The sequence below is a fragment of the Dermacentor silvarum genome, chromosome 2 (genome assembly GCF_013339745.2).
Source record: "Dermacentor silvarum isolate Dsil-2018 chromosome 2, BIME_Dsil_1.4, whole genome shotgun sequence".
NCBI classification, from domain to species: domain Eukaryota; kingdom Metazoa; phylum Arthropoda; class Arachnida; order Ixodida; family Ixodidae; genus Dermacentor; species Dermacentor silvarum.
In genome coordinates, this window is record NC_051155.1 from 225,958,539 (window position 1) to 226,030,627 (window position 72,089).

General features: G+C 43.3%; 3 protein-coding genes across 4 annotated transcripts; 2 read left to right on the plus strand and 1 right to left on the minus strand.

Moving 5' to 3' along the window:
• Positions 1-3,024: 3,024 nt before the first annotated feature.
• LOC119442783 (arf-GAP domain and FG repeat-containing protein 1) lies at positions 3,025-26,253 on the plus strand. Of its 2 annotated transcripts, XM_037707803.2 has the most exons (8): positions 3,025-3,209; positions 5,519-5,612; positions 7,481-7,807; positions 8,465-8,621; positions 10,806-10,874; positions 13,684-14,016; positions 14,918-15,342; positions 24,846-26,253. In XM_037707803.2, the coding sequence occupies exons 1-8, from the start codon at positions 3,046-3,048 to the stop codon at positions 24,888-24,890; spliced, it is 1,614 nt and encodes a 537-aa protein (XP_037563731.1). In that variant the 5' UTR covers positions 3,025-3,045; the 3' UTR covers positions 24,891-26,253. The 2 variants fall into 2 exon arrangements, with proteins under 2 accessions (XP_037563731.1, XP_037563733.1); XM_037707805.2 differs by lacking the exon at positions 10,806-10,874.
• Positions 26,254-30,707: 4,454 nt separating this feature from the next.
• On the minus strand, positions 30,708-33,413 carry LOC119442785 (ragulator complex protein LAMTOR4). The gene is made up of 3 exons (XM_037707807.2): positions 33,128-33,413; positions 32,784-32,904; positions 30,708-30,856 (listed from the first exon to the last, which is right to left on the minus strand). Exons 1-3 carry the CDS (start codon positions 33,203-33,205, stop codon positions 30,759-30,761), a joined length of 297 nt encoding a protein of 98 aa, XP_037563735.1. The 5' UTR covers positions 33,206-33,413; the 3' UTR covers positions 30,708-30,758.
• A 114-nt stretch (positions 33,414-33,527) lies between these two features.
• LOC119442784 (UV radiation resistance-associated protein-like) lies at positions 33,528-58,311 on the plus strand. Its single transcript, XM_037707806.2, is given in 16 exon segments — positions 33,528-33,950; positions 34,143-34,202; positions 34,204-34,258; positions 34,367-34,401; positions 34,508-34,571; positions 36,684-36,787; positions 38,009-38,056; positions 38,058-38,099; positions 38,677-38,774; positions 40,560-40,792; positions 45,877-46,049; positions 47,176-47,239; positions 48,927-49,092; positions 49,885-49,963; positions 53,389-53,477; positions 56,789-58,311. Coding segments are annotated over 16 exon segments (1,995 nt in total). The 5' UTR covers positions 33,528-33,881; the 3' UTR covers positions 57,405-58,311.
• The last annotated feature ends 13,778 nt before the right edge of the window (positions 58,312-72,089 follow it).

Here is a 72,089-nt window from a genome sequence, read left to right on the forward strand (position 1 = left end):
TTTCTCTGCTTACATCTCGCCTCACCATTCTTCCGTCGACAAACAGTAAGCATCGTCTTCGTGGCATTTCTTCGCGGGCGTGACATTTCCTCGTCCAAGTGCATGCGAAAAATGTAAACATTACGTGACATTGAAGTTGGACCTGTGTGGCGTACAAACGTTAACGTTGCATGAGATTACACGTTGCATTGTACAAAAAAAAAATTGCACGCATCCAATTAAGCTATATAGGAACTTATTAACAGCCTCCCGAACGTTTTGTGTCCACCCGTGCGGACAACAGGTTTTATATTTTTAGAAGTCCACCCAGGAATGATAAGCGAAAATAATCTGGTGTAACAGAAAACTACATGTGCAAGCGACATCATATATGTCAGGCGTGTATGAATTTTGTTGCCACAGGTTTTCTAGAAAATTGATAATTCGCGTGAGTTGTACTAGCTATACTGCACCGTTATCGATGACGAAAAATAAATCATTTCTACTTTTCAATATCCACCATGTGTCGCGGCAGTCCAGGGTGAAAAGTGAAGGCTAGGAAGCGACATGATGTGCAAAGCCCTGTATCTGTGTGTTTAGCAAAAGAAAAGAGCCACGGAAATACATTTTACAAATGTACTTCCGTGGCCAGAAAGAAAGGTGAACGATATCTTCTTTTTTTTTTTTTTGTGGGCATTACATGGTTAAACTGATCAGTCTGAAGGTTAATCGATTAGTTGCCCAGCCCCTGTTTGGCATGCCTCGTATTGCAGAAGTCCAACGAGTTTGTCGCCTGCGCAAACAAAGGAAAAGAGAAAAAATAAATTGCGCTGTATTAGTAAACGACACTTCTACAACGCGAAAAAGAAAGAAAGAGAAAAAATAATGAAAGAAAAGTTCATTCTTATCGTGAAAAGAGTCCTGGTTATCCAGAAAAGTAGAAAGATGGGTGGCGACGCCACCTTGTAATTTCCGCACCAACCAACAGTGACGTCATAAATTGACGGCGTCTTATAGTTCATTTATTTGACTCCAAGCTGGACTGTATTGTATTCTAATGGAGGAGCCGAACACCGAACTTAGCAAGCTTTGAGAACTTTCACTGCGCCGCGTTGCCCCAAATATGGGAAAAAATGCTTCGAAATCCACGACTTTTGCACTGACGTAGCGGTCTGTGCTTTCGGCGCGAAATTCAAAAAAATAATTGAACTTTGACTTTCATTTTCTCTTCTAACCCACCTATTTGCGCGAAATGAATGAAAAAAAAATTTTTTTTGTTAGTACATTAATGACCTGACCAAATTTCGTGTTCATGTTTGTTGTCCTTTTAAAGTTGTTTATGGGCGACGACATTTATCCTTCGGTTCCGCCCCCTGGGCCGGTGTTTTGTAGCGATGCCTTTCCGATTGGCCGTTTGGCGCTTTTCGTTTGGCGTTTCGTGTGCCGTTTGGCGCTTTTCGCGCTTGGTCAGTGGTCAGAGCGATGGTCCGCTCACGTTATCAACGGGATCAGCCGGCCGTGAGCGTTGGATGATAAGACTAGTATAGAATAAGGCATAAGGCATCACTACACAATACCGTCCGGCCCTGATCTCATGTGTTAAAAGTGTGTAAATGTGAACACCATCCTAGTATGGTGGCTTGGTCCTCATACCAAGAACGTGGCTTAACTGAGCCGTATGTAAGCCACCAAATTAGTTGTCTCTATATTTTTGCATTACAACAAAGTGCGATGACCTGCGACCATCGAAACTGACACGAGCGAACTGAAAGAACACATCCTTGAGAGCTATAGCCGCAAAGATTTACCGTTACTATATAGCGCTCACACGTATGCAGACCACGCTTTCCTTTTGACTTTATTTCAGTTTGCTGCGCGGAACGAAAATGCGCACCTAACAAAAAGTAAGTCACAGCTCGTACATTGAGTACAGACATATTAGAAACAGCACCGCTGTAGAGAAGAACAGCCAGCGGTTTCCTTTGCCTTTGGACATCAGGTGGATCTCTTGGAGAGCTATATGCTCCATGAAGACTGCCAAGTAGCAGCCAGCCATCAGGGAAACAATTATGGCCAAGGTCATGTAGGACATCCAACCGGTGTTGTCCTCGGTTGCAAGACCGCACATGATGCCCAGAGGTGTCGTCGAAGAGTACAGCAGCGCCACCTTCAGTGTTTTCCAGACGCCGCAGCCCGTGCGAAGACCCATAACACCCAACACAAGAGCAATGACAATCTGGCATGTCACGGTCGAGAAAAACAAGCTCACAGTACCGTACACCGCGCTGCCGATGTTGAAGCCTTCGACGAAGAAATGAATGCTGGCCAGGAGACCAAGCTTGGTGTAAATGACACTGGACAAAGGGCGTACGTCGTACGTGTACTGCCTGCTTCCTAAGACGTACCTCTCCACAGTTCGCTCAGATGTTTCCTGTATCTGCAGGTCCTTATTGATGGCGAGAAACATCGTGTTCATCACGTGCGCGAACAGCACCCCAGCTGCGGTCATGTAGTCTGCGATGGGCACTTGAATAGCGAGAGCTGACTTGTCCACCATCGTTCTAGCGAGCGGAACCATTCTGACGAACCAATGGGCGAGACCAACACCTGTGGCAGCGCTGATGCAGTTGTTCAGAACCTCCGAGAGCGCACGCTTGCTCGTTCGTGGTGCGAGGGCTGTCATAAATATCTGGGGATACACATATGCAGCTAGGACGACGGTAAAGGCTGCAGGAACTGCAAAAGGGCTTGCCAACAGAATAGACATGCTTGCCGCTGCTTTTTTTGAACGTTTGCTTCTTCTTAGCTGACGGTTATTTGACGCGCTTTGGATCTATTCCGAAAATCCCGCCGTCGTGACGTAAGGGCTGTGATGTTGCGCATCTTGTCGGCTTTCCTTAACTTCAACTCAGCAGCGTCCTAAATAAATCGCGTAAGTTGCGTAGTAAGTAAAGTTATGTTACATTAATGTGCTTTGATGACCACTTTTCTGTTGCTTTGAGACAAAATAACCGCTACTGGCGTGACCATCGCTGGTGCATTGAAACTTCCGGCTGGCAATTCAAAATGGCCGCCAGAAAGAGAACGCAAGAGGAGAAAAATTTAAAAACTCTTCGAGAACTTGCTGCATTACCTGCAAATAAGCAATGTTTCGACTGTCATCAGCGGGGGCCAACGTATATAAACATGACTGTCGGATCGTTTGTCTGTACATCATGCAGCGGAATTCTGTAAGTGTTTTTTTCGCTCTTCTGAGCAACATCACTCGAGAAGTATGCGTAGTTAGGGCTATATGTTCTGTCTGCCACAGTGTGCCCTTCATTCATTTTCCTTTGGAGTGCGCGTAAGCGTGCTCGAGGAGACGGCCGTAACTGGTCCGTGACTTGTGCCCGTTGCAAGTATCAGTAAAGTGGGCGAGTTGGCCCGCTGGTCATGTAGGTGTATCGCCCATTTGGCAAGGGATCCTCACCGGATGATGTAGCTGTGATTGACTAATCACCCGGGAGTTTCACTGTAGGTGTAAATGACATTCTTATGTGTGACCTTCAGTTACACGGCTCAGCAACTGACGTTTTGTTGAACTGCGAACGAACCGATGGAGGCGTGCAGTGAGCGACCTTCTGAGCTCAGAATTATCGGTTGCTGCTTGCGCTTTCAGCGATTGGAAGGTCGACCGATAATTTGCGAATTCCGAGTGCTGCTCTTCGCTCCGTAGTCACTACATTCTTTCGTGTCAGTCTTGTGCGCATATTTTCCAATATCCGCCAAAATATTTCATTTAGCATTGTTTATGTAGAGAAAGCTTTAAGTTTTCGTAGGGCATACGTAGCCGCATAATTGCGGCGTAAACTGCAGGCTCTACCTCTTTATCGGTAATTGGGTGCTATGGATAAAGGAAGCATGAAGCGGAGGCCTTGTACAATCTACCGGTTTCATCTGGTGATAATCACGCATTGTGAGTCGTATATTGTACTGGAACGCACCATGATAGCTGCGGCTGGGATAGCATTTTAATTACACTCTGAGCGAGACACTTCCATAGTGGCTTGGCTAATTGGTGTGAAAAAAGAATAAACTTTTTTTTTTTCATTTAGACGGCACCACACGTTGTTTAGTTGAGCACACTGAAACACCAGCTGTTCAATATATATCGTGAGCATACACGCGGCAAGGCAGGCCACCTGTAAAGGACCTTGCCCCGAAGGTGACATTTAAGTTTACGTTCGAACCGCTTGCATGCGCTACTCTGTACACATAAAGATGTTTTTTAAAGACTGTTACTGAAATAATTCACATTGCTTTCTTCTTCAAGAACACTTCACTGCCCATTTTATTTTTCGCTTTGAAGCTGTCTAGTTTCTAAGCTGTGTGTAAAAAAGACTCGCACTGTCACTACTTAAAAACCTTGCACATCTTATTAAATTGTTTGATATGGGTTAAATAAAAGCCGCTGCAAGCTGGGGTCTCAAGAATTGAGTGAATGGGAGGGGCAGGTTGTTATGACCCCCCCCCCCCCCCCAAACTCATGTGTGCTTAAATTTGGCAATTGCCATCTGCTTCAACAAAGATTTATCCCAGTGGTCTGGTAAAAGCACAAGGCACTCACGAGTGCATGCCACACGGACAAGGAACATGACATTAAGTGCCTAGTGGATTTTCCAGACTGCCATGCAGATACATGTAATGATGTGAATATTGTATGCCATCCACGATTTGCCAACTTCTCACAGCGTGCTTAGCAATCAAATGGCTACTCCAGCTCTCAACATTTCTTCTGACCCTCACGATGCTAAACAAATATGCAACAAAGCAACTTAATTTAATTGTGAACATTTATCCAAAAATAAGTTTCTTTTAGCCCTTCAGGAAATGTCAAGGTTGCAGTGATTTTATTTGACAAACTCTGTTCAGTGTTTTACTTGAATGCTATTGCTTTGGATTCAAGAGCATGTTACAATTAAGCTATTGACAGAAAATATCAATGCCTCTTAGAGGGAAAACACTGGTTGAAAAAATGCTTGTGGCATTGATTACATTTTTAACCAATGAAAAGCATTAACTTGCAAAAATTATAATTTTAAGATAACTTTGTGTTGGTTCGTTGTTGCATTTAATGACATGAAAAATACACGTGGTGCTTGGTCTGCAAATAATGGCATAGAGAAACATATATTGCCCGAGGTGCTTAATTGCACTCGCTTTGCCTGTGCAGTGGAGGCATAAAGGGTCAGGTTCCGATTTCCACCACACTACTTTTATTGTAAATAGATTGTATTTAGTTGACGTTAGCTGTGCAAGCTTTTCCGTTCAGACTTTTTTTTACTTCCAGTGATTTATGAACGCATTACCCTACTAAAAAGAATCTTATGTTGTAGTTACAAAGCAAATACTGTGGCAGACAACCATTATCTTGCTTCCTGTGGCATTTCCTGTCTCTCCACGTACGCTAAATGCCATTGTGTGGCTTTTCGTGCTGATGGTTTTATTTTCTCCCCTTGCAACATCTTGCATGGCCGCATTTGCTTTATCTCTTTTTCAGGCGAGGTTTAAACCCACCACATCGAGTGAAATCCATCACCATGACAACATTCACACCTGAAGAAATAGAGCAGATAAAAAACAAAGGAAATGAGGTAAACATGAAAGCTCTTATAATGCGTCACTAGAATAGTATGTCTGCATGTTTGGTCCCGAAGCTGATGTTACATAACACACTTTTGCAGTACAGTAATATAGAGAAACCTAGTGCAACTATAATTATTGTAGGAAAAAAAGATATAAAGGTTGCAATTTCCTGCTTTTTTTTTTTCTCTCTCTTTTGTGTGGGTGTGTGTGTGTGCGTGCGTGCGTGCGTGCTTGCAGAAAGCTTGATCTTCTGGACCTGACTTTTTTGCATTGTTGGCCTTGAAGCATCTTATAAAGGAATATAGCCATGGTGACTAGATCTCGATGGGAGCAAAATGCAAAAATGCTCCTGTAATAAGATCTAAGTGCACATTAAAGAGGCCCATTTGGTCAAAATACCCTGTGTAGGACATGCTACTAGTACATAGCAATAACAGCAGCAGCGAGGTACTTCGATTCTGTTCTTGGTAACATGCAAAGCAAATGCAGCATGAATTCAGGATTTGTGCATATGCCTTTTGAGTAGAGTATATTCGGTTCAATAGTGTTAGCATGGACAATGTAGCAACCGTTTGTTTATCATAGTCTTACATGCACATTAATCCTTTCAGAGGCTAACTGATTCTGTTGATTTAAAACTTGCCTCAACTGCATTTTCTACATTAACAATTTTCAATCCTTTTGTGTGTTTTCTCATGTTTAGGGAATGTGGACTTCATGCGAAAACTCATGCAGGAACATCAGATATGAGAACATCAACTATTTCATGTCTGGCAGGCTTGAAAAGTACCTGTCCAGTCACTGGAAAATTGTGCCTGGTGCAACTAATTGTGAAAAACAATGAAATAAGTGAACGTACTGCATACACTGACATACTCATGCCGAGTAAAAATACCAAACCGTGCTACATTCCCACTCGTCTTACTAAAGTATTTTGCACATGGTATTCAAACTCGCAGCACAATTCCAGTCAGAAGTGTTTTAAGATATATGTGACACTTTAAATGTCATTACTTTCATCAGTGCCTTTGCTGTCGATGCAGAACCTTGGCATACACAATCGTGTAAACAGCGCCCCAAGGGTTAAGCTTCCATGCTGTGACATGAACTTTACTAAACCATACACACACATTGAAATTTAATGAGGAATCTCTGTAGAAGTTGTGCACCACCATATGTAAATTACGGGAAGCTTCTGGTGTTGCTAATTTCAAAATTCTGATGGCCACCTACAGATATTTTGTTAAATTATACAGATAAGAGAAAAATGTTCAAAATCTCTAGCTTTTTGTCTTGTACCAAAAGGCATGTTTTTGTTCACTTCTTTAGCATCATTTCCATAAACTGACAATGCCTGTCGTGTACATAAAGCTTCTGTTGGTTCTTCAAACTGCTTTGAGTTTATTATTGACAAATCCTTATTTGCAAGAGTTGAGGCAGTGGTACAGACATGAAGACAGTGGGACTAATGTCTTTTTTTCCTTGAGGAGCCTGCACTAGTCTCTTCACATTACATTTGCACTTGCACATCTAGGATTTCCTTGCACAGCCACAGAAAATATTTAGTACACCGCCAGTAATTTCCCAAAATTTGACTCAATTAGTAAATGTGTGCTTCTGTGAAAATCCTTTTTCTGTAACCTTTGAGAGTTGGCACATAATTTTTAACTTTTATGTAGAAATCTTTGGTGTTCTGTCTCAACAAAGGATCTTGCATTGCTGTTGAGAGGAGGCTAAATTACATCATTATGACATAGCATATACATAAAGGACTCACTGGTTGTGAAATGGAGCTCGTATGTCTAAATGAGTGGGCCAGTCGTTTGTCATGTCGACTGTGATCTCCTCTGCCCACTCACGACCAACATGTGTGCAGTACTGCAAGTACGTGTGGCTGGGCCTGTACGACTCTCGCTGCCCCATGGAGCCGGACTCCAGAGACGAACAGCGGACACGGGACCTGATGATCCAAAAGTATGAACGCAAGCGCTGGTATGTTGACCCTGAGGTGGCCCTGCAAAGGATGCACGCAGACCAGCAGCAGCAGGGAAGAACAACAGCACAGCAGCAACCGCAACCAACACCACCACCACCACCGACCAACCATGTGCCGCATTCCAACTCTGCTGTCATGCCCGACACGAAGCCATTGTCTAGCCTCTTGGGGAAGAACAGCCTCCCTCTAGTCATTCACAAGTCCCAGGTGACCTTCAATGACCAACTCAGATCGTTCAATATTCAAATAGAATCAAAAGTGTGCATGTGTTTTAAGCTCATTATTGCAATTTTCCTTCTCTGAAGTGTGTCATTAAAAGCAGCTAGGGTAAATTCAGGACTACAAAACTAAATGCGAACAACAAATATGATGATTGGTGACTGAAATTCTGGAGATGATGTTTGGATGAAAAATTAAAAGGGAGAGCTTGTTTACTTTCTGTGTGCAATAGTACATATATTTTAGGTTCGGTTCTATACATGTGTTTTTCACATCAGCTGTCATAAACTAGGTGGTATGGAAAATGGCATAGCCCTTCATCAGTGAGGTTTCAGTTATTCTTAAATAAGCGCAATATAACTAGCAGTGTTGTGTTGTTCATTGGGTAAGCGGTAGTTGTAACTTCCAGCCTCTTTGCACACATTGTATTTCTTTAATTATAGAGGGCTTTAGATTAGGAAACGCCATCGACTTGGCATATGCAAGAACGCGAACTCTGCTTTGATGTGACTGGGACCTAAGCAAAAAAAAACGAAGACAAGCCGTTTGTGTCTCCTAACCTAAATCTTTCTATTGCCGTGGTGCACTGTGAAGCTGTTTAAGGATTCTATCTTACATTGCTGTATCCCTGTGTTCCTTTCACAGCCTACGACTCCTAGTTCTGCAACTTGGCCAACACCCATTTCATCAGCTGTTGCCACAACGACAACCAGCCAACCTATGTTCAAGTCAAATGTCGACATTTTTGGCACTTTCAACAGCGACCCATTCAGCTCAGCCTCTGTCAACTCTACACCTACAGGTTAGCATGACTGCATTCTTCCATGTGTGTTCTTTTACTGTATTAGTTCTAATGCAATTACTAGCTCACATGCTAATGTTGTGCATGTATGTGTTGTTTTCTTTAAAGGGACCCTGAAACGATTTTGACGATTTTGTACAAACCTACTGAGTTTTTAGGGTAGGTCCTTCTGATCATTAAGTGACACATTTAAGTGCTTCGCAATAAAGGTTGTAATTTATAAGTTTTAAAGATGTGCATAGTTACTGATCGCAGCGGTGTCGCTCCACTGAGTTTTCAGCCGCCCAGTTCTCGTAGTTGGCCCAATTGACATCAGTTAGGCGAGCTATCTGATTGGACAGCCAGGTCGCTTTTATGGATAATTTTTCCAACTTTATAGTGAACAAATGTTGTTCGTAATAGTTGGAATGTTTGTTAATCTGTTTTTTTTTTTTTTTTTTTTTTTTTTTTTAATGTCGCAGTCTGGCCCGAAACGCGAAGCATCGATTGTGATTGCAAATTAGTAGACAGCTTTATGAAGTAAGGATGGTAGTTTTATCGGCCGTATAAACTTGCAAACATTCAATTACTAAATAAATTAACAAGCATGGTGTCAGCGTGCAGGGCAAACATGAACATATCACACTTGATGAGCGTGAACACTCACTGTCAAAAGGCTGGCGTGAAGAAGCGCGGCAGCAGCAGCGAGTGAAGTGACCTTCGAGCTGTCTATCGCTTCAACACAAACTGAGCGGCGAGAACCCAGTACTCACAAATGTATGAGCTGTGGCGCACCTAAACTCTGCCCCTTGCATTGCTTTCAAAATAAGCTCCGCACAGCCACGTACTCCGCAGTTGCTGCTGGAGCACCCCCCCCCCCTCCCTCCTTCCCGCTTTCCTCCCTTGCCCGCATGAGATTGAGCGTGATCGGTGACGGTGTTATCGCCCTTGGTCTTTATACGGAACATTGCAGCGACGCCGATGACAAGAATATGCTTGGAGTGTCCATACAATTTTTATCACAATAAAATTAACAGTAACAGAAAGAGAATGCACAACGACAATTTATCACTACACTCAAGTACTTCCGGCATGCAGCAAGTGTCGTCTGCTTGTGTTACGACGTTCTCCGTGTTGACACGAGCTGTGCGGTCAGTGTTGGTCTCGAGCTTTCTTTTTGCCAGCGCTATGGATCGCCCTTGTTACGTTGTGGGCTGCAAATCTAGCGATCAGCGATATGTCAAGCTGCGGCATCGTGTTCCTTTGCAAGACAACATGCGAGCAGAGTGGCTGCATCGGGCTGTCTGTATTCAATCGGCAACAGCATCTGCACGTTTACAGCCGTCGCTTCACGCTGCAGGATTACTACCACAATAAAGAATTTTAGCGTGCCCGGTATTTGGGTAAGCGTAAGCGCAGCTGGACTGGGCATTTTACCGAATGAACAGAGGTTGCACGGTGCAGCCACCAGGTAGCACAGATCTCAGCCAGACAAACACAGAGTTAATATGGCAGTAACCAAGTGTTTTGTACTTTGCTGCTGATGTAAATTTTCGGCACGAGCGTAATCATGAACACATTGTCTTTATATATGTTTAAAATGTTTTACACTTTGGTTACAACAATAGCAGCTATGTGTTTGGCTGGTTGAACTCTGCGCCACCAGTTGGTTCCACTGTACTGGCCACTCAAGCCGCTCACGTTTACACTAAAGCCCTTTCATCACAGCGGTATTAGTATAGAGGGGCTTTAGTTTACGCCTCCGCCCATCTGTGAAAACACCCAGCTCGCCTGCGGTTACCGGAATATCGGAAATGCTCAGCACTGGGCGATAGAACGCTCGCAACGCACACTGCTTGGATAGCTCTCGCGGGGGATCAACAGCCAGGCAGCTAGTGGAGAGGTTGAAAAGGCTTCGCGCGCTGGCTCCAAGACAACCGGAAGTAGACAACGTGACGTCCCATCATGACGCAGAGCCAGTGAAGGTGGAGCTTAGCCCCAATCACTAGGCGAACGAGTTGAGGAGAAAGAAAACATGGCTAAGGAGGAGGGTAACTTGTAGATTCTTCACTTAAATTGTGGCGCTAATGTTTTACTGTAGCTGTACCCCACGTGTCTACAAAATTTGTCCAGACCGTTTCAGGGACTTTTTAAGGTGTGTATTGTGGTAACAACCGTCTTCCTTCTCTTTGTGTTTTGTTGTAGTTCCTGCAAAATCTGCAACATTTTCTGCAAATGGAAACTTTGCAAATTTCGACACAGTTTTTTCGTCTGGTAAGCACAGTGTCATTCTTCTTTCTTTGTGTGTACACGTGTGTGCAAGCGTGTTCTCGCAAGGGCATGCTTGTGCTTGCAGCTTTATTTCTAAAATTCATTGTGCTCCTCTTGCATTGGCAGTATTGGATCACCTTGCCCTCTTGCATGCTTCTTCTCTCTTTGTCTTAACAATGTGGAACTAAATCATGGCTTGCATCTTGCTTATTATGCCCTCTGAAAAGTGGCAGACTTTTGTTCAGGTAACTGCAGTGAGCAGCATTTCTCTGCTGAATTAAATTGAGATGACAGAGTAATGCAGCTCATATTCATATGTTTCAGCAGCCATTAGTATTTGTGTTTGCGTTCTTTTTTTTTTTCTTTTTTTTCTCCCCACATGGCAAGCAATCAAGTATAATGTTTTACCGTAAAGCACTAACTGTGCTGTGCCGTGGTTGCTCAGTGGTTATGGTGCTGGACTGCTGAGCACGAGGTCGCGGGATCGAATTCCGGCCACAGCGGCCACATTTCGATGGGGGCGAAATGCAGAACACCTGTGTACTTAGATTTAGGTGCACGGTAAAGAACCCCAAGTGGTCCAAATTAATCCGCAGTCCCCCACTACGGCGTGCCTCATAATCAGATGGTGGTTTTGGCACGTAGAACCTCATAATTTTTTTTCTTTTTTACCAAGAGTGACCTGCAAGATCTAAATTGGCAATAGTAGTTGGGCTGCATGAGCTTGAGTGTCTTCTGAGAGGTTTGTGAGCCTTCTTCCATCTGCAGATAAAGCATGTCACCTTTGTACCCAGAGAAGATCAGCGCTGTCCAGTGCCCTTCTGCTTTGTCATTCACAAGACCACATCTTTCTTGTGTGGTGCTCCATGCACTACCATCATTTTATGCACATAGTGCTTGAAACAATAGAAATTTATAGCTATAATATACTTTCTTCCAGCCTTGTTATCACTTGCAGTGTGCCATGTTTATCCAGATGTTAATGTGCATTCAGTTCTTGTGTGTTTTCAGTAAAGTAAATGAAATCTAGTTATGGAGTTTGCCTTTCCAAAGTAACACGCAGAATTTTCATTATCAGAAAAAAGCTGCATGATTTGCCTTCATAGAACAGGAATTCATTCTCATTTAACTCTTATTCTACCATGGGGAAAACGGGTGCTTTTTGTATGTTACGGCAGATGTTTTTTTCTGAAGTGACTACTGCACTCAGTATTTAATGTAATACATAAACAGAAAGCAAAATGAATGCACTTTTCACACATGGAAGTTTTATTAACGAGATGTATGTCATAAAAAAGATATAAATTGTTAAAATCAAGATTGTGCCATAAGATTGAACAACCTTTATAAAGACACGCTTGTATCTACTAAGAAAAAAATGTTACGAAAAGTATGAGATATACAAAATGTATTGCCATCTATTAGGCACTATCTCTGAAAAAATCAAAATGCATTGCACAGGTATTCCGCTACAAAATTTTACTGAAAGCCCTACAGATGGGTATGCCGGGCTGCGGCCGCCGATGTTCCAGGCCAGTTTGCATCTTCGTCGCTTTCAGACTCAAAGTCCGACAAAAAGTCAGCGTCCTCTATGATTCGCTGCTATTCGATGTATCGATAAGATCAGCCGCAGAGGCAGCGGAATCGCTATATCTGCTATCTCCCGAAGCGCGCGCGCGCAGTTTTCGGAGTCGGACATTTTTGCGTTCTGCTTTGACGATCGCGAAACTTCGGAGCGCATTTAAAAATCACTGCTTGGTGGGAAAAAAGTGAACTGCTTGGAAAACTAAAATATAGTTTCTCCTCTTTCACGTCCGATGGCGCAATGTGTCCTTGAGCGGCGCGGAAGGTCTCGAAAGCAGCGTTTCAAACCATCGACAGCGGGCAGGCCATTTTTTCGTTCTCCTTTGACAATCGCGAAACTTCGGAGCGCGTTTAAGAATCACCGCCATGCAGGAAACAAGCAAACTGCTTAGAAAACTAAAATATAGTTCTCCTCCTTCACGTCCGATAGTGTGGTATGTCTGTGATCGGCGCAGAAGGTCTCGAAAGCGGCGTTTCAAACCATCGATAGAGTGCTAACGATGCCCAGTGGGCGCGGTATGGAAAGAGTTAATCTCCATCATTGTCACTGTCAGACTACGCTTTGTCACACTTAGTGGACCACACCATGTATAGTCTCTGTGCCATTCATTGCATTTGATATTCCGCATTTCATGAACTTCACAGCCATCACTTCACCTGTTTTGTTCAGTGACACAGGTCCCTAGAATGCCAAAAACCGTGACGTGATCCTGTTGCCACTAGCGTCGCCATGTAAAGTAACTGTTCTTTTGAATGTTCTGTAATGAAAGCAGCACATTGTGGTTGCCTACCTACGCAGAGATGTGTTCTGTCACCATCTTGCAATGACAGTGGCGGTGTTGCTTTATCTGCATTTTTGGCAACCCACCATGTTGGAGTAGCAGCTTTGGCATTGTACTGCTAAGCCTGAGGGCATGGCATCAGATCCCGGCCCTGGCGGCCGCACTTCGGTGGGGGCGAAATGCAAAAACGCCTTGTGTACCATGTATTGGGTGCACGCTAAGGAACCCCCAGGTGGTCAAAATTAATCTTAAGTTTCCCCACTGCGGTGTGCTTCACAGTCATATTGTGGCTTCGGCATGTAAAAACCCAGAATTTGTGGCATTGGCTGCTGCCATTGCCCGTTAGAATTGGGTAAATAGAATTGGCTGTAGAAGCAACTTCATTCCTGTTAACAATAAGCAATAGTACCCTACCACGCACAACAACAGGCTTTCTCAACTTTCAGGAAACCAAGAGCAAGCGCCTGCTGTGGCACCAACAGGCGTGACAAACAATGTCAATAGTAACCACGTCGGCGACACAAGTGGCAGTGGCTTTGTAGCCTCTTTCCCACAAATTTCAAGTGCGCTAACTGCAGTGAGCACGCCATCAACTGTGACCCTGTCCGCGGCTGCCGGTGGAGGAGAGCCGCAGACCAAGGTTCCTTCGGCGGATCGATATGCAGCCCTGGCCGATTTGGACAACCTGTTCCACCAAGAGAGTCCACAGCCACAGCCACCTCTACAGCCGCCCCCGCCACCTGCCTATCCTCAGGCCTCGGCATTTGCAGTGCCTCAAGGTGAATTGCTAACTGATAACACATGCAGCACAGACTAAGGCACTGTGCTGGCAGATGTGATGCTGCATGCTTAGGGGCTGTCACTATGTCTTGTTTAAAAATTTACAAGAGCAAAGTTACTGTCTCGAGGGTTTTTTTTTTTTTTGTGTGTGTGTGTGTGTTTCCTTTGTTTGTTTTTTTTTCCTTATAGCACACCGAATTTTCTAGGTGCAGAGTTTGATTGCAAGGGCTCATCCGTTCATCACAAAAATTGACAATAATTCGTATCACTGATGCTTAGGGTGGTGCAGTAGACAAAGCCGCATTGCGATCGGTTGCCAAAAGTGTTAGGTGACAGGATAATAGGGGATAGAAAGTGAGAAGAGACGAAGAGCTCTGTGTGACAGCAGGGGACCAAGCTCATTATCTTGTGTCGAATGCGGAGAAGCGCAAATTAAAATAGGAAAGGACAGTTTATGTGGTGTGCATCCAGCTTTCGATGACATGTGCGCCCAGCTTTCAGCAACACGGTCATCGTAGGACTTGCAACCACTACGCCAAGCTAACTGGCACATGCGGCGGCAATTTACGATATCATGTGACCACTGCCTTCAAATTTTTTAATATGCAGCGATGCCCTTGTAAACAAACATTAAAAAGGGTTATAATTGGCGATTTTCTGCGCATTCAAGGAATTCTGCCACGACACTGTAGTTACAGGGTTGGCAGCTATTTAATAAAGCAACAAAAGCTGTATAGAAAATTTTTGTCTATAGCCCTCTAATGAGATTTGCAGAGATTATCTGAGCGAAGCCTTGCATGTAAGAAAAAGCACGTGAACAGCTGTGTGAATGCGCAAGTCGGAGTTTCATGTGCTTCTGGGATCACTGGGGTGACGGCTGTCCCATCTCTCTTATTGCAGCAGCAGCCGCGACTCCCTCCAACCCATTTGCAGCTGCAGCTCCGGTATGGAACATGGCAGCCCCCACGCAGTCTGCCAGCACAGCATCAGCGTTTGCAACACCCAACCCCTTTGAGGCCGTGGCACCCACGGGAGGAGTCTTCGGAGGCTTGGACGGGATGGCTGGGGCTGGCAGTGTAGGCGCAGGTGCCTCTGTGTTTGGTGGTTCTCCCAATGGATTTACCTTGGCTGGCACACCCCCAATGGTTCAGCAGAAAGGCATCGGCTATGTGGGTTGGGGCAGCAGCGGACTGGCCGCAGCGCCTGGTGGAATGGTAACACCGACAGTGGCTCCTTCAGCCTGGCCAGCCATGGGCAAGGTGGCGGGCCCCATGGCCACAGATTGGTCGCAAGTTGGGTCACCAGCAGCAGCCAACCCTTTTCTGGTGAGAGCAAAGGCTGTGTAACCTGTTTTCAGTGACTGCCATTTCATTTCAAGCAGATTACAGGCACTTCATCTGTAATTGCATATTTGCCCTGCACAGATAATGTGAATCTGTAGATTCCCTATTAACTTATGCCTTGGGCTGTGCAAATATTCGAAAAGTTCTAATGTTGTCGAATATTATATTTTTAATATTCGTATTCAATTCGAAAAATAGATTTTTGAATGAATACGAATACATTTCTGGTTTTGCAGATGCAAACACAGTTCTTAGCGTTTGTTTCTATCTAATCTAAGAATACTAGAGTGATTTTGTGCCGACTCCGTGCCGCCTGCGAAATTTCGCCTGTAAAGCACACTTAGCCATTAAATGTCTAAACATTGCGGGAAAGCCAGCCTCTAAGTAGCAAGGGGCACGAGTTTGCGGATAGCGAGGGTGCGCACTTTTGCAGCACCACCTCCAGCTCCGGGCTTAATGCTTGACAGCAAGTGCGATGAGTGACGACTGGCACAGGGCCAAATGCCGCCGAGTTTACGGGTATTTGATGCAGTATAATAAGGCACAGGCTGACGAGGACAGCTAGTGGGAATTACTAAATTCTCGTTAACATGAGCCAAGTACACAGTATGCTGGGCCACAGTATAACGGCTTACTAGTCCAGTTTTTTAACATTGGCAATGCAATTGCCATGTTCATTACAAGTTAACCCAACTTGCTAATAAATGCATGTGCATATCATTATTCGATATTCGAAGCTAAGTATTCGTATTCATAATTTTTCATATTTGCACACTTCTACTTATGCCTGAAAGGGACTTTGAAATCTACTCTTAGAAGCTCGGTTGAAGAAATAAATGCACCATACTGAATGAATGTGGCGCCAAAGAAAGGTCTCCAAACTGTTCGGCTTATCGAGAATTCAAACTCGGAGCGCCTTAGAGGTCATCCAACTATTCTGAGTTTATCACTATAACTGATAGAAGAGGGGTCAGCATGGTTACACAAAAAAAAGGAAAGAAAGAAAACTGGACTCTTAATACACATACAGTCGAATCTCGATAATTCGAACTCGAAGGAGCCTGAAAATTTGTTCGAATTAAAAGAAGTACGTATTTTAGAATTATTCGTGCACCATAGGACGATGCATGAACAGTGCGAGTCGTGAAATATCGCGGCGTGCAAGCGCATAGCGAGCGAGGGCCATGAAACTGCCCACGCCGGCCAACGCTCGCTTCCCGATAATGGCAGAAAACGAAACTTAAGGGAGTGGACGGCGACGGGCGCACACGGAGACCATGGAAGGTGAGGGAGGAGGGCGCAGGAAAGCAGATTCGAAATTAACGGTCGTAAATGCTTTCGCGTTCGAATTACCGGGCGTTATTACCCATTGGAATACACATAACTTTGACGGGACCACAGCGTCAGTTCGAATAAACCGGAAGTTCGAATTAAGCGTGTTTGAAATAATGAGATTCGATTGTATTAAGAAGAAGCTTTAGCTCGGCAGCTCTTATCTACATACATGGGAATGAAGAAATCGTTTTTCTTGGCAACTAATGCACCGATTTTGACGAGGTTTGTTTCACCTACAAGAAAAAGTTATAATCTGGCAATTGTATGAAGTGTATTTTCAGTTTACGCCTTAAATACTTAACATTACCTTATATTTCAAAATTTTACATAACTGAGGTATCAAGTTTCCATCTCTGCAACCCGGAATATAAAATAATATAAAATATCACCATTCTGTAAACTGCCCCTAAAAATGCATGTAAATTTGACAAAATTGATGTATTATAGATACTGTAAAATTCCGAGCAAGCGCCCCCATCCGTGCAGGAGTGCACTGCTAATTTCAAATTTCCGCGCCGTTCTGGGAAAGCGCCCCCCCCCCCCCCCCCTCTCACTCCGCACCAACACTGGCCTGCCACATTCAGCCCACGAAAATAATGGCAAATTCGGCAAATCGCACCAGTGCGCATCGGGGTGCCCCGATGAGCCATTTCACCTAATCGATGTGCACGAGCGCCCCAGTGGGCGCATGTGCACATCGAGGCGAACTGCGACTGGCGACTGTAGTTCATGGACCGCCGGCCGACGGCGACGTCTGCCTCTCACACGGCACAGAGGATTTCTCTGTGGCACAGCGACGTGACCACTCGGCGACGGAGGAGTGGTCGCGGCTACGCTCTGGCGTCCCCGGCAGCTTCACTGCTGCTAATCACTCGCCACCGATATCGTCGCTAGGCCTTTTCCAGTTCACTTCGAATCTAGCAGACGGCGCTTCCGAACGAACTGCCGATTCTCCCAAGCAGCAATGTTTTGTTACCGTTGTTGCCGCTTTACCCTCTCCTCGCAATAATTTGGCACGATGAAGAAAACATGCTGATATTTGCGGCGCCACCAGCTGCGATGCGAGCACGGCCAAGCCGCAGTTCGCTGTCCGCCATCGGTAGCCATGCACTGCAGCTGAGCTTGACTTGTATCAGAACTCTCATTAGTGCTAAACGTTTCACAGTGGACACTGGTTTTTAATAAAGTGAACATTTTGCGTCAGTTTACTCTATCGGACATAATTTTGCCTGGAATAGAAGCTGCATAACCAATGTTCGTTTCGCCAGTCGCGGCGACGCGTCGGGGCAGCGTGGATGCGCTCTTTCTGTAGTTCTTTCGGTGGTTTTGAGAGTGATAACCACCACTAACAAATCTTTGGCTTAATAAAGTTCATGTTCAATAAAATTTGAATGCCATTCCCACTGCGCTTCTTTTTTTTTTTTTTGGCCGGAAAATTTTGTCGTTGCCATCTTGAATTTTGGTGCCGTTCCGGGATAGTGCCCCCCCCCCCCCCTAACTTTGGCAGTAATTTCGACTTGCTTGAGGGAGGGGGCGCTTGCTCGAAATTTTACGGTAGATCTAAAATATACAACTAATTTGATAATAGGCCTTTTGCAAAACCCTCATAAGCATTGCAACAATTTTATTTAAGCTGCGAACAGCAAAATTTTGGGTACAAAGTGAATTCGAATGGAGAAGTTTGAGTGTGAATTGAATACTTTTTTTAATACTTCCAAATTAAATTACCGAAGATATGTACTGCAAAACAGGGCCAAAAAAGCAAATTTTGCGGGAGTTTGTACTATTGGAGTATTGGACTGTCCAAAAAAGAAAGTCCAATACAGCTGTTCACCTGAATGAACGGCCCCGTGCGCCGGCTGGACGCTTGTTGCGTGGGAGACCCTACAGTAGCTGCATGGAGCTTTGACAGGCGTTTCACTCTGCAGCATGAAGTTTTGATACTCGGTGGCGGAAACAATGATTTTTTTCCCTACCTACCTGTGGTCAATAAAATGGAGAAAAAGCGACGGCAACGATGCAAGTGGCGCAACAACGACAGTGCGTCAAGCAGACAGCTTCTCGGCCCACAAGCTTGCCTCAGCCAATGGGCACTGCCGAAACAGCTGGAGCCAACGTTTATTGGCCAGAGCTTCGGGATAAGGCGATGGCAGCGCCGCCGCAATTTCAACGTTTTTTTGCATCACCCTCGGTGCTTGCCGCTGGACCCACTCCCCCATTCTAGTACACTCTGCCCCTACTGTAAATTCAATAAAACTTCTGTTTAATTGACTCCGGTTAATTCAATTTTTTAATTAGTTCGATCCCAACCGAAGGTTCAGGCTGGTACCCGTGCATTTTTATAAGCTCAAAGATATTTCACCAGTTAATCTGAACTTGACCAGTCAACATGCAGGTGCCTGACCCCTATGCTAACTCCCATAGCGACCCCTTTAGTGGCAGCATTTCTCGGCGAAGCTTAGGGGACGGTGGATGCGTTCAACACATCATCTCTCATCGAAAACGCCTATTTTCGGCCTGCCCTAGAAAGACCTTCAAGCAATAACAGTAGCTCACAATGTCTGAATAAGGCATTTACCAGATTTACTGCTCACCTTTTTCTTACCAAGAAAACTGGGTTGAAAATTGCCTGTGCAGCGATCGGATACAAGACCAAAACCGTTTTTGCGGCGTACATATGCTTTACTGCTTAACACAGCTTTATTGCGGTGAAGCTGACTTTAAAAGACCATACAGAGAAGCTGGTTTAGGGAACCAGCCGCCATTGTGCAACACATAGTAGAACCTTGCCCATATTTCATGCTAAAAAATTGGGTGCACATTGGATTTTTACTTTGTTTAGGGGCTTTGATGTCATTTCTATGTTAGTTTTTTGGACATATAGAAAACAGACAGGCGTTTATTCGGGGGCGTGTTAGAATTGATGGAACTCGACTGTATCAATCTATGCACTTTAGATGCTCTAACAGATGCAGTTTACAGAACTGTGATGTCCATTTTTGGTGCAGAGTTATGAATTTGTAGACTTCATCCTTAAATTTTTTTTTTATCTTACGAATTTTCTGGAATTGTAATTCCAAGCGCTAGATCAAAATTCTGTTTCCTGGTATATACCTCTCTCTCATATGCAAGAGATTTCATTCAAATCGGTCCGCCGTTTGTCTTATAAAGCATTTCTGCATTTTACATGTATTTGAATAAAAAAATCGAAGTTCCTGTTCCTGTTAACCCAAAATTTCAATTTGAAATTGCTGCCTCTAAGCTTCTCCCACCGTCAGTAACCACCATTCTCACCTTGCTTGCGTGATGTCAGGAAGTGTGCGGCTACCACTTCATTGTCTGCTCCAAAACATTCCGAAACCATGTGCGTGCCATGCTGGGCTCTTCTTGCTCGGCATTTTCTGGCACCCTACAGCACAACAAGGGCATTGCCGTTGCATTGGGCTGCAATTCTTTAATTTGTGTGATAAAAGTGATCAAACCAGAGCATGCCTGCAGAAACGATAGCAGGATGACTGCCAAGGACATGCATACAAAAATGAAACATGCGTATACTGTGCACACTGAAGAATGCACTACATTTCATTGGGTTTTAGCAGGTTGATCCAATTTGCCCGCATGATCACCGTGGTGGTTCTGTTTTTTCTTCGACATCAAGTCAAGGCTAGACCAAGCACAGGAAGCGAAAGTGCTGTAACAACCGTAGCCTGGCTTGTGGCTGTAGTGGCCATAGATAGGGGTTTACAGTTTGTTGTTGTATCGAAGCATCCACTTATCACGCATTCTTGGATGCAGAAATTTGGCCTGCGGAACTTCGGTGTTGCAGGCTTTCCCTGACCTTTGTTTTTTACTTTTGCTTTCATACATCAGGGGTGGAAACGCTGGTATGAATGCACGATGTGCCGTTGTTTTGAACTGGCATTGCTTTGACAGAACTGGTGAGTGGTAAAGGTGCGCTTGGCATCACAAGTTGGTGGCTTCACGAGGCGGTGCCTTGCAGCTGGCCTGCTTTTATTTCTCGGGCAACGATTGGATAGGATGCTGACATTTTGGTGTTGCATCGACACATCCAGATATCAAGCAATGTTGTTTAGGCAAAAATCCAGTGTGAGCGTGCGTTGTGCTGCTGTGTTGTTGAACATTGCCATGACATTACTGAGTCAAATCCCAGCCGCCGCGGCCGCATTTCGGTGGGGGTGAAATGCAAGAACACCTCTGTACCGTGCATTGGGTGCACGTTAAAGAATCCCAGGTGGTCAGAATAATCTGAAGTCCCCCACTACGGTGTGCCTTGTAATCAGGTGGTGCTTCTGGCTCATAAAACCCCAGAATTTCATTTCATGGCAGAACCGTGCATTTTTCGTGGGTTATAGTAGTACTTCTACCCGGTTTTCTGGCACTCTGCCCTTGCATGTCTGCTAAAGGAATACTTAAAAGGCAGTTTGCTGTGGCTCGTTCGATAGTACTGTAAGTCCATGAGCCATTGCAACCCTTTTTATTTATCGTATTTTTCCGCTATAACCCGCACTCGCAATTACAACAGACCTGGAAAGAAAGAAAAATCTGTGCATACAACCCGCCTAAATAACTGCAGACAACATTGCTAAAATCCTTGCAAATAGTCTCCGTTCACGAATGCACGACTCGTCCTCGTCATATCTTCGACCAGCGGCCATTTCCTCCCCTCCCCCTGTCTTTGGCGATGCTGATAAAGCTAATTCATACGAGCGTGATCGTGAACAAATCAGTCACGTTACATGTGATGTGAATCGGATCACTTCGCAACTATCATTCGCATGACAGAGGATGTCAGCAGGTACGGAGCAGCCCTCGAATGGGCAACAGCAACATAGTAAACGCAATGGAGTTGTATTGCGTGGACTGAGGGAGCACTGTGGGCATAGGTGATGTACATATAGTCACGTGATACACAATCTGCAAGCTCAAATTGCGATTTGCTTCATGCTGTAAAAGCTTCATCATCAGCTTCTGCTGCGCTAGGACGGCCGTTGAGCGCACCTCATTGTGATCAGAGTTCTAGTTTGCAGGTGCTGCGTGCACTATTCACTAACTACTAAACGCAAAATGGCAATCCGTAAAGAGGAGAATGGACAACCGTGGAGAGGAGAGGGGAGCTTCAACATGCAAGTTGGGGGGAAGGTGGGGTTCCATAGGAGATAACGAAACTCAATGGCGGAGAACTTGGCCCTGAAGTGTGGCTTCACAACAGCGTGACATGAACTGCCGTGAAGCCATACTTCAAGGTGAAATTGCATATAACTCGCACCCTGTCATTACTGGCATTATCGCACCCTGTCAAATTTACTGCTTTTTTTTTTTCTTGCGGGTTACACGCGCAAAAATGCAGTACTTGCAAACTGTTGCATGTTGCTGTTGCACTGTTGCAAAAGTGCATGCCACAGCTGCAATGCGCATACTACAATGCTGACAGCAACATTAATGTGCAAATGACGAACATCCCTTAAGTAAAAATATACACAAAAGTCATCAGATGACAAGGTGACATTTGTGCAGGCGCATTTTTTTTTTTTTATGCCAAAGGCCCAGCAGTGCTACTGCAGCTGTGGCCTCTTTAATAAATGTAAGGTTTTCTTCATAGTGCCATCCTCTGACATTATCCCATGTCCTGTACATTTTTTACATTAAAAAAAAAAAAAAGAGGAATGGTCTTTGGAGCATCTGTACTGTTGGGAGTTGCTGATGCGATTGCAATCATTTGCCTTGCGCGCACATTGCGAAGGGGAAACAAATGAAAACAAGCGTCAAGACGGTACATTACGGCACTGGCCTGTTCTGTCCATGTGAGTTCAACATGCTTTCATACCCAAATGACCTCCACATGCACGAATGCTTGGCATTCGGATGCATCAATGCAGCAACAAAGTGTAAACACCCTATCTAGGGCCATGGCCAGCACCTCCCACCACAGCCTGCGCTACCTACGGCTCTCTTTTTTCCATGGGGCTTGGTCTTAACTTGGTCCATTTCACCGACTAGACTTGACTTCAAAGGGAACAACAGAACACCAACACTGCTGTGATTATCACGCGGGAGATGAGTAATATGACCCACGTACATCACTGCGATGGTCACTTAGGTAAATCGCATGAACTGCAAAAAAAAATTTTTATCATTTGATCACCTGTCAGTGTTGCCAGACCCCTGTATAGTTCAGCTGTTATAAAAATTTCAAGAACAAATTTTCTACCCTATCAAATGCACTCAAATTTTGCCAACTTGTTGCGGGTTGTTTATGGTGCAGTATGCAATTCATAAGTTAAACTTGAAAATTTGTTGTCATGGCCCCTTAAAGCGAGCCTGCTGCAGCCAGCTCAAATTCTTTCTGGGATTAGAGCTCAAGATAGCAAGAATGAATAAGGTAGACAATTAGCAAAAGCAACACCTAGTTCACCTACTAGCCAGCCTTCCTTAGATGGTGGCAATTCATTGTAAAGAAATTAATGCATAGAGGTACGCATATAATTTGATCTTGTGTAATGTGACTAAACAGTCCAGGTGTTAACTATTAATCGGGAACAGTTTTCAGTCATTCTAATTGTGATTTAAGTACGGAGTTAGAGGTCAGAAGATCGTGGGAATTTGAGTAATGTAAAAATTTACCTGCTAAAAGCTGTGGGGACATAGGAACGACAACCAACAATAGTGGTTGCAACAATAAATATCTGAAGGAATGACAACATACTAGTGGGAGCAAACAAAAGGGCAGTTATTGCGCCTTCTATACACCAATGCCTGCTAGCTGAATCACAACCAATTGAAGATAAGGATGGTCGCTAACGAATCGAGGAAGTCTGACTCATCGTTTCTGCATATTGAGCGAATATGTTCTGCTGCTGGTCACAAACGCCTTATCGTTTGCGTGAACAGTTACACGAACAGTGGCACATTCGAACAATTGTGTTTGTCCATTCTGGTGCCCTGCACCGAAGCCTTCTGCGAGACCGCTCCGTGAAGCGTACTAACAGGCACCCAACATGTCCACGCACGTCACTGACCCAAGCCAAAGAGGCTACTGCCTTGTGCGATCAAGTATTCCCACTGTCAGGCGACATTAGCAGAAGATCACACGCCATCTCTGGCACAATTGCGCAACCGCCAGCGTCGCATGTGTGCCATGCGGGGAAGCCGGAATACAGTACACACGAGAGCGATGCGGGGAAGGCAGCATTCAAGGAGCGTGAGAGAGTCTAGCGTCCCCGCAACGCAAGGTCCTCCTATGTTTTGGCCACTGGTTGCAAGAAAGCTGTGGTATCCAGTCTAAAAATTCAGCACACAAAATTTAATTAGCTGATTCTGATTCATCCTGAGCTCGGGTTTTCTAATAGTTAAATCCTCTATTCATTTAATAGCCAAATGCTCCGTAGCTGTCTTTTAAAAGGACTTTGCAACGCCTTTTTAACACATTAAGAAAATGTTTGCAATTTGCAGACGTACTGCCATGAACCTGCAAGCCAAATATTATTCTGCTGCATAGTAGGGAGCCCACGATCATGCATAAAAGATTCTCATTCTGCGGCTATCAGTGGGAGTAGTGCGCCCACTTAATTTGTACCATAATCTGCATCTAGCTACATTCTTATCAGGTCTCCGTTACTCCTAACTTTTCCTCGTGAATATAAAATCACACATGTGCTTATATATATATTGCTTTTTGAAAATTTAATTTGAAAATAGAAATGAGTTGTAAGTCGGCGCTTGTCTTCGTCCCCTCTTGTCCAGTTGCACACTGTGTTTTTCAATCCCAGGGGTGATAGCAGCATCCCAGACAATGACAATGCTAGAAATAATGGGATTTGCAATGGATGATTACAAGATACGACACCAGGGGTATGAATCCGTTGTTGGAAACTATATGCCCACAGAAATGTAAGAAAACTGAAGCAACAAGCCTAGAACTCTAACTCAAGAATAAAAACAATATCACGATTCTGTAGACTGCATCTATTGAGACGTCTAAAGCAGCCAAAATCGACATATTATACACTGCTCTGATAGCTGATAACTCCCGCATCATATTTCTCCGCTTCGGATGCGGTTCCTTTCCTTATTTGACATTGTGTGTCCACGACAGTTGCCCTTACATTGAGTTCTTCCATTGTCTATTGCAGAGTGGTCCCATGCCAAGAGCCAATTCCAGCAACCCGTTCCTCTGATAGCAGGCCTCGTAACCACAGCTGGAAGCATCATCTTGAAGTGGGATATCGACCAGGAACAACGTGCTACTAGGAAGAAAGGGGGGAAGAAAAGAATGGCGCCATTTTTCCTTTCTAGTGCCCCATTTTGCCTAGGTTACATACATAGCTGTGTATCTTCTCGCTGGACAAAGTGAACATGTTTTCGTTAGTAACAGTTCGCCTTCTCCAGCTGCTGTACGCCTGTTTGTTCTTTTTTTTTTTTTTTTTAACTGAGTGCCACGCAGCAACTTCTTCTAGTCTCATTTTTTTGCCACTGAGAGAGAGAGAAGCACGGTCAGTGCACAAAAGCAGGTAGCAAGAGGGAAGTAAAGAGAAAGAAAGAAAACGTCCAGGGCGTTCTATTCTTTTGCTTCCCTTTCTTTTGTGGGCATCGAACATTGGTGAGAAGCATTAGTTCTGTCTAACCTTATTTCGTTTAGCTGCTTTAATACTGTGTTGTTTGTGTTTGTATGTTTTTGTCTGTTGCTTGTCTCCCTCTCTCCCGTTTCCTAGAACTTTAAACCTGTTGAAAGCTTTTTTGCTGTTTTGCAAACATTTTTTTTTTTAAGAGAAGTTGTAGGGGGAGAGGAAAGGATGGATGGATGGATCATGCGAGGGAGAAAGTGAAGCTGGTTGTGAACTGTAGTAGAAACTTTTTTTTTTTACTTTTTCTTTCTCGAAGCTTGTCCGTGTTCACAACTGTGCATAACCTCCAGAAGACATAACTTTACACGGGGTGGAATGGTTTCTCGACTATGCTTCCTCTGTAATCCATATTATTTCTTGCCAGATTTAAAGAAAAAGAAATTATCAGAGCTATTTGGGAAGTCGTCGTGGAGCAAAATTTCAGAAACTCCAAAGTGGGCACTGAAGCCATTTGTCTTCTGTATATTGTTTTTTTTTTTTTTTTTTTTCATAACGTGTGTGATATTTCATACTGTATGTGGCCTGTGTGTTGCTGTTTACAGCAAGCCGAGCCAAAGGGTCATTGTGAAGTTTGCGCATACAGAGATTAATGGACATTAAAGTGCAAAGTTATGAGGCGGTTTCTGGCCCAAGCTTCGCTGTCCGTCAAGTAGGGGACGCCATGCAGGAGAAAACATTTTGCTTGTTCAGACACTTAGCCTCTTCGACAGATGCAAATGGAACCCAGTGATTACAAGCTGTAGTAGCAGATGCCAGGCATGTTAAAAGCTGCTCAGAGCATCCACTTTCTTCATGTACATATTGGAGATTTGTTTTAAAAGATTCTGTATCATATCTGTTAAAAGTACTGGAATCATGAGAATGCTTTATTGCAATTTTTTGTCTGCAATAAATAGCATAGCATGCTTTCATAGAAGTTGCCTCATGCTTCCTTTTCTTGTGTGTGGCGAGAGATCTTCTATGTCATGCTGATGACATGAGCACACTGTGACCCGCAACAGCTGTGGCCTGAAGACACTGCTTGCACAGTATGTATATGTACTAACGGACAAACATTTGTCTTTAATAGCATTCTTTCCACAGTAGATAAGGTTGCCATATGCCAGATCACACCTTCCAAACATGAGCTGCATTCATCCCTTAGAATATGCTTTATTTCGGTGCCCATCAATGGCACTACCAATAAGCTCTTTAATAAAAACTTACCTCATGAAGAATGGCTTGAAAACTAAAAAACAATTTGTGAAGGGCATCGGGCAGTGCTTTGTGTGATAATGATCAGATTGTGGCAAAGAAAAGTGGGTAGGGTAGGGGGAGGAATTCTAATAAACTCCTAGTAAATTTAAGCAGCCTATATTAAGTACGGTTTGTCAAACACATATCCAACTCTCAAAGAAAGCGCCCTCGAGTTCGGTGTAATGCACAATTCAGTACAGGCCTTGTGCATTGTGTGTTGAATCATTTTTAAATTTCATGAATCCTTAACGTATCCTACATGTGTGAGGTTCTCGTGGCTAAACTAATAATCTTAATGCTTCAGTAGCATGTGTGGCAACCCTGCATGCCTCCATCGGGAGTGATGGCTGGATCGACGGCAAAGAATTTAACGGGGCGCTTTAGGTTGCAATGCCAGAGAAAGTGTATGGCTGACAATCCTGTAGGACCTTCTAAACTAGCAAGGGATGCTGGGATTAGGTAGCTCAAACAACTGTTATTGTAGCTATGTTATGTTATTAACATAACAATAACTGTTATGTTATTATGCAGATGATAGGTGACAATGCTCCAATACACTTTTCAATTCCATATACTTTCAAACCTATTTATTGGCTACTTTCACTGGTCCTATGGTACTGAGCGGCCGCAGCTTCTGCAGTAACCTCCAGTTGACTCCAGTTAATTTGACCCTTGCAGGACCACAGGCTTTGGACGAGTAATCCGAAAAGTTGAATTAACAAGTAGCGGCAAAATGGAACGAATTCAGATCTTCCTCGAAACCAAGAAAGAGAGGCTGAACTTTTTTGATCTCGATAGACAGCACTATGTAATTGCCACACAACACCATGCAGAACAGAAGAAGCAGACTACCGTCTATGAAGTCGCGACAGGACACAAAACAAGCAGGTATGAATGGCTTCACAGGCGGAAGGAGCATCAGCCACTAAAATATAAAAATAAAGCAACTTCATGCTTAGGGAACAGTAGCGCCATCTGCTGAATTTTAGTAACTGCTGCACATATGAGGGGGCGTTGTTGGGGGTCGATTTTAACGAAGCATCATATGCTTTTGCATTTGAACTAGTTTTTCTTCCATAGCCACTGCATGATTTCTTGCCGACGCTTTGTAACGTGTTTGAATTAAGTGAAAAGTCGAATTAACAGAGCTCTAATTAACGGGAGTTAACTGTACATTTCTCTCTGTTTTTGTTATTTTTCTTTTGCGTGCGTGTGTTGCCATGGTATAGCTTGGTGCTGTGGCGGTAGACATCCATGCACGGTACGTGCTATGGCAGAAGTTTTTTTCTCGTTTACTCAGCCATTTGGCACTGCACGGGGTTCAGTCGCAATTGCAGGTGTGGATACTATTTTCGTCTGATGTAAACATACATTTGCTATATGTGTTCCTGGTGCAGCTTCATAATGTTAAGAAATTGCACTACATAGTACATATATGTAACCCCATGTGCAATGCCCAAACACCATTCCACTTACGGAAACTTAGTACATCTTTATTTCTGACCATGGAAATGCACATTTGTACAAAAGAACAATGACACCTTACTCAATTGAGTAAAATTTAATTACTGCAGTAATTAGTTTGTTAAACTATCCACAACAGAAAACTCGCATATCAGAAATGCTAATACTATATCAGCTTTGCGTTAAGTTTCTTACAAGGTCGATCCTTGTTTCTTACACTGAAATCAGAAGTTTGAAATATCAAACTCACTGTACCAGCAATATGTTGGGCTTTGTAGGGATAAGGGAAAACTTGATTTAATTACACGGCATAAATATAATCGGGCGAATCCTTGACTTTCGTGTTGGCATATAATAAGCAGCAAGTAAAAAGGAATACACAGCGGCGTTGTCCATTTTGGACACATGCTGATAAATTACTGCATCCGTTGTGACACAGCACACACTTGAACAGCAGCCAAGACAATGCCAGAGAAGTGACCTTCGTGTATTTTTCTTTTTCAATTCCAAGGCATGTACATGCGAGCTTGTATGAAAACGTTACCATGTGCCATGCCCGGCATGCAATTATCCCATGTGAAAATGTGCATGCGTCTCGATCATTTAGCCGTCGCTGTAAGCTGGCATATTTTCGTCACGCCTATTTCCGCTTGTGTGTTTTCCACATCGGTTTGTGTGGGATTAGCCCAGTGTGGGTGTGAGCAAATAGCACCGCCACTCGCTGATTTTGCTTCCCACCTTTGTGTTGGTTTCTGAAGCGGCTGTAGCTGCAATGCGATATATAGTACCTCACTAAACTGAGAAAGCAATGCTTGGCCTTCTGCAGAAACATTGTAGGGAATATTGTTAGATCTGCAATATCAGTAAATCGAAGTTATCAGTGTTCCGCTGCACCGCATTACATAAGCAATATGCAAGCAATTGGAAACGCTTACTTTTACGCCTTCTTTGAATAAATGGTTAGGCAGGAGAACCTGCGTGCCGTTGTAATGATCCTAAATACATTATTGCCACGGGTCTTACATAAGCTTTCCTTATGAGAAGCCCATATGGGTTTACCCTATAGCTTTGTACTACCATTGAGGGACTATGGTACTTCTCAGGGGGGCGAATTTTGTTCTTTTTATGTTACCCAATTTGTGCACTGTTTGTGCATGCTCACGAGTGCTACTTACCCACCTCTAAATCTGTTCTGCCCTGCAGTATGTTGACATTTGATGCCAACTACTGCTCCTGAACATGTTACACATGCAGTCATGCGGTTACATTTTCTTAAAGGAGTATTGACATGACATTTTTTTAGGTTAGAGGAAAGCTCAAACACACTAAACCTTAGAAGAAGAAAAAAATACTGGCCAGTGCCAGAGTGCCCTAAATGATTTACTATGACACTAGTTTCTATAGAACAGCTTCAGTACCCACAAGGTGAGTGCATCATGGCATCACAACATAGGTTCACTGACATTCCTGCCAACCAGTGAACTTTACCGTGTATACCGTGGACATGACACCGAGGGGAAAGTAGCATGCATTTATTTTTGAAGGCTGCCCTGATCGACACGCCTTTTTTTTTAGGACACATAGGCACCTTATTGACGACGGTTTACTTTTAGAGCCAGCACACAAGCAGAGAGAATGATAAACAACACACTGTTTTCAGGTCGCAGTGACATTTTCAGCGAATTTACTAGTATTGGCGATTTCGCCTGCTTCAGGAAATTGAATAAAATTGCTCAAGTATCCCTCTGGTATCCTTTCACCAAAAGAAGAGATCACCCGGCAGGGTCATAGACTAGCGAGCGAAACTTTTTCGAAAACAGAATTTATTTTTCGTAAAGCATTATGCAGCATTCGTAAAATTGCAAAATGAGCCTGAATTAGTAAACATTATGAGAAATTCGGGAAAGTTGGAAGGTATGCACTATGTTCCTGCAATCGCAGCAGCTGCCACAAGTGAGCATAACCTAAAGAAACACGCTCAGCAATCTTGCCAACCTTTATTGCTACTATGGGATGCAAATGGTCAGGAAATAAATCAAGTTTTCTGCAAGAAGTGCACAGGGAATCCCCAAGCAAAAGCTGCGATACCAACACAGAATAGGCAGTGCGCTAGCTTTTTGTTTTATGTGCGCGTTTCAAAGCATTAACATTGTGTTGTAGAAAAATGTGTTTTGATGTCATGTTGACTGCAGCAGATCCATTTAATCTTCTATTTTTAGTCCAGCAAACAACATATTGTTCAACAATATGTTGAACGTCTGTTTATAATTTTTTCCTGTTAGCACACAGCATTTCCCTGCTACAAATATGTGCTGTGTAAACTGTGAACCCAAATTTTTTTTTCTCATTTTTACTGAAAGAAATAGAACAAAGAAAACTTTTTTTTTTTTCAGGCAATTACAAATTTTTATAAATTTTGCATCTAGCTGATACACAACATTACAAATATTGTTCTGTGACATGATGTAAATGATATCACGTCTGGAATTTTGAGATGAATCTTGTATGAAATTCAAATAATTTGCAAATGTTTCCCAACCTCGATACTTTCCAAGTGTCATTCCGTTACATGCTGAAGCATTTCTACAACTTTAAAACAGAACAGCATGACAGCGGTGACCTCTGCCACAGCAGTTACTCTAAAAGCCTCTGGTGAGCAAGAGAAACACTAATAAATTTTATTTACACAAGTTGCAGAACTAGCACACAGTACAGCATATTCTACACAACAACTGGCTCAACTGGCAGGTACTCTCTCTTGGATATGAAAATTTTTTGGCTTGAGAGGGTCACAACGTAGTAGTACTTTCCAAGGTAAACTGAAACAAAATGCACAGTAGATCAGCAGTACAATCACAGAATGTTTAGCAGAACAATTTTACATACAGAAAAACAACACAATGTAAAAGGTGATAAAGCTAAACTGGTTGTCAATAGTTTTTATAGTCGGTGACAACCTAAGTTTGAAATATCAAACTCACTGTACCAGCAATATGTTGGGCTTTGTAGGGATAAGGGAAAACTTGATTTAATTACACGGCATAAATTTAATTACACGGCACAAGGTCACACGTACACTGCCAAACTCAAAAACAATTTTCATAGGTGAGCCAGCCAATTAGGTTCGCGTGGATGCCTGATGTCAAGCTGTTTCACGTGTTTACAACTGTTCTTTTCCGCACATATCGGTTTTTTCGTCACTGGTTTCAGGATGAAACCCAAATGTATGGGGCAAATTTTATGGGTTATCTTGATATCATTGCATAGCCATAGCTAATATTTTAGCTTGAAACAACTAGCTTTTATTTACAATTTAGCCTAGCATTTACTTTAGCAGAGCAAAGTCATTAAGCTGTGAGCAGACTCCAGCAGGCTCGTCTCTCTTTAAGAGGATAAAGGCAGGTGCCCTGTGTTAATGTGGGATGCGCTTGTTTGTAATTACTAGGTTGTTACCGACTATAGTTTGTACAGCGATATCTGCACACCTTCAAGCTATTAATTTCATTACACTAGACTTCTGCAGTGCTGCAAAGCACTGTCATAATAGATAACAGCAAGTCATTAAGAGAGCAAAGCTGCATTCTGAGCCAAACTGCATTTTTGCTCCACTAACTTTTCGTTTCTGTAAATAAAGCTGCACAGATAATGAATGTCATCAAGTGCATGACAGCAAAGATTGAGAGAGCCATGATTACTTCAGTGTGATGCACTCCCCCTTTGCTTCATGTTTCTTCAAGCCCATTATGACATAAGTATGAACAGGCTAAAATTAAAAAATATATATTTACACACATTTTTGAGCTCTGAGAATCTTAGTTATATATAAGAAATGATATGGTACACAGTGTGTTTATGGAATTTTTTTTTTGATTGACAATTGCTTAGCTGTAGCAAAAATCTAGCACAAAAATGACATTTTACTATCTCAAATTCAGCACACGACAACAATGTACCCCTCTGTTCAACACCGCGAGTCCAACATGCAAGAGGTGCTGCTACAAAGTTAAGGTGCTTTAGAAGAAACAGTTTTGCAGCTAGAACTGGTTAAAAAGTGCGGTCAGCCCATACAAGCAACTAGGTCACAAAACACCAGTTAAAAATTTCATTTGACAATAATCTGGTCAGCCTTAGCTCACAAGCTCTCCAAGCCACGAATAATTATACCATGAATCATTATGACCACACTATCACATTTAATAGTAAACAAACATTACCACTTATCAAGCCCACCTGCACAACACCATGAGAGAGTTTTGGCTAAAAGAAGCCCAGCTTCCAGTTTCTGAGCATCCCATCAAAGGCACTATGGGCAGGGAGTATTGATAAGGAAAGCACTTACTTGCCCTGAGAACATAGGGCAAGTGCCCTGTGCAAAACAATCATGTAGCAGTAATAAAGCCATTTTTGTTTTCCTCTCTCAAGCATATCGAACTCCTGGCATCACCTGCTCTAAATTCGCACAAGTTAATCAATCACGTAGTGTGCACAAAGGAGAGGCCTCTGTGAACCATCATCTTCGATGCCACATGAGAGGAAATAGTAACCTTCGAGCAGACCAAGTCCAGTTAGGTCCAGGTTTTGTCATACGAGTGAAAACTTTTTTTTTTTTTCCTGGAGGTAGTGACGGTTGTGTTTATGCCAAATAATACTGGCATTATGAACTCTAAATGGCCATGGCTATGCTTGCTCTACAAGGACGTTAACTCGGCTGGCTTTATAAAAACAAAACAAACTTCAGCTACTTACTTGACATTCGGTTGATTGCATCACTGTTGTCTGTAGGCAGTAGATCACGCCTGTCCGCACAGTAGACCATTTTGCGGATGATCTCGCCGATACGCTCTTCGTTTTCAAGCTCGCCTCCTGACTGCAGGTAAAGACGCGGAACATCAACATGTTGAACAAATGAACTTCCTGAGCTACATGCGACAAAACGGCAAGTTTTGCGAGAGTGACAACTGCACCTGGACAATCCTTCAAAAACTATAATTGACACTACATACCAAACGAAACGATTAACACACTAATCGTTGATAAGAAAAGACATGAAATGAATGCGAAGGGGCGTTGAAAGTATGCGGCCTACTCACGCTCATAACACCTCCATCAGCATTGAGCACCAGAAATCCTACTTGGTCTGGGATCTTTTCCATCCACGACAGCATCATTTCAAGACAGCACTGATACGATGCACAAACAATAAAACGTATTGCACGCAAGAACACTTTCGGAAGAAAGTCTCACTTCGCGCAGTTAACACGCAAACATGCACGCAAATGACAACCGAAACACCGGAACTAGTATGACAGGAAGTGCTCTCTCCTTTGCCTTTTTCTTGCTCTGATAAATGCTCCGATTCGTCTGATTTATAATGACGTCATACAAGTCCAAGATAAGATAAGGCCATTGTGGCTTTCTGAAGTTAGGCGACAGCAAATGAATGTAATGCCCGTTCATGCAACTAGTGGATTAGAAGTAATGGCCGTAGAAAGCCGTATCGTAGCTGCATAGTAGCTGTTTGCCACGCTTGTAACTTCCGGTTCCGCTCTGCATGGAGGTGTGCTCTGTTTGGCATCCTTGCCGTCCTTGCTGTGCGGGGTTGAAGTCACGATTAGGAATGTTTTTAGAAATATTGACTGCTAGTCTTTCCACTGAACATACGACAAAGCGTACCGCGTAAAAGCGGGAATTGACGTGTGTCTTGAACAACGTTTGCCGTCCTGCGGCGTGTGCTTTTGATCTTGCGTTCAACGGGAAAGTGCCATTGGCCGTGTATACGCCCGCTGTTTACACTTCCCTTTGGTGTATGGAGATGTGTAACTGGGGCATCGCAAACGGACCAGGATGGAATTGACTGACTACGCTTTCGACACACGAATACGCAGGAGGCACATTCCTTTGCTGAGCAATCAGGTAACGGTTCGTTCGCGTGTTATTGTGTTTTGTTTCGTTCTCTGTAGGCTACAACTCCACCGGCTGTCGCAGCCGTAGGTCTGCGTTTTTATTAGTCCCCGTTTTCGCCTTAGTAGCCAGCGTTTTAACAATACACTCGTTGTTGTGTATCCTCGAATACTGATTTTAAGCATCCGCTTTCTTCTTCTACAGAGACGACTGAGGCACTTGACAGCAATATATGCGCGAAACGTTGTATCACCTGAAATATCCTGAGACGGAGTATTTTGGTCTTTTCTACACAATTCACCTAAACCGCGATGACTCCGGTGAGCGATGCACCATGCTTCCTAAACTGTGTGGTGCTGTTTTCTAAGTATACGGAGAAACGTGAGGCATTTGTCATTTTAACTAAAGCTTTGTTCTGTTGGTTTCAGCCATTTACACCAGTGAAGTGTGCGAGAATAATTTGGTAAGTGGATTTCGCATGTCCACTGACGTTGCAATTGACAGGAAACACTACATTTAGTGTTTACCATAGACAAGACGATGCATTCTTTACTCTTCTTCTCCTGCAGAATCCGATGTGGCAGCAGCTGCAGATGGCAAAGTTCAATAGCCTGCGGAACAGTACTTCCAAATGTATCCTTTTGACAGATATGTTTACTGCATTCCTTTGGTCTTTTATATTGTATAATGAATTAACCATCAAATTACATTTGGCACAGGAGGGCTTAAGCAACTTTTGAGGCTTTGTGAATATTCCTCAGCAATTGAGTACAAGACCGAGTAATTTCATGTGGTGTGATACAAGCAGGTCAGTTCTGTGAAGTTTTTGCAGACTACTTTGAAATTTCTGTTTATGTAAGCTTAAATATATGATCTATAATGTGCACAATGTAATAGGCCAAGGGATACAGGGTTTATGATGAATCAAAGGAATCATGCCAAAATCCACTACATGGAGTGGTTTTACTGAAATGAAACTTGTAGGTTGGAAAGGTTCTAGAATTATCACTCTTGCTCGGAAGCTTTTCCAGCAAATAAGGCTTCATGTGTTGGTTGATGTTCTGATGTGTAATTAAAGCAGCCTTTTTACCTTGATGAAAAGAGTTTTTGTGCAAATTTATGTAGGGCACATGGTGGCCTCCTGCGGTGCTGTCTGCTTACCAGTAGCGCTAATTGTATTCTAAACCCATTTACTTAACATCGCTGTGCAAGTGTCTGTGTTGTTAATTCCAGTTGTTGAACCTTTTTAGCGTAAACTACTAAGGGGGGCAAAGATATCAAATGTTTCTTTTATTTTTCTGCTTGCAGTAACCAAAATGTCATAGCCAACTTAGAGTAGTGTCCAATTTGTCACTGTCAAAAAAAAATTTAAGCACAATTTGTGAGCGAACTTGTTGGATGCTCCAGTGGACTTCCCGTGGAATTTCTGAGGAAGAGGTGGGGAGCAAACAGCATAACTGGATTTTCAAGCAGCTTCGAATCGTAAAGGTTCAAGGAAACATTTTGTGCAACACGTGCTTACATTGCAAAACACATTTTATGGTAAATGAAGCTCAATATATGCGCCCCCTCTTGTAATCACTACCACTTGTAATGTTGCCCTCACCACCCTGGAAATTTTCAGTGAAAGTCCATGCAAGCAATGCAAGCATACCACTGAATGTTATAAAAACAATCGGCTCAACTGTACAGATTGCTGCATTTCATTCCTGCTCTTCGTGACTTATAGTTTGTGTGCCTGTGGACTTCATGTCTATGTGGTGGTGCTCTGTAGAAACTTGATGTATTTTTCATAGAGCAATAAAAAAAAAGGACAGTAGCTGGGAACATGGAAGAACTAACAAGTTGTTCATTACATTGCTTACTTTGACTGGGAAGGCATTTCGCAAGTGATATCTGCCACTTGTTTTCATTATCTGACAGTGCATCATTTCATCCAAACAGATTGAGTGCCTTGGGATTGTCAGTATTGTGTTCAGGCGCAACATACCTGCACCCACAGATGACTATGCATATATGTAGTCTGGCAGATACTCATCTTTCCGGTGCACTCATTTCTTAGAGCACCACCCACAATTTCGGCAGTGTTCTGAGGCTCTGACATGACCACTGTGTTTTCATGGCAACATAGTCCACATAAGCAGCGCTGACAGCACTCACAAGTACCATAGATATAGACGGAGATACAGCTGTGCCCATATCTCGGCCACCAGCAGTGGGTAGATATGAGCAGAAATATTTCCATCAGGAGTGGTAAGCACAGCACACTAAGTAGAGCAGTAAACAGTGTACTTCCCTGCAGTGTCTTTAGATTTTATTGTCAGAATTCAGCATAACATGCAGGAACGTTGGTGTAAGTAGTTGGAAAGCAGCACAGATAAGCCTTTAGGCAAATTACAAAAACCGTGCTACCATGATATAGCAGCTTAGAAATCATTATGGGAGGAAAGTAACGACACGGTTTTAGCATACCTGTTATCCCTGCCGAGTAGAACCATTTTGCAGTGGCATTTGACTTGTTCATCTTGTTCTTGTATATCTCCTATAGCTCCAGTAGTATATCTGACCATCACAGTAGTTAGGTTTGTGCATCTTACAATGACTTCTAGACACTGTTCTGTCTTAGCTTGCACATGTCATCAGCATATGCGTCTCAAACTTAGATAGTCATCTGCATGGCTTCATAATTTATGAAGTGTGGATGAAAGGTCATTTGCTTCCTTGACTTGTTGGGACACGATGCAGCCCTGGTGGTGCGAGTTTGGCTGACCAAAAAGAATGACTCGTGTGTCACTTGTTTGATAGAATGGGATGTCAATCTTCATGGACTGTCCTTCCTTGGGGAACAGGTAGTCATAGAGTGTTCTTTTTTTCAAGAGTAAATGTCATGGCCACAGATAAAAACGGCTATTCAGTGGCTATAATAATTGCTCATCTCAGTCACTCACAAACTTAATATTCACAGGCCCTTTAACATGATTAGAGAAGAAAGTTGGGCTAGTTGGTGCATATTCCAGACTTGAGACAGAGTTAACTAGCACTTACGTGGGGACGAGAAGCACACAGGACGTGACTATAGTCGGGTACAACTTTAGAAGGCAGCGGCATTTGCCCCTTCAAAGGCGGATGCATACGAGCCTCCACCAATGGGTGCGCACTAAAGACTTGCATCATGAGCCGGACGGCCGGTGTCCCCGCCGACGGAGAACATGGCAGCCCGCGGCTCAGCCGGGGCGAGTCGCATCAGCGCTACTATTTCTTTAGTCGCGGAGGAAATCGACTGCTGCGCTTCGGACATCTGGGCGGGGCCTCTCCTGTCTTAAGTTGTTCCGGACTATAGTATCATGACCTGTATGGTTCTCATTCCCGCCCCATGCCTTTTAACGCTAGTAGTTTAACAATGTCTCAAGCCTTTGACATGGCTGCAGTTCATTCAGGGACCAACTTTTTGTTGCAACTTCGTAAACATGCATTATATGCAACTGCATGTGTCGTAGTTGAAAGGCTCGACATGGTATTTATCACTGTATAAAAATGGTGTTCCATACCAAAAATGAAGGAATCAACGACAGGTTGAATGAAAGACAGCCTGAGCCACAAGTCAAGCTCAGCATCAACCTTGTTCTTTGCTTTTGGTTCGTGTAGCAGTTATGCAATTATGCTTAGCAGTGGCCTTTGCCATTGATATTCATACTTTTGCACCATGTGAAACTTGTGCATAGGCGTAGCACAAGTGACAAGGACAAAAAGCAAAAAGTTCTCCTGCAGTGACTACACCATTACAGCAAATCTGTGCACATCTTAATGTGACAGTATTCTTTTCGTCAGCATGTCTAGAAATTTTTTTGGCTTACTTGCAGTATTCACACTGTTCTTGAGTAACTGTTCATTTCCTTATTGGTGCTGTGATCTTTTATTTAGCTGCAACATTAGAAGTTATATTGGTGACAAAGGGGACTGATAGCACTGTCAAGCATATACGTCTTTTATCGGATTCCTGATCAAAACAATGACTTTTCTTAGCATGGTTTGCATTACCTGAACCTGGTATTTCTTTTCCTTTTTGAAAGGTGCCTAAAGATGGCCGGAAGTTTCTTCCAAACACACTTCTTTTTGCCTATGCCAGAGGGCGTATATGGAGCTGCAAACACTATTGTGCAGGTATAGTACACAGTTTCTCTAAGAGAAAGCAAAAGTGCTTCAGTCTGCCTTGTGATAAGGACAAACAAGCAAATTCAGTCTTTGTCCATTGTTCCTTCTACACTGTGTGTGCAACCTTATTTGGTAGTCACATTCAATTATACTTGAGAGGGATCTTGACGTAGTCAAGAAAGTGGGAACTTAATTTCTTTATCTTTTTTCTTCCTTGATATTTTTCTTCTTTCTTTCCTAGATCTACCATTATTTCATAGGTTAGCACGTTGCTCCGAGAATGTAACTAACCATAGAAAGGACTTCCAGGTCTCTGCAAGTCAACTTAATGTGGTCCAAACCTGTTGCAGCCTTTTGAAAGCTAATCTTTCTTCCAGCAAATATGCTATTTGATTGTTTATAGAGTTGGCAAAAATGATTAGCCTTTTGAATTCATCAACTACGAAGACTGATCAGGACTGCTGATTACTTGTTTTGGGGCTCATTAACAAAAGTCTATGTTTACGTTGTCCTTTGTGCATTTTTTCATGGCAGCCGTTGATGGCGCTGACAGTTCAAAATTGTTTCCTGCTCCTTGTTTCAGCAGGGACCAAAGAATGACCTTTCAGGGCACAACTTGTATGAAGTTCTTTACTCAGACCCAACTGTGATCAGGAATTCCTGCTCAGTCAACAGCTTGAAGCGGTGAGTGACTTGTATTCGTAGCCATCCCAAAATGCCAATATGCGGCGGGAAGCACTAAAGACACACACGTCTGTATAATCATCTCAGTCACAGTGGTGGCTCATTAGCCATGGCGTTCTGCTGCTGAGTGTGAGATCGCAGAGTCAATTGTCAGCCAGGGTGGCTGCATTTTGATGGAGGCAAAACACAAGAATACTTATCTAATTTGATTTGGGCGTATGTTAAAGAACCCCAAATGGTCGAAATTAATCCAGAGCACTCCGTTGCAGCATCATCGTGCAGCTTCAGAATGTCAATGTCAAACCTCACAATCTTTTTCAGGACCATGTCTTAAATGCCAGTGACTGCATTGGATTAGCTACTAATTAACATAATCGTGTGTGTTGCACACACACACTCCTCAAGCGCTCTTTATTTGAATATATCTGATGCTTCCAAATATAAAATGGGAACAGTCGACTGCCAAAAGCTCAACTCGGGGACATATGCAAAATTTCTTTGAGCTATGTTCAACATAAAGGGCTTGTTTGAAACATGAATCAAATCAAGTACTACTTGATAATTGTCGCCTTATAGTAATGTTCCCCATTGGTGCTTGCAAGCAGTCGCTACATAAAAATGATGACATCGATTGCCATTAAGCTATGCTAATATAATAAGCGTTCCATGCTTAGCCCTATAGTCAGTGGCAGGTCAAGAATGCAGAGGAAACTATCCCTCAACGGGGACATGTATGTATGAGACAGCAAATAACCTTGTCTCTTTTTTCCTTATCCTTTGTATCCATGTCTCTACGCCTTCACTTTCCTATAACATTTTCTTGCCACGAAGCCCCTTGCCCTGCTGGGGGAGCTTTCCTCATGATAGGTCTGCGAACGATTTAATTAATCCATTCAGTATTTTTATCTAGGCAGAGGGTGTTGGTGAGCAAATGCTCTCTGCTCAAGGCCAGTGAAATCATTCTCCCAATCCCCTTTTCAAACAGCTTGTTTGGGTGGTGAGCTGTTTCCCCCCCCACACACACACATTTAAAGAGTTAGGTTATTTCTGCATGCAGTACATGACCATGGTGTGCTCATTGTTGCTGAACAGCAACAGAGAGCACACTTCTTCTTTGTGCCTGTGACATTTAAATGTAAGGGAACTATTTCTTGAAGTACCCGCCGTGGTGGCTTCAGTGTTACACTGCTAAGTCTGAGGTCACAGGATCAAATCGTGGCCTTAGTGGCTGCATTTCGATGGGGGGGGGGAATGCAAGAACACCTGTGTACCGTACGTTGGGCCTCATAAATTGCAGATGCAACACACTTGCTTGAGAGAAGCCTTCCCTGCATTCTTGACTTAACACTGACTGCAGCTCTGTCCACAATATAGATATATTTCTTACATGGCGGTGGTGGCTTTGTATTTGTGAAGGTCATTGAACATTAATGCACACTTTCATGTTGCAGCGTGGCCACATTTCCTGAAGCATTTTGACAATGTTCCCACATTTGCTTTGATTTTGTGCTTCTGGTGCAGTCAGTAATGTTTGAGTTCTACTATTAGGTGATTAAGTTACTTAAGCTTAAATCATTTAATAGTGAACATTTGTAGTTTGAAATAATGTCTATTATTATTTTTATTGAAGTATTATAGAAGAGCGTGGATGCTATCCAGGGCTTCCAAGCATGGTTGAGTTAAAGGAGAACTGTGCATGAACTGCTGTGCATGAACTGCTGTTGAATTAATTGAAGTGTAATGCACTTGCATACAGCTAGAATTTTCTTTGTTTGAACATTCCAGGATGATGATGACTGAGAGAGCTATCAAGCAGACGCAGGCATCAGTATCACGTGTTCGCAGAGCTATTGAGAAGCGACTTCAGCAGCGACTGCAGCTGCACGGGCGTCTTGCTGAACAGGAAAAGGTGCGCCTTCGAATAGGTCTGCTGAAAGAAGTCATTGAAGAGCGTTCTCGGCAGCTAGAAAAGGAACGAGTAGCCTGCCAGGTCAAGGCACAGGAACTAGCTGACAAAGGTGCCTCATTTTCTTTTTTTTTTTTTATTATTATTATCATGTTAATCTAATGCCACAAATGCAAGCTGTATTGCACTGTTGTAGCTCTAATGTTTTTACCTCTTCCTAGGACAGTCTTTATCCTCATGTGTATAGTTTGCAGAATGGTAAATGTGACCTGCTCAACATTGCAAGAGTGTAGTAATGCATGTCCGTGTGCTTGCTTGCTATTAAATTCTTTTCCTTCCTTTCATATGTTTGATATGTTCTACTGGGATGAGGAAAATAATAGCATAGCGCCTTTGAAATCTGGTTCCGTCAATCCTGATCCAAAAAACCAGCAACGCGGCCCTCGAAGCCTGCGTTCCCGCCGAACTTGATATCCCACTTATCCTTTTTGAACATAAACGCCCGCAGCATATTGAAAAAAACTGATTCACTTGAAGCCTTCCTTCTTACATATGAACCAGACTTTCTAACGCTAACAGAAACTTGGCTAACAGCTGATATTAAAGATGTTGAGATAGCCCCTCCCAACTACGCCATCATCCAGAAAGACCAGACGACACGAGGCGGAGGCGTGGCCATTCTAGTAAAGAAGGGAATCCCGTTTTCAGTGTTACCCGATGTTGCAGACGTTGAGGCTATCTTTTGTAAGCTGTGTTTCGCGTGTCGCACTGTAGTCGTGGGCTGCGTTTATCGCAGTCCTTCTTCCGGCCTCGACACATTGCGTCGGTTGCATGAATACACGGAGCAATATGCATCAGGGTCGAGATTAATAATCGCAGGTGATTTTAATGTTCCCGAAGTGAACTGGCAGACAATGCAGCATTATTCACCCTGTGCTGATGTATTATTTGATTTTATGTTATCGTTCAACCTCACTCAAATTGTAACTGAACCTACACGTGTACAGGGATCCAGCTGTTCCATACTAGATTTAATATTCCTCAGCAACCACTTTATAAAAGAAGAAACTAAATTAAGTTTACTAGATGGCATTTCTGATCACAAGATCACCTTTTGCACTATACCACTTCATGACACCGTTATTCCTCAGCAAATTGTCGCATACCCTGACTACAGCAAAGCTAACGACACTAGTATACTTGATTACCTGAATAATGAATACGACTCATTCCTGCAACTTTCACTTCAAAAAGTACGGACATGGAAACCTTGTGGCTCGCATTTAAAGTGATTATATCTCACTGCATAACCAATTACATACCAACTAGAAGAAAGAAACGTGGTAAGCGTAATCCATGGATAACTCGCAACGTTATTCATGCCAAACGTAAAGTAAGCCGAATGCGAAAATTGCTGAAAACTAAACCATTCAAGTTCACGCATCACGATCTCAGCACAGCTATCCAATGTATGAAATCAAAAATTAAGACAGCCAAACAGTTCTACTTCACTAATACATTGACAAACTTTTTGAAAACTGCTCCAACCAAGTTTTGGAACTACATTAACCCAAAGAATCGTAACGATAATGGAGCCTCAATTGAAGAAAACAGAAACTCTGCTAGCGTGCTTAACGACTACTTCTGCTCCGTTTTCACAGAGGACGACGGCACAATATCACAAGCAGGATCTACTAGAAATGAGCCACTAGAGCCACTTACACTAACCGAAACAGGCATACTTAACCTACTACTGAACTTAGACCCAAAGAAATCACCTGGACCTGATAGTATACCAAATGCATTCCTTCGCAGATACGCTAGCTGGATGGCCAAGTACTTATTAATAATTTTTAACAAATCACTGTCCTCAGGCGCCCTCCCTAAGGATTGGAAAACATCTAAAATAAAACCAATCCATAAATCAGGAAGCAAAACAGAACCCTCTAACTTCAGGCCAATCTCACTAACATCTACAGTCTGTAAACTACTGGAACACATTATATTAAAGCACATAACCAAACATCTTGAACAGGAACACATACTAACAGCTTGTCAGCATGGTTTTCGCAGAGGAGTTTCCACGGTCACTCAACTCATTGAGCTTGTTCACGATGTATCATCAAGCATTGATCAACAGAAACAAATAGACCTAATCTTTCTAGATTTTTCAAAAGCTTTCGATCGCGTAACACATAAGTAATTAATTTATAAACTCGAACTTACCTTGGGAAAAGGACCTATTCTCGATTGGATCAAAGACTATCTTACTAATCGCACACAATTTGTAGAAGTAAATCAGCAACATTCAATTAAAAGAAGGGTCATATCCGGCGTTCCACAAGGAAGTGTTCTCGCTCCAGTTTTATTTCTTATATACATTAATGACCTGCCATTTAATATTTCTGTCAATGTTAAACTTTTTGCTGACGATTGTGTTCTGTATCAGGTAATTAATTCGTATAAGGATCATCTAGCTTTGAATGACGCTTTATCATTAGTACACAAATGGTGTAACGAATGGCAAATGACTTTGAACATTAAGAAATCGGCTACACTATCAATTACGAGGAAAAAACACAGATCATAATTCAACTACACTATAAATAACGCCACACTTAACACAGTGAAGGAGTACAAGTACCTTGGCTTGACATTAACACACGACTTTAGATGGGAACGCCATGTTAACAACGTTACCTCGACCGCACAAAAAAAAATTGTTCTTTCTAAACAGACGTCTCAGACTAGCACCCCCAAACACAAAGCTACTAGCATATAACACATTTGTGAGATCAGTATTAGAATATGCTAATGTCGTTTGGTTTCCTTTCACTAAAGAACTCATTAACAAACTGGAAGCAGTTCAAAGGAAGGCACTAAGATGTATTTACAATAAATATAAGTTAACAGACTCACCCACGGAATTGCTAAAACAGGCCGGTATTCTTACCTTACAAAACCGAGCAAAGCTTGCGCGGTTTAAAATGATGTACCAACTTATTCATAACGAAATAAAAATAGACAGCTCAAAATACTTATCCACAACACAAACCCGACCCACCCGACATAAACACACTCTAACATTAAACGAACACCCAATTCATACGGAAAGTCATAAGCATTCCTTTTTTCCTTTAATGACGCGTGAATGGAACAAGCTGGACCCTACCATTACAAACAGCCCAACCTTATCTGCTTTTTTAACATTAGTCGAAAACAAATTGCATGCTTCACAATTCTGACCTACATGTGTTACCATTCATTTCTGTGCCATTTTATTCTATTTTATTGTATATAATATTCCAATTTATTTATAGATTATCACCTCTTGTGTAAACCTAATATTAATACCTTGTACTTTGTCATAGCTGAGTTCCTTTGTTTATTTATGCTAACTTTTACCTCTTTACCAGTTGTTTATTATAAAGTTTTTTGCCTTGTATTATTCTGTTATTACTAACTACCATTCTTTACCGCTTATAATTGTTATCCTATTTCATTACCTCTTGCTATTCCAAAGCATATGCAATGTATATGTTGTAATTAATGCTACGATTTCGTTCACCTTTGACAATTGTCTCCCTTTTTTTTGTACTCCTCGTTCATTTTTTAATACGATTTATTTGCTTTGTTATTTCTGCCAACCTTACTGTTTGTCTTTGCTAATTGTCAATATATTGTATGTAAACTAAATATTGTATTAATTGTTATCGTAATATTGTAAGACAACTATGTACATGCCCTTCTGTTATGATCCCTGATGGGATCGACAGTATTAATAAATAAATAAATAAAAATAAATAAATAAATATAGGACATACATGGGTGCTGTGTCACTTTCTGCATTTTAAGCTGGAAGTTGAATAAAAAAATAAAAATTCATGGTTCAAACTGGCAGCAGTCTAGTGAAATGCATGTACTATAATCAAATCTGCAACTCAGCTGCAGCAGCATCAGAATTGGGCACGTGTTGATACAGCTAACATTACTTTTTCTTTTCTTCTAAATATCAATTTTGTGTGACCATGGTGTCTGATTCTATGATCGGTATCAAATAAGCCTTTTAAGTGTCATAAACATTTCTTCTATAGAAAAATGGTTGTGCATTTCCTCTACAATTAAGCTTGCCTGACTGGAGCTTAGTTATTGTTTTTTACATAATATAATCAGGATAATTTTTCAGGTTAGTAATTGGCAATAAAGTACATGAAGGAATCAGAACAGAGAAGAATACGAGTGGTTCTTTCTTCTTATGTAGTCATCCTTTTTGTAGCACAGACTCAATCGAGAGATTATGCAGGGCCAATAAGACGCGCAGTTAGTCCTCCTTAAGAATAGCACAGTCGGGAGCTTGTCTTAAATCAGTGAGGGGCTTGTGAAGCTTGTGCAGCCAGCTGAGAAATGTATTTCCCAACTATTGCACAAATCTCACACATATGATCTCTTAACAATAGTGCATTGGTGGTTTAGCTGGTACATGCTGGTGTTGAAAAATTATAATTGCTCCTGTTTTATTTAGTGCTCCCATGTCATACTTGCTCTTTTTCTTCCTTCCGTCTTGGCATTTCTTTGTAACTATGAAATTTCTTTTAAAAAAAGAATGAGACAGTGTAAGATATCCAATTTACGCTTGACAACACACACACCCGCATGGAGAAAATGATGGTGTATTTTGTGGCTAGTCCCTGCACTACTCATAGAAAGTATTAGGAATGAGCTGTTATATTCAAAAGATGCTAAGTTGCTGGAACTTAAACTAGTTAACCCTTTAAATGTAGTATTCTTATCTTGCCCATGCATGTGTTTTAAATAAAAAGTTAGTGGTGTGTCTTTGGGTGTATGCTTATGCTGCTTTATAAACTGACTTATGAGTAGCTATACTTTACGAGCTGTAACAGTGTTGAAGTACTATGTATTGCAGGTATTTGAGAGAATTAGTTACAGCATAAAGTTACTCCTTGTAATATGAAAAGAAGTAGTGGTACCGCGCTGCATACCTTGAGGATGCAAGCCAGCTTTCCAAGTTTTGGGCTTATTTAATGCGAACGAAAACACAACCAACGATTCTTGCCGTCGTCTCATTCATGAAGTATGTTGCTTTCTAGTGTCACGTGGAGTATATAGATTTTGTTCACTGTAAAGCAACACCTAGCTAATGTATGATCAATACACTGCGTCTCTTCTCATGGGCAGAGAAGCAACTGGCAAGCATGGCAGCTGAACTTGTGGAGAAACGGAACTTGCTGGTGGAAAGGCGGAGGCACTACTTCGAAGTCCGGGAGAGCCTGCTCAAGACTTCCTCACGGTTGCTGTTCAGACAGAAGGAGCTCATTACTGAGCTGGCCTTTATCTATCCAGTGGTGTCTGTAAGTTCTATGCCTTCTGGTGAAAGTAGGAATGTGTTGCAGTGCTACTTGCAATGTAGCAGACTAAGCCAGGTACAACAGGCATTTTCTTTACTAATAAAGAGACTGCCACTTGCTTCAGCTGTCATGGGCTGGTGACAAAAATGACCCACCTCGACCAGTTGTTGCAAGGTGTTCTTCACATTTATGTGTTACAGAGCACGGTGAAGTTTCATTTCAATGATATCGAGTCATCTCCTGTGCTTGATTAGTAGCCCTCTATGAGGGTGGCTCAGTTGGGTGGAACCCTCGTGACTTGTTCTGTCTCATGTGGAAAACGTTGTGGAAGCGCTCGGATCTGTTTTTGCGAGTGACTTGTTTGAAGAAGCAGCACTTTGTCCTTGCTCTTGTTTTGTTGTGATATATTGTGTTTGCTAGTTGACGAGGGCAGTATCAGTACTGTTTGCTGATCAGCCTTGTATGCTGAAATAGAACGAGTTTGAGCTGTTCCCTTTACCACTTTGTGATGTCTGTACATTGGCCACACTGTATGTTGGTCAGTAACGTGGGAATGTTGGCATAAGTCGCACATTACCAGAACAGCCCAGGAAACAAGCTCCACGAAAGCAGTTGTGTTTAATCTTGCAGCATTCACCTGCTAGCATGATGAGTCATGTCCTCATGGCACTTGTCATTAATGAGTTTTCTCAATGAGAGAATAATTATGCTAAGTGCTACTTCACTCATTCATTTAATTACTCAGAGGTAAAGTTATTTCACTTGGAAGAAAATAATGCAAGGGAAAAAACTACATTGGCCTAGTTAAGTGATGGAAATATATGGCATATTACCTACTTTTACACTTAACCTTGGCCTAAAAGTAAACTATCATGGTTCCGGTAATTGATCACCGATGATTTTCAAGTTTTGTACCATCTTCACAGGTGGAGCATTGCATCTTTTCTTATTTCATGCTGCATTTTATATTTACTCCTGAAAAGAGAACACTGTGGTGATGGTGTGACTTACAACATTAGAGCTTATGTTCTCCGCGAAGAGCGAGATGTGAGTGGATGAAGTCATGCAAGTTCTAATGTGAGAACTTTCCCTTCTGTACCATTTAATACCTTATTTTAATGTCTTCTAGCTTCCGGAAGGAAAGGGCTACACTATCTGCTTTGTTCATCTTCCTAATAGTGAGGATTTTAGTGGTAAGTGTTGAAGATATTTTGTTTTCTGATGCAAAGTTTTCAATTTACTGCGCTTTCTTGTAAAGATCATCGTGATAACCTTCAGTATGTGTTTGTGCAGCAGTAAAGAGACACTAAAGAGAATGAATCAGTTCACATTCATAAATTATTCTTGAAGAACTCTACTTTCGTTGATTTTATAGTAATAGATTTATTATTACAAGGAAAAATTGACAGTCAGAGTTTAACATTCTCATTTTTGCGCTGACTCCCTAAGGCCGGTGCATCAGCGTGACATCACGAATCACAAAGTATTTTTTCGCATTTCGGCTATTGCGGTTCATTAAAATCTTTGAAACTTCTTAAGCTCTGAATTTGGCTCCTTTAGAATACCACGTAATCCATTTTTACCGATAAAGATTTAACTAAGCCCGAGCAAACGACATCACGGTCTCTGATGTCACGATGAACTGATTCGGAAATTTCCATACGGAGTCACCACCACTCTTTTGTTCTTGCGTCTTTTTTGGCTTACCAAGTGTCTTCTCACGGTAAGAGTGGCTTTCTTGGAATTGTGGACTAACACAGCTGAAAGCACTTTTCTCTTTAGTGTCCCTTTAAGTTAGTAGTAAAATATATTTTGGAGCATATCTTTGTTTTCTTCTTTAGAGGCCCCACAGATGCTAGTCCTGTGAGTATCAGACACAGGCAGTGACAAAAGGGGACGAAAACACCAAAGTGAAAGAGTTTTTAAACATGGCATTATTCTCTCTCAAATTTTTTTTGCTCCTTGGTCGTGAGTCTTTGTTTCCTTTTTTTGTCATGGTTCTTCATGATCATGCATGGTTCCGTCAGATTCTCTGCTTTAGATATGTACACTCTGTCTGAAACTTTCTTTCTGTATGAACCCAATTCATACTTCTATGTCTTTCCTACATGCGAGCCAATTGACCCAGCAAGAAAGCTCTTTTTATACAGTCCTTTTCAAATATGTGCGGGCCACCATATGCTTACTGGTGTTGCAGCTAGGCGGTTGGATAAGACGTTCATAACCATCCGTGGTGGTGTAGTGGCTTTGATGTTGCGCTGCTAAGCCCGAGGCCGTGGCGGCCGCATTTCCATGGGGCTACAATGCAAAAATGCCTGTGTACCGTGCATTGGGTGCACGTTAAAGATCCCCAGGTGATCAAAATTAATCCGGATTTCTCCACTACAACGTGCCTCGTAATCATATCGTCGTTATGGCACTTCAAGCTCCATAATTTAATTTTTAATTTTAGAGCTTTTGTAGCACTAATGGGTGCTTCAATACTTTGTAGTGGTAGAAATGCTCCCATTATCAATACCTAGCCATAAAAGCACTGAGAAAATTACAGCAGATTCATATAGTGGCTTGGCAGTAACACCACAAATGCCCACACAATGTTCTACTGCATAGTTTTGATTGTGGTCCCAACTACACATTCTCAAACATTCTATGCATCTTGCCGACATATCACACGCGGAGCATTGATCATGGCTGGTTCCTTTTGATCTTGAAGCATGGTAGAGTGCCTACTGTTGCAAAGGCAATAGCCATTCCACTGTATTCTTTGTGCACGTATAGCACTTAAATTTCTCACCTATTGAGCCATACTGTGAGGAGTTAAGGGATAAGTAACAGTGACATTGCATGTGGCTATGTTTTTTCTTTTATCTTCCGGCACAGATCGGGATGATCAGACCATTTCGGTTGCCCTTGGCTACGTCACACACACACTGCTAATGATGTCTCACTTCTTGGACGTGCCACTCCGCTATCCCCTTATCCACTGCGGATCTATGTCTTCTGTGCGGGACAACCTCATCGAGCACTTCACGGACATAGATCGCGAGTGAGCTGCCGCCATTCTTATCTATTTGATACTGGGTTGTTTGCTGAATTCCTGTCGGTTGGACTTTGCATGTGATAGCACTGACTGGTGCATTTACTTGTCAGAAGCTCTTGGAAGTTGTTCATAAGACAACCAAATTTACTGAAATGCGACTTTATTTTTTCCCTTGTGCCCATGACTTATTACCATGACTTATTACCATGACTTATTACAGTTTAATTTGTGAGACATTTCAAAAAGGCACCCCGGCACATGCCAGATGTAGCAAGCCAGTTATGTATGTAGAGTAGCACTTCGGCATGACTTCTCTGGTATTTTATATTTTGTGTAGTTGGTGCCATCTGTTGTTCAGCAACTGTATACAGGTAACCAAATTAAAATTTCTCACGTGCGCATCCTAATACACTTGGAAATGCAGCGAAGGTGTTGATTTCCATGTGAATTGCTTGGGGGTTTTAGCTAAGTAAGCTAAGTGGAAAACAATTACTTATTTGTTATGGGCTCTTTAGGGTAAAAACAAAGTGAAAAATGCAAAATTATTTTTCAGGTAACTCGTTTAATGTTGGCTTAACCGTGTGATACTGTGCATTGTATGGCTTCAATTTTCAAAACGAGTTTGGTGTCATGAATATCACTACTGTTAGCAAATTTGATTCCTTCTTGTGCTTAATCAACATTCAACTCTGAAGGAAATACCCGCAGTTTGCTGCCTTTTCTGTTATGGCTTTGTGAACACCACTTAGCTTTCTTCGTAATTTGCCCGCTCACTTTTGTCTTCTATGTAAATTTCAGGTTTCCCTTGCATATGAAAGGAAAGAACCGCATGACATTCAACTATGGTGTCTATCTCCTCAATCGCAACATTGCCCAGGTATTTGCTCTCATATATCTCTGACCTTCAGTCTCTCGCAAAAATGGTATTTAACAAGGTGGGATGCTTCCATGAACGAACATCTCAGATTTGTGAATGAGGATCTCAGTTTGGATTTGCATACTTCAGCATTATATGTTGCTAAGCATTGTTTCATTGATTTTGCTTATTTACACAGTATTGCTAGCCTCCAGATGAGGCTGTAAGCAGGAGTGGGTGACATAAAAAACACAACAAAGTGTTCATGCATAAAAGAAATGAAGACACAACAAGCATGTTACACAAACCGACAAGAAGTAGTTAGGAAATTCACACACTGATTTAGATTCTTTGTGCCCAAATTGAACAGAATTTTTGTTTTTTCGAGGAACCCATGCCCCATAAGCTTTTAATGCCAACTGTACAATTCAGCCTCTTTATATTGAACCCAAGTATTTTGAGTTATCGTCTTTGTCCAACTGCAACCACCAGTGTATCTGATATGCTAAATTATGTGCAACACCATGACCTCGTAGGTTTTGGCTTCCATCAGCACATCCGTTGCTCTATCACTGACTGTTGACAGTCACCACTTGTGCAGCATGCAGACATGCTTCATGGCCAATGTCAATTAAGAAGAAACATACCTTCACTTAAATTTTGCCCCTGGCAGCACTAAGAGTGAGACAGTGCTACTTATCGACTGAACTAGATGCTGTGTTTCAGTAATGCTCCTTGGCAATTCCTGGAATAAGTAGTAACCTGAGAAGTGCACCTCCACATTATTGCCTTCAAAGTAGGTGCTGATAGTGCCAGGACCCATAATTTTAGCTTGCATGTTGCTGAATAGTAGTGCTAAAGTATGACCACTTCTTTTGAAAGGCAACACTACTTCCCACTCTTTTGTAGTTGAAGTTCTTTCTTAAAATAATGAACCTTGAATGCCAACTGGAGTAATGTCTCTGGATGTTGGGTCTTGCATTGCAATCAATAATTATGCATCGCTTTCAACTTTGGCAAGAACGCTTTGGCAAACTTTGACAATGATGTGGATGCTGGAATATCTGTGATCTTATGTAGTAAGCTATGAAATGTGGAGCACTACTCTCCAGATTGTATTGATGCAAAGTTCCTCTGGGACATCGTGAACAGGACACCAGAGAAACATAGTTTGCCAATTGCTCCTTTTGGCACATGATTCTTGCAAGTGGAGGATGATAGAGGAGCACCTTATGACATGCTGCTGACATTCATGGTGCACTGTCCAAACGCTAATGGTTTGTATGCATTGAAAATTTAAATCTGAGGCCTGTTAGGAAAAGCTTCAATGAAAGCAGTGCTTATTTAAGACATATATATGCAAGCAACTGAAAAAGAAAAACCTAGATAGAGTAATTTTTTATTAGATGACCTTGTCCTAAAGCCCTCTTAGCCCCCCATATGCAGGCCAGTAAGTTGCCGGAACTTTTAGAGCCTACATTTTGTGCTTTATTGTCCATGTTTCAAGCAGGCAATAAAAATTAAAGAATGTTGGCATAAATATGGCTATCCATGACATCCTCACGTACAGAAGTTATTTTCATGCCTATGGTCCTTCATTTTTGTCTAGATGCTCTCTTTGTTATATAGTGGCCAGCAGAAGCTGTAACAGTTCTGCATACTTATGTGCCTAAACTGAAGACATTGTGCCAGTGCACATGCATCTTTGTGGCCCTTGCAATGAAGCCTTGCATGCCCAGTAGTAGGACACTGACCTGTCAAGCACTGTGACTGCACCTCACGTGCTGTGCATAGTTTAACCACATGTAAGCTTCATAGCTGATTCTCTGCGTGTGTCTGTTGCTCTCACTGATAAAGGAAATTTCAGTCGGAAATTACATCAGCAGGTTTCATTGTATTGAGCTATGGATGTATACCGAACAGTTGCTTCCAATAATTTGGCAGCACACATTAAATGAAAACCAGCACCTTGTATTGAAAATAACCTTTCTTAGCACTTCGTAAAATATAAATGCAGTTTTCATAAAGGTTCTCTTCTGTGTGGTGGAATAATAAAATTTTGTGTGTGCTGTTTTTATGATGCTCTTAACAACATCTTTTGGTATAGTTTAGCTCTGTTTGCTGCAAAGGGAAGGGACAGAGACAAAGTGCTACATTCAAATGCGCTTGCAAGTGTGCTGCTATTGTTCTCTGTTGCTGAACATGACCTAAGTTGCAGCATCGATTCTTGGCTGTAGTAGCTGCATTCTTATGGGGGCAGAATGCAAAATTGCTCATGCACATAAGTACAGGTTCAAGTTAAAGGTTTGTAGGAACACAAGGTCCAAGGTGAGTAACATATAGGCTAGCGGCTGGTATGATGTGCGGCTGGCCACACATCAGCATCACTCAAGGCAGTTCAGATGACAGTGCCTCTCGAACACTCTTCTTTGTCGGCAGTCTGGTTAGCACCATGCCAGCTGCGAGGCTGTCCCCCTAGTGAGGAAGGCATAGGGGCAGAGCAACTGATGTGTGAGGTTGTGGAGATTGCCTGTTCGTGAAATAAGAGTCCACATGGAATTTGGGAAGCTTGAGTACAGCGACTGAGGATGTTCCACTTTTGTTGGGGGCCAGATCCATGGTCTTGAGGGGGAGGCTTGATGGCAATATGTGAAGCATCTGGCGTCACCAGCTTGTAGGAACACTAGGTTCAAGGGAAATGACATTTTATTTTAATAGGCTAGCAGCTAGCATTAAGCCGTGCGTCAGCAGCACTCAAGACACTTCATGATAGTGTTGCCATTGTTGTTGTGGTTGTTGTGGTTGTTGCCTCAAAACAATAGTGCCTCCCAAACTCTCTTCTTCATTGGTGGTTTGCTAAACACAATGCCCGCTACAGGTTAAAAGAACCACAGCTGGTCAGAATTAATCCAGAGCTGTCGTCTGTTAAGGCAATCCTGATGGCCCACTGTGCAGCTTTGAGATGTAAAACCATGTTAATTAGCGGACGCCAATGGCTGACAACCATTCTCTTGTTTAAAGAAAGACTCATGAGAACTTCATTTGCTTTCGTGTGAATTGTATTCTCTGTCATTTTAGTTGTACTTGGCATACTATATACCCTTTAGTGATTTTCAGTGCCTTCTACAGCTTAGATTGGCAGCTAGAAGTTATATTTAAATACTACAGAATCGTGTAGTGTCCTGCACATCGTTTTGCTTCAAGCACAGTTGGACCATGTTGTAGCAAAATCGCTCTAACACAGCACTAAACTAGCTTTGTTATATCCTATATTATGAGTACACATGTATTCATTATTGTTACATGCTGATATTGGTAAGGAACATTTTAGATTTACTTGAATATATCCTTGTTCATTAAATTAATATTGAGCTGTATATAGGTAAAACAGTTGTAAATATTTTTTCCCTTCCCTTGCCTATTTCTTTTTCTTTTTTTTTTCCAAGTTGAGGTGCCACTGCAACATGGTCACCAAAGACCTGCGGCCAACCCTGCACAATCTTTATGGGCTTTATGATTACTACAGCATAAAACAGTAAGTAATGCAACATGTTTTTCTGCACTATGTGTCATTTTGCTTTGTCTTTGAAGCTCGGCAACTTTGCTTTTATTTCCTATTTTCTGCATGTTGCTTTGGTGCGTATACCAATAATAAATCCTAACATGATCTAGAACATTGAAGTATGTTTTACTGCTTTTCATGTTATGCTAAAGAAACGAAAAAATGTGGATAGAGTCTCCGACCAATAATTCAGACATGCTTGGTAATTGCAACAGCTTCGTGGCACCGCCACTGGCCCCATAAACTTCATGTATATGTGGAAGGGCGAAATTTTGGACACTTTACAGCACACCGTACATTCATTTGGACTCTGCCTGCACGACCGACGTGCTAATTCGGCCACCGAGCCTAGCTGAAAAAGGGATATGTATGTTTGGGGGGGGTTTGGTGCATCGCTGGCGTGGGGTAGGCCATAAGTGCTTGCCATCTTGCCAGCACCTTCTCGAAACCGAAATTAATGAAGCTTAGACGCCTAGCCACTTATGGAATAAAGTCACTTATTTTCCAGAAAATCTGATATTTCAGACTCCCGATGGGCTATTTGGCAGTCCCAGGTAGAGTGCAAGTTTTCGGTAGGCAACTGTATTGTTGAATAAGTAGGTTTAAATTTATCATCAAAAACAATTCTACGGCAAACCATTTCTGCGAATATCCGCAGGGTGGAGGAAGATTCATAGATGAAAAGATTGTCATCCACCTAACAGTATTACGAAGCTACAAAGGAAACCTATTCAGGTTTGTCAGAAAGAAAGCTTTGCAGTGGTTTGATCTGTAGATTGAACCTGGGACTAGCGCCTTTCCAAGGCGATTGCTCTACCATCTGAGCTTAACCACGAGGCTACCAGATCGCAGAGCGAGGCCAAAGTAAACGACAACTGGGAGCACACAAGAAGTGTGTTTGTGTTGTCGAATAATTCATGCTCCTTACGGGAGGATGACAATTTTTCCTTTTAATTTCTTGATTTCACTACCGTAGCATAGCTAACTGATAGTTCACTACAGCCTGAGGTATAACAGCTGTTTGCTGTGTATAATGTAAAGTTGCACAATCTTTTTTTTTATGTGTATGTGCATGCCTTATGTGCACAAAGCTTGTTTTATTTTTTGTTATTCTGTTTGGAACGCATTTGTTGGTCATCTGCAGTTCTAGTCTTGCTGAAACACTCACTTGAACATGCAAGATGGTGCGTCGATGGAGTAGTAAGAATAACTTTCTTTTTTACAGCGAAGCTGTATATGGCTAGGTTCTGACCAAAAGTGCGTGAGTCGACAGAGTGTGTAGAAATAATTTGCGTCGACAAAATTGAATCCACAGTGGCCTGTGTATGTAGGTTCCTTAACATAAGTGTCAAAACCAGGGATGGGTGACCATTACGTCACACTCTATCCACCAAGTAAGGTTGCTGAAGGAGGATTAAGGTGGATTATGTTTAAGGCGTAATAAGGAGGATTAGGGTTGATGAAGGCGGACTAAGGTTGACGAAGAAGGATTAAGATGGAGGAAGGTGGATTAGGGTTGATTAGGGTGCATCAAGGTGGATTAAGGACTAGGGTGGATTAAGGTCAATTGAGGAGGATTAAGGTGTATTAGGGTGCCTTTGTCTTGATGCTTTAATTCTATATATATATAGCCATACATATATATAATTTTGTCATTTTAGAGCACACAACAGCATCGCTGGTCGTCCTTCATCACATAGTGGAAGGGCACTAAGTTTTTTTTTTTTTTTGCACTGCTGACCTTCCCAATAAAAAAAAGAATGAATATCGTCCATGGCAAATGTTCGATTTTTTTTAAATTTTCTGATTTGCTGTCATTGCCAGAAAAGGGCAATGTTATGCATATTGTCCATGTACAGTAGAACCTCTTTGATACTATCCCTTTAAGTACAATTTCCCACCACCAACGTTCATAATCAAGAACATGAAAAATGGCCCAATACAATTACACTTCTTTTTTACCAGTTCATACGTTCCTGAAAAACACGACCTTTTCGGCACCAACATTTAGTACATCGCCAAACTGCGATCGTATAATACATTTCCTGGCCACTAGATCCCATGTAAACAAGAAAAGCCCCGAGGTGCACGTGATCGAGAACCGTAGCCACCTTCCGAAGCAGCTTTCCCACAATACTGGCCCGCCCATCTCATGTGAAAACACCGGCATGCACTCACTTTGCTATTTCGGTACCAGCAAATATCCTCCCAAGTTGTTGCATGCCGCATTCACAGCTATCGCCACCAACACTATTGCAATAAGCTTCTTCACCTATCTGTTTCATAGCACATGGGGGCATACCATTGGAAGCGTACTGTTTGCTTTTAATAGGCGATAAGCTAAACACACCGTGCATTCTTGCCGCGGGCAGTGCGAAGTGAGCATCATGTTTCGCTCTGGTGGCATTGTTGGCATCGTATTCCAGCATCGCCCACCAGCTGGGTTTTAGTTCAGTTTCCCATCACCATTTTAAAGCACTATGCAATAGAAATTCCTATTGCATAATGTTTTAAGACGGTGTGTCTCGGGTCGCTTGAGCCCCACCAGCCATGTTGTGTCTCGTGTGGCAACGATTCGAGCCAAGTGGGCACGTCAAAACTTCCTGTCAAAACTTCTTGTCAATCAAGAAGCTGCTGACCCAGGCCGAATTTGAGGAGCAGCAAACATAAGCCGCAAAATTTACAGCGCACATTACGTGGATGTCAACTACATTTGAGTCCGCCAAATTTTTTTTGTCACTTCAGATTGTGTGTTTCCCATTTAGTATGTTTTTTCTCGCACTTCTTTCCAGAACATATGAATGAGGTTCTACTGTACTAACTCTCGACTGCAACAGTCATTAAATTTTATTCTTGTCATTAGAGGTGCATGTCACTCACTACCATCTCAAGTGCACTCGACATACAAATATAGTAGTGTGAAATTTTTATCTGTTGAAATTTAACATAGTTCAGCTTTCATGTTATGTGCACCTACTTTCTACCAACGAAATTTTTTTTAATAGGGTTGGTATGAATAGCAGAATTTTCTAACCCAGGAAGGGCAGTTAGAAATTGAAGCACATTAACTGGAGGTTGTGTTGTGTCTTGATGTTGCCACCAGTGTCCCCAGACTGTGAAAAAATCTTTTCCTCAAGTTCCTCTCCAAAATCTTTCGTGGGCAGCTATACGTTCCCTATGCATAATGTCCAGTGAAAGTCCTAGCTTCATGCAACCATATCGGTAAGTCATCGGCATGTTTTAACCTTGTCACTTGCTGTTTCTTATTTAATCTTTTCATGAAGGAATAGCCAGCCAAGTAGTGCACCGGTACCAGTGCCAGCTTCTCCTTTAGCCATGCCCATAAAAAGTAACAACAACATCGGCTCTTCACGGGAGCAGCGGTCATCAGACGAGGTGCTTTCGCCTCCCACAACGAAACGGGAAGACATGGAGCACATCTTCAAGTGTGAGGAGGAGCCAGCAGGTGGAGTGGAGGCAAGCGCAGCTGTTGCCCCGCAGAAGCTGAGCAGTTCTCTGGACAAAGGGCTGGACAGCTTTCAGAACACAGCCGCTGCTGAGCCCGAGGACAAGAGGAGTGCCGCACTGCCAGTCAAGTTCCCGAGCCTTCAGAGCAGCTATCGCCTCAGTGAGCCGAATCTCAGGGAGTTCGAGGCACGAACAACGCTCAAGGAGAGACAGGCAGCGGCGGACCATTTGCTGCCTGTGCCACCAGTTGTGTACGATGCGACAGAGGAGAGCGGGTCACTCAACAGTGGTGACGGCACTGTGGAAGTGGCCGTGGACACATTGTTCGATGCAGACCTCACGGCACGGACGGAGCAGTTGGCTAGTGTGGTGCGCAGCTTCCGAACATACTCCTCAGTATCGTCATCCAATGGACCAAGCCCAAAGCCATAGTGGTTCTTTATCCCCCTCATGGTTTAGAGTGAAATGGGCATGGGGGATTGAGTTGCGAAAGCCTGTGCACAACTTGCTCTCTTTATTATGATTTTTTAAGCGCCACAAATTTGAACTGTGCTGGTGCAAAGATTTTGGCATGTGCAGCTCGAGGCAGCTGGTTGCTTTAGTATATCCGTGGTGTCAATGTCAGGCTTACAACCACAAGAGAGCGGTGTACTTTGGCTATGTAAATTTGACAGTGAAAAACCTCACAGTTTTAATCAGCCCTGTATGTAGGCTTTCACAAGTTCATGGCCATGGTAACAGAGTTGATTGCAAGCACTTTTTTTTCTTTGTTTAATATGATTATGTCCTCTTTCTTGTATTGTTCTGGTAGTAACACCATTTGTGCCTACTGATTGAAAATATCAAAGAACCTACTACCCATTAATGGTAAATTAGTATCTATATTCACCGGTTATAGTAAGTTCAAGAAGTTTTATACTGTTATAAACATACTCAGCACATAATATAATGTTATTTTGTACGCTATGTAGTTATGAGTACGCATGTTTGTCAAGGATGACAATGTACTCCAACTGTTGTTACCTTTGTTTTAATGAGTGATGTATCTTTGTACACTATGTTTTGTTGTGATGACTCTTCATGTGAACTGCCACATTGCGGTTGGAAATTGTAACATTGTGCAATGTAGTGATATCTGTTCGCTTGCAGCGGGCGTTCGCCACACACGAAGTAGAATCATTGTGATATTAGGGTTTATCTTTTCTACGATGAGTGCTTGGGCACAGGTCTTTCTGCTGCGAAACATAAAGTAACTGCTCGTGCTAGTCAAACGGTTAGAAAGTATACGTGTATTCACTTTGGTTGCTTGTGAGGTTAAGATTAAAAGTGGACAAGCTATGCAGTTTGTGTCTCATTTGAATGCATCCATGCCTGCATGATGATATGGGTAGTATATGTGGGAAAGCTGCAGTATCATATGCCTTGGGATAAAAAGCCAAAGCTTATTGTCACGTAGTAGTGACGATGAAGCAAACAGTCGTAAAACTGGGAATGACGAAACTGATTCTTTATTGGGCGAACCTGTGCCCACAAAAGCAAGTTACACTTGAAGCACAACGATAGCGGCGAACACAGTCGGCGATCGTCGAAATCTGATCAGCGGCGAAACGCGTCGGCTTTTATACCTGAGTCATCGAAGGTTCCAGATTAATCCCTGATGCCCGCGTGTCTTCCAGAAAGTTCTAGACAATTCGCGTCGCTCATACAATCAGATTACATGGGCGTCGGTGACCACAGACGACGGATAGAAGCATCGATAACGTCCGAGAAGCTTCCAATGCAGGCGCGTCCTGCGCCGAGCGATAACGTTTAACATTTGTCAGCCAATGTTGAAAGCGGCCACCAGTGAAAGATAAACATGTGTACGTGTCATTATTAATGGAATGCTCAGGCTAGAATAACCACCTGCCGCTTCTCCTTCAACATCAGTAGTGTATTTATATGTTGGCACAGAAGTATGGATGTGCAAGTATTCAATTATTTTATTACTGTACATGAATTAAGAAAATATGGACAGAATTTTTAAGCAAATAAAAAATATTTTTACCAATTAGAAAGGAAGGTATAGTCAAACGCCTGTACAACGAACACCTCTGTGACCTATATAACGAAAGAACAATTCTGTCCCGATTTTATTGCGAGCTGTGTGGCGACCTTTACAACAAAGTGCCCTGTATAACAGATGATTTCAGCGGCCCCAAGCACTTTGTTTTAAAGGCGTCCGACTGAATAACAATATCTGACTTATACCCTACAATACAGGCATACTACAAACAAAATAGAAGATATAAGGCGAGTTATGTAACCTTCTCAGACTCCAAGAAAATGAGTGACACAACACCTCTTAAAGTTGGTTCTTATCATCAACCAGTCTGTTACGATTTTGAAAAAGCACTCGATTGATCAGATCAGAAAGTTCATTTCTCACTTTGTTCAGATAAAAGTGTCTTTTGTTTTAGATACAGGTGTAACATCACATGGTGGCTCCTCGCCTTCACTTTTCAACCTGGACTGCCATGTCATCTGGTGGCATTTGATATGTACAATACATTCATTTTTCGGCAGTGACATTGCAGCAGTATGTCTCACGCAAATTGTTAATTTTTTCAAAAACCAGTGGCAACAATATTCTTACACGCTTGACATACGGTGTCGCCTATACCTAGCTTTATGTTACACCAGATTATTTTATCATTCCTGGTTTAACTTTGAGAATGAAAAAGCCATTGTTCACCCAGGTGGATACAGGATCTAAAGAGAACAATTAGAATGAACTGAATACAGCTGCACCAAAATACATGCTTCTGTGTTGCATTAGTAATGCAGACATTTTAGGATCCTCAGGAATTCAAAACATATAATAAATCAATAGAGATAAAGCAAGAGCTTGTTAAACTTAGTCATTTGGACAGCTCACTAAATCGTCCCTGCATGCAGCATATTGTCTTTCACTGGGAAAAGAGATTGTTGGTAATTATAAAGTATTCTTGGCAGTAGCGCACCCAGGATCTCTACCAGGGGAGGGGGGGGGGGGGGGAAGCAAGCACTTTGCATAATATGCAATTTCCTTGCATTAGCCAGTGGAATCCAACAGCAAATAAAATGCCTAATAATTACACTACAGTAGAACCCCGCTGTTACGTTCCCGGGTGCTGCATTTTCCCGGTTGTTACGTCGTTTTCGGCCGGTCCCGGCACAGCTCCCATAGAACCCAGTGCATTGGTAACCCCGCTGTTGCGTCGCAGCTGTGGGACCGTTCCCGCATCATACGTTGCAAACTGCCACCCCGCGCCGGCCCGAGCGGCCATTTTGACTTTTCATGTCGCTTGGCTTAGTGGCTTGACAATTGCATTGGCCGCCCAAAGTGCCGGGGGCCACACCTATGATGTATTTTCGGTTTCCGCCAGCAAAAGTATGACCTTTGAGATCCGTATTTGCTATCTAAAGATGGTGTCTATGACGCGTTGGGTCTCTAAAATTAGTTTTGGCGTATTGTCGACTCCAGCAATTCATGCGACACCTAGCGGCGAGCGCCGGAAACCTCGTACGGAGGTCGGAGCGTCGGAGCAGACGCTCCGTCCGTAGCCTTCGCACTGCGATCGAGTGCGCGTCACCATCAACGAAACTCCGCACGGCCGTGGAATTATGCTGCGTTTTGCAGTTTTGCGGCGTCGAAGAGCCACATGGATTGCGAATCTTATCATAAGCTGCGACAACGGCAATTGTTATGTTCGCAACATCTTGCTCGAGAAAGTTCTTTTTTTTTTTTTTTTTCAGGCGAGTTTCGGTTTGTTGTTTGTATGAAGAGAACGCGATACTGTTGCTTGTACTATGTTTGCGGTAAAGCGCTACAGCGAACTTCGGGAAGTTTGCGTTGAGGTTGTTACTGCCATCGTGATAACGTTCAGCGTATGCATGCTGCAACATGCAGTTTCATGTGATAGCCGGCGTGGTAATGCAGTTTATGATGCAAATGTCGCCGCGGTACTCAAGCTTTCATTAAAGCTGTTATATCGGATACATGCGGCGCACAACGTGGAACTACCGAGTATGGTACATCAGCGAAAATCGTTACATGGGAGTTTCAGTTACTCCCGGGTAACGTCGGTAAATCGTTCTATGTAAACACACCATGTACGCGCCAGCGTGCAAAATAACTATGGGGTGGCATAGCGGTACGCCTTCCTTGCGACCTGGACACGCTACCCGTGTAACTAGTGCAAATTAGTAGTCGCTCATTTGAAAATGCGTAATTATCAAAGTAATTGTATCTCTTATCAGTGTCTGAAGGAAATTGGCAGTCAGAGGCGAACACAGCTTTGGCCACTTAAAGTGCAGGCTACGTAAATTATAGAATAACATGAAAAATTGATTAGTTTCATAATGCAGTAGCTTAGATAACATTAATTCACACAGATACATTTGTTTTATTTCATTAGTACGCAGCAGCCATAAGCGACATGTTCGTAGACAGCGGGTAGTAATCAATCATGGTCAGGCCACGCAGCACAAGCCATACATGTACATGGTATGCAAATGTGTTTTTATTGTAGTATAGCAGATCTTTCAGTTTCTTATTTATCGTTTTGTTCTCTACGAGAGAAAAAATGGTTCGCCACAGATTCGTAGTGCGTGCTGGCGATAAAGTGCAAAGCTTGATTTTAGGTTCGCTTGCTCTCTGGACTGAAAAGAGCGTTCAGAGTTTGCGCCTTCGCCGAACGAAAATGTGGCAACAACAATGAGAAAGTGCGCGCCGGCTGCGCATTTATCCGCATTTACAGCGGCAACAGCTGATCGATAAAGTCGGTGCGCTGCTGCGGGCCATGTTAGACGTACCAAACTGAGCAGGTTGTAATATTTCGGCAATCCTGGCGAGGCCAGCGTGACGTATCCAACTTCGCCGGCCGCTGTCTCGCACGCTCGAAACACCGGACTATCTATCCACGCCTTAACAGTGACTCAAAGCAGCAGAAACGTGCTTGTAATTTTCCGGCCATCCAATAGTGCACGAGTACTTAGTTCCACGACCAGTGGGTTCAAGAATACATTCGTGATTTTCATCAGAATCTCGCGCGGGTCCGCTGTCACGCCAGATGTTTGCACACACCGTGCGACCACTTCAGCCTCATTACCCACCGTGCCTCTCTCAGATCGGCTAAAATGATTTGGCCGGCGTAAGCTACTCGCTTTCCTTACACAAAACAGCGCAAACCGGCTTGACACTGCACGAAAATCATCAAACTACAGTGTACTGTACATCAAACACAGCGGTTTCGGCGACGCTGGGACCTCCGTATAACCGCCATGTTGCACAGCGTAGCCAGACGCGGCCAGTTTTCGCAGCGCCCCCTGCAGTTCATTTGAGTTGCGAATAGATGTTCCGTGTAAAATCCAAGGGCAATAACGCCGTCGCCGCGCGCCGTATGCTGTCTGTATGTGCGAGTGAAAGCTTGCGAGGGGAGCCGTCAACCGGCGTCTAAATCATGCGCGCACAAGAAAGAAAAGCAGGGAGGGAGCGCGCCTTCCGTTGTGCTCGAGGCACCGGCGAGGGGGGAGGCGGAGGGCGGGATAGCGAGCGGCGTTGTACTCTAGCATCAACTGCGCACTGCGCGGCGGCGCGCGGGCCGTATCAATGTTACTAGACTGGGCCGTATCTTGAAAGTAGAGTACACTCTACTTGAAAGCGATCTGTGTTCGAGGCAGAGTCTAGGCAGTGTAGGTGCGTCGGCGGCTCGTAGTTTTGTGCGTGCTGTGTGTTCTCGGCGCTCAGTTTGCGTTGAAGCGATAGGCAACAGCAAGGTCACTTCGCTCGCTGCTGCAGCGGCGCTTCCTCACGCCAGTGTTTGACAGCGCGTGTCTGCGCTCATCGAGTGTGATGTGTTCATGTTTGCCTGTGGGCGCTGACACCATGCTTGTTAATATAGTTCATAAGGGAATGTTTACAAGTTTATAAACTAATACTACATTATACTAATAAAACTACTATGCTTACATTGTATAGCTGTCTACTCATTTGTTATCGCAATCGATGCTTCAGCTTTCGGGCGAAACTACGACTTTTTCACACCTAAAAATTAAAATATTGTGTGCAGTTCAACACTACTATCATTTCTCAATTTTTCCTGTTTCTCGACTCTTGCGTTTCCCGGCTTGGTTTTTGTTTTTTACAGTCCCGTGAAAAACGTATATGCGGGGTTCTACTGTAATAATGACACCGAGGATGATGACGATGTTTATTTCTGGACTGTGGGGGGGGGGGGGGGGGGCTGGACGCATGAGGGGGGGGGGGTTACAACACACGAACACCCCCCCCCCCCCGTCGGTGCGCCAGATTCCTGGCTTGGTAGACTGAACTGCAAAAGCTACATTGCCAAAAAAAAGAAAGAAAACACTTTTTTTACAAGAGATTAAATTTTGCCTGATAATGGAGAACAATCTTATGAGAAGCTTCATTATTTGCTTGCGACCGCAAGCTTGTTCGCACTCGCTGCCAAACTGGATGGAGGCCGAAGCTTTGTCAAGCTGCGACGTACAGCTACTCCCTGATTCCCTGTTCCTCTGTTCGAGAAATAAAATGTGATTTTCTTTTACATGTTCATTCATTCAAAGCAGTTGAGGTAAATTGGTCGAAACTCGAGCAGCAGCCCAACGTAACATGGAGCAAGCTGTGAGAACTTGATGTACTAAACAGACAGCTACAACATACACCGCCTTTTTTTCGGCAACGTAGAATGAGGAAATTGAATAAGAAATTCTGGAAGTCAATACACCGGCCGTAAGAACATTTTATTCGTATTCAAGATGTTCATCGTTTGCACATCTCCTACGCAAGACTTCGCGAGTAAAGCAGCATTGTAAAGCTTCCTACAGTGACAGTTACCATTTATAATCACATGCTTAGAATGAGCGACCTTGACACAGCACAAGTGCTGTTTGTTGCTGTGAATTTGCAAGAAATTCGAGGGGGTACACACGAGCACATAACCATGCAGCAAGAAAGCCAGTTTAGGATGCTTGTGGCACTGCTCTTGAATATGGAGGCAGGCACCCCCGTCGCTTTGATGCAGTGATTTCTCTAGCATTCCTGTCTTTTGTCAACTGTAGAAAGTTATGGGTAAGTATTTGTGTATGTATAAAATCTGGATTCAACTAGAAAGTCTGACCGATACGTATACTGTGTGTACATGTCACAATGCAGACCAGACTGCGAGACCCGCCGCGGTGGCTTAGTCAGCTAAGGCGTTGCGCTGCTGAGCACGAGATCGCGGGATCGAATCCCGGCCGCGGCGGCCGCATCCTCCTCGCCCCTCGCGAGTCCCCTCCGCGGCAGACGGTCTTGCGCCCGTTTTCCTGCACGATGATTGGTCTCCCTGCCATTGCCCTTGGAAACGAGCGGATCTTGCGTTTTGCTTGTGTTTTGCTTTTCCGTTCGCGCCATTTTGCGCCTTAGCTCGGTTGGTCGCACGTTAACATTGCACGCTGTTTCGTGCAGTCTGCTAGCGCTACGCCATGCTGCTGCGCATATAACTGCAGCAAGAAGCGTGATGGTTATGCAGTTTTTACGATACCGCAAGGAAAGCGTGATGGCTTGCGCAAGAAGCAGTGGCTGCACAACATTGGCCGAAACAACTTTGTTCCGACAAGGAACAGTATTGTTTGCGAGGTAAGGCGCCTTCCTTATTGCTCGTATCAAAGCATCCCCTAATGTTGCATTTTTTTTTCAATTCTTCCGGCCTGCTCATTAGCGTTTTTGTTGCGGCAATTTGTACGTTTCATAAAAATGTGGTTCTCCTCAGAATGCTGAATATTCTGCTGGGACTCCATTACCTCGCACGTCGTCAACTGTTATTCAATCGGAAATGCAGCATTATAGATTATGCTTTCCACTGAACAAATATACCCGAAGATACAGCCTCTCGATTGCACTTTTCGTGATTGTTAGGATCCGTTGCCTGTATTACTGAAAATAAGAATAGAGCTTGTAGAGGAGCTATTTACAGCTTCGATGTGTGTGTCAGTCACTTAAATACAATGAATGCAGGGCCTGAAAAAAATTAGTGGGAAGTATACCCGTGGTATTGCAGGTGATCGTCAGCTAGTCCACATTTTAAGGCGAGACCCTTAGTAGGATATGTTTCAAGGTGAGCGTTTGAGGTACAGAAAGTAACGTGACCTAATGAAGGCCTGAAGCGAGCCAAATCATGTCCAGCCGTGTATGATAGATTATTAATGATTAGCAAAGTAAATTCATGACTGAGTAATGATTGGAGTAAGGTGGTTTAAGGTCGATTAAGGTTTAAAAAGGAGGGCTAGGGTCGATTAAGGAGGATTAAGTTGGATTCAGGTTGATCAAAATGTAATGAGGAGGATTAAGGTGGATTAACTTCAATTAATATGCATGAAGGAGGATTAAGATGGATTAGGGTAGATTAAGGTCGATTAAAGTGTATTAAGGAGGATTAGGGTGCATTGAGGTGGATTAAGGTCGAATAAGGTGAGTGTAGGTGGATTAGTGTGGATTCAGGTGAATTACAGTAGATTTTACAAGACTCGCATTCGCGTGTCTTAGGCGATAGCTAAGGACACCTGGTAATCTTTTTCAGTTCTTGAATTTGCTTTGAACTGGGCTGCTATGCACGCGTGAGTGGGTGACGATTATTATTTGGTTTTCTCACGGATACAGGCAATGTGCAGGAGGTGTTCACATGATCGCGCACCCTTGCTTTTGATATCGACTTCTAGGCGGAGGCCGGGAATCTTCGCTTTAACAGCGAATGCGTTAAAATCACCTTTCTTCGGTTTTGTTCCGTGGGTAAACTTTTTCCATCCATGCAACAAGAGCCGATGTACGTCATTGTATCAAATCGCTTTGATTACGAAGGTTGAGCAATAAATAATTATTATGGTTATGATGTAGCAATGCAGGTAATATTATGTAGGCAATAATGTTTAGCACTGCAGCGTATTAGCCACTTGTACTTTATAAAGAACGTTTTATTCATCCTGCCTGAGTGATTAACTATTCGATAAATGTTCTAGCTACATTTCACTGAAGACTAATTTGAGCCGCGCATGTTAGAACTTGGAAAAAAAAAAAGCTGAAGCCCAATGCAGTTCCAACAATTTTCTCCCACCGGCTTGTCGCGCCCAGTATGAAACGAATCTCCTGAGCATCCGCGCATTGCATATTCTTTGCAAATAGTGGCTCGGCTTAAAAGAAAACATGCTATCTCTTGCACCTGGAGTGTTGTTTTGATCGCAACAGAGCCGCTTTTCGGAAAGGACAAGCTCTTAGCGCTAGAACCCATTGGCCGTCAACTTTCGGCCGCACTGCAGATACTGCTTTATCATGTAAAACGGTGTAGGTTTGTGGCATGGCATAATGTTACTACTGTTGTGTTTTCTTGAGCATGTCTTTTTCTCAGCTGCCATCCGTACTGCATGGCATATTTCTACACTAGCATTGTTTCTCATTCTGAATATTATATGATACTCTTCTACGTTATCTGTATCTGGTCAAATAATGTTTTTGCGCGTGCATGAGAATAAAGCATCTTGCTGACCATTACTTTTCATTTTTGTGTGATAAATGTTTTTCTAATGTCTAATCAAAATCACAATTTTAACTATCCTACTACATAATTTAACGGTATGTCGGTGTGAACTATCAAAATACCTTATCCAGAGGCGTTTCTTTTGCCTAAAAATATAGAATGCCTTCTCCCATAGGTATACTGAGTATTTTTTTAAAGCTTCATTGACACCGACGCCTAAAGAATAATCTGTAAATACCGTTCCTCAGTTTTTGTTATTGTGGGTGATGAGTGGTTGCCGGCACCGCTTCATCGCTCTGAAATTGCGCAACCGTCCTATTCAATGTAGAAACCACAGCGCAAAAGCTACTTTGACATTGAGACAAACACATGGACGGACGATGCACTCGCCAGTAATTCATTATAAGAAGGCACGCTGAATATAATACCTGCGGTATTAAAAAAAAAGCTGCCAAACACAGAGCGATGTGCCACAAGCAATACTAGATCAGATGCACAAAGTAAAGCAGCGTATCATGGGCAGAAAAAGTATCTGGAGTATAGAACTCGCCTCAAAGCTCCTTTTACATCAGTGTGTGTCATTCATACGGCTTTAAGATGAAACCAACCTCCTCATAAACGTTGCATTCAGCATTCTCCATGCTGTTAATTTTTCAAAATGTTCTACGCCAGTGGGGCGCGAAACTGGCCCAAAATCGTGCGCCTCCATCGAATTCTGCGGCCCGTCCGCGGGAGTCAAGGCAGAATAGCGTGCCGTGCGCAGCGCGCGCAGCCGGCAGGCGAGGAGAATCGAGGAGGAAAGCGCGGCGGGGAGGAGAGTGTCGCTACTTTCAAACACGGTGTACTTTCAAATCACCAAGGGTCGTAACGGCGCGCCGGCGATGTGCTCATAGAGTAATATATATACAAGGATCCGTATGTTACTCTTATGATGTGCTGGCGAACAGCGCCGCGAATGGCAGCTGTCGGAGCACTGACATGTGAAGCAGACGACGGGACGAAGGCGCTCACGGTGCTTCCAGTGGTTTCGCAGGGCGGGTTTTAAGGGCTGACATGCCGCAAAACGCATTTTCGTGTGTTTACTTTTGAGAAATGTCGTCACTTGTACGAGACAGATCACATTCGTAGCACCAGGTATAGTATATAAAGCAGAACACGAGCGCAAATTGCGATTCAAATGCACCATGCACGCGAACAGAGCTAACCGCGGCAAGCTACGACGTGGAACTCCAGTAGTTATAGTTCAGATGTTATTTTTCTTTGCGCGTTAACATTGTCGCGTATTTAATCATGGAAATAGGCGAAGAACACAAAAAGTATGGGGGAAAAAAAAAGGAGGGGGGGGGGGGGATACGTAAGTCTCTCTTTTACTGTTTCGTGAGCTGTGCTTCGCCGATCGCACATGTGTCAGTGAGTTACCGTTCTCTGTTCGTTGTAATTGTTTTTATCGTTGCAATGATTCGCCATTAATGTCTTATAAACTAGCCCAATCTTAATTCAGTCATGGTCCGTTCCACACAGCTTAGCGCGACGAGAGCCGTCGGTGGCGGCGATTGTGAACACGTGGCTGCGTTTGCGTTCGCTGTCGAGGCACAGCGAGCAGTCATGTACCGGACGCAACAGAGTTGGAAAGCGCGAGGAAGGAAAATATACCCTATAAAGGAAAGACTGATACACTGATAAGACGGCAAACTGACGACTACAAATCATAGTGCTCGCCTTCGGTGCCCAAGCTCCAGAGCCGTTACACACGCGGAAGCGAAGACAGGCATTTCACATGAGACACGAAGCTCTTGCGTACGAACGGCTCTTTTATTAATGTTACAACAACTAGCGAGAAGCTCTACTCTACTTTCGCCTTAAAATATGCCTCGACGCCTCATCTATCTCCCGGTTTCCCGCCGTCAACACGAGACATAACCTCTACATCTTGATAACAAAAGGCACGAGGTCACAGAGCCGTGATGTCACGCTATTAAACTGACTCTCCCGTCGCGGTTTCCCGCCTTGAATTTAATAGGGGCTGCCAGTTTGCTATCGTCACACGTCACGGTTCTAAGCTCCCACTTTTTTCGCATATCAAGAAGGTGTCGCTACACTCTGCACGAGCGGCCTTGAACGGCCGACACCCCCGTGACTTCAACAGTCAAAACACGCACGCAGAACACCGCCGCAAAGACAGTACGGATGTTGTTTCGAAGCCTTGTCGGGGTCAAATGAGCGGTGCCTCTATGAAGGTGATACATATGAATATATATGAGTGGACAAAATTTGATATATTAACTTACAGCTGACGTGAAATTGTTACAATTTTTAACACGAAAGTGTTTTATGCCGGGGTCCACCAAGACTTCACTGACGTATTTCCGTCACGGAAATACGTCATAGAACATAATACAAAGAAAGAAACCAGAAGAAAAAGTTCCTCAAACATGCAAAATTTGGAAATCGAACCCACGACCTCTCGGTCCGCGACGATAGATCGCCGAGCGTTTAACCAATTGCGCCACAAACGCATTTGCAGAGAGCTACACAGACGCGCCTTATATATCTAACACTCCTCCGTGTACCCGCGCTCTTGCTCGGGGCGGTGCCGCCGCCTACGAGCAGAAAAGAGAAGTACTGCATTAGACAGTTTTAGCAGAGCGTTGCTTACGCTCCGCTCCGCGAACGTTTCACGCACACCGCTGGCTGCATGAACTGCGTTGATTTGGCTTGTTTGACAAGCGCGTCTGCCAGAGACGCCGGCCACGCGCGCTCAGCGCGGCTGTAAAACGTCAAAGCAACCTGTAGACGCATCCTAACGCTCCGCTCAAATGGCTTCGTAGCGGACCATGGGCAGCGTTCTTCGTTCCGCTGCCGATATGAGCGTTGTGCGCACGCGCATTGGGTTACCGCTAGCGTTCCGCTGAGCGGCTCTGCGCGAATCGTTCGGACACGACGGTCTGAGCGGAGCGGACCGTGAACGCTCTGCTAAAACTGTCTATTATGACACTAACGCGCACCGACAGTGAACGCTTCGGTGGTCTCAGCACTACGACGCCTCGATGCCAGCATTCGAAGGGACGCTGGCATCAAGAAGCACTACCAACGCCACCTAGGTGGCGTTCACCGTACTCAGCACAGCGGAGCGTGGCCTCCGCAATTAGCTCTGAAAATGTTTCTGAAGTTGATCGCGGAGGCTGCAATTACGACGCGCTGTACGCGCTGATTTGACTCGGTGACGATTCAGTTACGTGCTTTGTCTTGCGCGTTGTATTAGTGTGTCAGTTACGTGCTTCGTCTTTCGCGTTGTGCTAGCGTGTACAGCGTAGTGCAGCTTCCATATGCACGACGGTTGCTCATGGTCATCGACGTTGGTAGTCGTGATGGAGGAGACGTGCCACCAGGCGTCAGCGTGGGTGCATCAACGCCTAAGGGCGCTTTAGCCACAAAACACCAATAGACATTATATATCAATGTGCAATAAACATTACACTACTTCTGTGAAGACACGTTTCACTTTCGTGTTCTATACCGATTCCTATATAAGAGGGATCAACCACATGTTTTTACAATGGTTTCGCAAAAGTCCTACTCTCATAAATTGCTGGTATATACTTCAACGCGGTGTGCAATACATCAAGTTTGTTCGCTTTAGATGTATTATTAGGTGCAGTTTACAGAATTGTGATATCGTCTTTTGTTGCGGAAGTACGTAGTTGTAAACTTCATACTCTAGGCTTATATATTATTTTTTTTTCAGTTTTGCAATTTTCAACAATTTTATATACATTCATGGCCCTAATAAGAACACGCCTCGCAGTCACTAAATCTGAAATTTTTCTTATAAATGCAACAAACCTAATCAAATTAAGTCTAGTGGTTGCCGAGAAAAACTATTTCTTCGTTTTCATCTATTCAGATAAATTCCCCCGTGTTACACTCCAAAAACATTGGCTGTGGCTTAAAGGGACATTAAAGAGAAACCGGAAGTTCAGCTTTAATGGTAGATTATCCTATCACGATCACAGACTTACCATTCTTACTGCGAACAGAGGTTTAATAAGCGCGAAAATGGCGAAAAACTGAATAATAGGTGCTGACGTCCCTTCGAATTTCCCGCACTACACGTTCGTGACGTGGGAGATCACAAACGCAGCCCGGCCGCGATTGGTCGAGAGCAATTTATCGCTGTTAATAAAACGCAAAATGAAATACACCTTAAACGTACATAAACAGCATTTTCCATCTTTTTAAGCCGTTTCAAGCGAGCTCGACGTGCAAGTTTAGCGCAAAATTAAATAATAAGAAAAAATGGCGTGGCGCTACATGCGGTCGTGATATTTTCGTAGTTTCGTTTTTGCTCCATGCATCATCGCGCGCGCCTGGTCTTTATTCTATGGTGTTGCAGTGTTTGATTGCGTGTTGTGTGGCGCGAAAAACGTTGACTTCGCGGGAAACAGCCAGAAAATGCCTCGTGTGTGTAGTGTTGAGGGCTGTATCAACGGTGCAAGGCGCTTGTTCAGGGGCAGCGGCAGTGTTGACCCGACTTTGTACTTTCATGTGGGGCCGCGCGATGAGCCCCGGCGTTCGCAATGGCTCAGTGCTCTACCGATGATAAAACGGCAAAGGAGCCAGAGAAACCGATAGTGTGCTCTCTGCATTTCTCGCCCTCGGATTATATATATAATCCTGCTTTCGGAAAGTGTCTTGGCGTCCCCCAGAGGCCAGTCCTTTCTCGAGCAGCTGTCCCATCAATGTCGCCTTCATCAAATCCCCCACTGATGCACCTGCAGCAGCAAACTGGCGGCTCGGTGAGTACTGAATGTCATTAATAAAAACAGGAGAAAACCATACCGAGTACGCTTGTTCTATCGGAACTTTCTACGCTTGTTCTATCGGGAACATTGTCGCCTGGCGTCGACGAATACGAGGCTTCGCTTTCCGTCGGCGCGGCCAGCGGCTCACCGCCATCGTACGCGGAAACACCTACCGCGCGAGCACGGAGGATAATTTCGCACTCCGTTTCACTGAAGTCGCTCAACTGCAGTCCCGCTTCCCTGGCGAGCTCTTCATTGCATGGTTCAGCGTCAGCAACCGTATCCATCGCGGCCACAGAACACCGTAGCAAAAGTCGCAGCGAACGCAAACGCAGCGGCCATGCAGCCCATGATGGAGCGAGCGCCTCGGCCACGGAGCCTGACGGAGGCCTCGGCCGTTTACGCAAGCGGTGACGTATCACGGCGTCCTCTGATTCGCTGACAGCAATGAAATCCGTGACGATACTGCTTCAGCGCCGAATCTGGGGCGAGAGAAATTGCGGAAGAGATATTTGGTCTTTGTTTACGAATTCCTCCGCTAATAACTCATATTTTTGCATTTTTGCACCCAACAAAAACTGCATGCATGCCATTAAAACCCCTTGATGTTGGAAAGTAGCGGCACTCTTTGATCTACGCCGCGACACCCTCGCCGGCGCTGTTAAACTCCTCTTTTTCTCCCCCTCTTTCGCGGAGCCAGCGCATCTGCCACGCTGAATGGCCGCGGCGCGCAATACGACCCTGTCAGGTGACCCTGACGT

Coding starts and splice junctions, on each gene's coding strand:
- LOC119442783 (XM_037707803.2), top strand. CDS start 3,046: ATGGCCGCCAGAAAGAGAACGCAAGAGGAGAAAAATTTAAAAACTCTT. Junction 5,613..7,480: donor TAAAAAACAAAGGAAATGAG/GTAAACATGAAA, acceptor ACATGTGTGCAG/TACTGCAAGTACGTGTGGCT. Junction 7,808..8,464: donor TAGTCATTCACAAGTCCCAG/GTGACCTTCAAT, acceptor TTCCTTTCACAG/CCTACGACTCCTAGTTCTGC.
- LOC119442785 (XM_037707807.2), bottom strand. CDS start 33,205: ATGATGCTGTCGTGGATGGAAAAGATCCCAGACCAAGTAGGATTTCTG. Junction 32,905..33,127: donor CTGATGGAGGTGTTATGAGC/GTGAGTAGGCCG, acceptor CTTTACCTGCAG/TCAGGAGGCGAGCTTGAAAA. Junction 30,857..32,783: donor TGCAATCAACCGAATGTCAA/GTAAGTAGCTGA, acceptor ATTTTGTTTCAG/TTTACCTTGGAAAGTACTAC.